Source organism: Myotis myotis, unplaced genomic scaffold (assembly GCF_014108235.1).
Source record: "Myotis myotis isolate mMyoMyo1 unplaced genomic scaffold, mMyoMyo1.p scaffold_m19_p_2, whole genome shotgun sequence".
In the NCBI taxonomy this organism is placed as follows: domain Eukaryota; kingdom Metazoa; phylum Chordata; class Mammalia; order Chiroptera; family Vespertilionidae; genus Myotis; species Myotis myotis.
The window spans coordinates 25,373,739-25,445,827 of NW_023416324.1; the positions used below are offsets into that span (position 1 = coordinate 25,373,739).

Consider the following 72,089-nt stretch of genomic DNA (forward strand, 5'->3'; position numbering starts at 1 on the left):
ATATCTCTCCCTTCCTCTCTGTGAAAAATCAATAAAATATATTTTAAAAAAAAAATTCATTTCAGACTTCTGACTCCACAGCTGTTAGATAACAATCTTGTGTTGTGTTAAGCCAGAAGTTTGTAGCTATTTATTATATCAGCAACAGGAAACACATTTAGGGTGGAGCAAATCTAGGTTTACAGTTGTGAGTATACAAACGTTTATTCTTGCATTATTATTTATTAATTATTGTATTATTTTCCATGCAAACAACTGTAAACCACTTTTGCCCCACCCTGTATAGATGGTAAGACCTGCTGACCAGGCAGTTATGAAAAAAGGAAAGGAAGGGGCCACAGGAAGGATCGAGGATGACAGCCAGGATTTTGACTTGTTTGATGGGACTGGGAGTGAAATCATGATAATCAGGATTGGGAATAGTGAGGAGGGGACAGTTTGGGGAGTAGTGGGAGGGCAATGTGTTCAGTCTTGCATATAGCGAGTTTGAAATGCCCCTGGGACACCCAGATGTCCAGGGAGGTCTTGAGTCTGGGATGGAGCTTGGGCGCCATCTGCATGCACAGGTTTGGTCTGAAAGTTGGCAGACCCTCTGGCCAGAGACAGAGGTTTCCTTTCCTAGCTCACACTCTGGGATGTGGGCTCCAAAGTCTCCCCCAGACGGCAGCCATTGAGCATTTCGTCCCCAGTCCTAGAGTTTCCCTCAGACCCCTTTTTGGACTGGGTGGCTGCCGTGTTCCAGACGGCAGCCTCCAAACTGACTCTCCCAAGGAGGTGCCCAGGATGTCACCTCCAGTGGCACAGGGAGCCTCGCACCTGCCAGAGCCTTGCAGGGCAGCCCACAAGGCAAAGGTCCAAGTAGACCCGCTATTCCGGGTGAGCTCCGTTAGCTTCTGAAGGGCCACCCGTCCCACTGGTCCATTTGAAGATGCAGCTTAGTGTATAAGCCACTCTAACTCCAGCTACACCTGTGGGCAGCACCAAGCCGTGACCGTGACCGAAATATCTCAGGGAGTTTCCCTTGGTTAAACTAAACAGAATACAAAGTGTATGGGGTAAAGTCACATATTGAAAAAGCAAAGTCTGCTCATCCTGCAGAACAGGTGGGAGCAAAGGCCTGGGAGCAGGCGAGGTCATTCGAGGAGACTGTGGCCGAGGAGAGGAGGCCCAGGGAAACCAACTGCTGAAGGTGGGCCAAAGAACAGAAGGGGGAACCCAGGGCTGACTTATAGGGGGAACTCAAAAGGTTCTTGATGAATAGGTCCTTTTGCATTTTATCTTCTGTAGAATATAAAGAGGAAAGAGACTGGAAAAATATGTGTATCAATTTAAAAAAAGATATGTTTATTATCCAACTAACTGAATTACGTGTGAAACTGGATTCTACTTAGAAAGGGCTTAAAAAGTAAATAGTATGAATATAATGTTACCCTAGGAAAATGATGGTCTTATCAGTGAATAAAACAAATGCAAATTCAAATACCTTAAAGTAACACTATAGGCCCTGGCTGGGTAGCTCAACTGGGTAGTGTCGCCAAGGTTGAGGGTTCGATCTGCAGTGAGGGCACATACAAGAACCAACCGATGAATGCATAAACAAGGGGAACAACGGATCCATGTTTCTCTCTGTCTCTCCCTCTCTCTTAAAATCAATAAATAAAGAGCGAGGAGCAAGCGAGCAGGGCAGGTCGGCGGCAACGGCGCAGCAATGCCTACATCAAAGGAACTTCTTTCTTCAGGCTCTTCTGGCAGCAATTCTGACAGTGAGGTTGAAAAAAAGTTAAAGAGGAAAAAGCAAGTTGCTTCAGAAAAGCCTGTAAAGAAGCAAAAGACCGGTGAGACTTCAAGAGCCCCGTCGTCTCCTAAACAGAGCAGCAGCAGCAGGGATGACGACATGTTCCAGACTGGGAAAATGAGGTGCGTCAGCGTACGGCACTTTAAAGGAAAAGTCCTCATTGATATTAGAGAATATGGATGGATCAGGAAGGTGGAATGAAACCAGGAAGGAAAGGCACTTCCTTAAACCCGGAGCAGTGGAGCCAGCTGAAGGAACAGATTTCTGACACTGACGGTGCAGTGAGAACACTGTAAAATCTGAGCCATATAAACCTGTACTGGCCTAGTTGTTTTAACCTGTCTTTTTACATTGGCTTTGTTTTTTAAATGTTGTTTTGCAGGCTATTGTATATTTGGATTGCAGAACAATTTGTAAGAATACTTTTTTTTTTTAATGTACATTATTAAAAATGTTCTGAGTGAAGCTAATTGTCAACTTTATTAAGGGGGTTGCTTTGTGCCCACCACCTAGTGTAAATTAAAAAAAAAATCAATAAATAAAAAGAAAAAGGATGATATTTTAAAAAAATAAATAATATAGGCAGGAGCATTTGAGATCTTGCTTCCTGCATATGTCATCAGTTTGGCTCAAATAAACTCTTATAAAAATCCTTAAAAAAAAAAAGAGATAACATTATAGGCCCATAAAACTAGAAGAAACAAAACCAGGCAGCAAAGCCCTCAGTTGGTGAGGCCACGGGAAACAAGGCACCGCCAACCTCAGAAGACAGCAACAGCGGCCACGAGGGGCAGGAGCTATAATAAAGTGCTTACCCCGGGACAGGGGCCTGGGGCTGCACATAAAAGAGATCCACGTAAGCGAAAACAGGAATTTTGATCAGGAAACAGAGGTATCTCAGGAGCCCACAGAAGCACCTTCGGCCTCAGGAGGGTCAGAAACCAGAAAGTCCACAGGAACCTCTTTCTCTCTCTCCTCCTCGTCTGGACAGACCTCACCCATGGCCTCTTCTCTCCTTCTCTGCAGTCTTTCTGCCGTGCACCCAGGTTCACACAACAGAGATTTATTTTGTGTCTGTGCCCAAACAGCAAGCTGCACCCGGCAAAGACTGAGTTGCAATTTGAAATACTCATCCAGGGTCCTCCACTGGCCTCATCTGCAAGGACCCAGCCAGGCAGGGGAGCTCCGGCCTCCACGGGGTGGGCATCTGATCCCTTTCCCGCCACAAGAGGACCCTTCATCTTTATGTAAATTTGGGAGTGTGATTAGATAAGCAGGAGGAAATGCCCCCGGGTGGAGATCAGAGATCATTAACCTGCCTAAAACTTCTGAGCTCCAGGCCCTGCGTCCAGCCAGGACACCCGGTTAAACTTTTTCCTGCTTCCACATTCCACATCCTCCTTATGCCTCACAGTCCATTCTGCACCTAGCAGCCAGACCTATCTCTTCATGTAAATCAAGATTACATTCTACCCCTGCTAACACACACACACACACACACACACACACACACACACACACACACAATAAAACCCTCTTCCGTTGCAATTAGAATAAAATCCAAAATCCTTACCTCAGCCTATCAGCCCCGCCTGACCCAGCCGAAGGCTGCTTCTGGGACTTTATCTTTTACATCTCAGCGATGTTTCTTTTTTAATGTATTTTTTTATTGATTTCAGAGAGGAAGGGAAGGGAGAAATGGAAACATCAATGAGGAGCATTATCGATTTACTGCCTCTTGCAGGCCCCCTATTGGGGATCGAGCCCATCACCTGGGCTTACACCCTGACCAGGAATCAAACCAGCAACCTCTTGGTACACAGACGATGCTCAACCAGCTGAACCACACCAGCTGGCACGCCCTGGTCCTGGTCCCTTCCTCCCTATAAAATCAATAAAAACATATTTTTTAAAAAGTATTTGTTGCAGTCTCCCCATATGCAAAATGGGGAGAAGAGCACCCACGATATTGTTTGAGGATTAAATGAGTTCACGCAGGTAAAGGGCTTACAAAATGCTTGCCGCAGAGCAAGCACTCAACATGTTTTCACGCATCATTCATTATTGTTAGTCCATTCATTTGAATTTTTAAGATATATTTTTTATTGATTTTAGAGAGGAAGGGAGAGGAAAAGAGAGATAGAAACATCAATGATGAGGGAATCATTGATTGGCTGCCTCCTGCACGCCCCCCACTGGGGATCAAGCCCACAACCCAGGCATGTGCCCTTGGCCGGAGTCGAACCTGGGACCCTTCAGGCCATAGGCCGACACTCCATCCACTGAGCCAAACCAGCTAGGGCTTCCCTGCAGTTTTTATTTTAATTTTTAAAAATATGTTCTTACTGATTTTAAAGAGGAAGGAAGAACGATAGAGAGGTAGAAACATCATTGATCAGCTGCCTCTTGCACGCCCCCTACTGGGGATCAAGACCAACACCCGGGCATGTGCCCTGACTGGAATCAACCAGCCAACCTCTTGGTTCAGAGGTGACACTCAACCACTGAGCCACACCAGCTGAGCTCCATACAGTTTTTAATTTAACAGCCGCATTTTAGCCTCCTCCACATCTCCTTATCTCAGATTATTGCATTGGCAGGATTGCTGGTTGTAAATTAAATAGGTACCATCTTTTTGAAGCCTATTGCTACACCAATCAGGTAGTGCCTACACTTCCTTCTGTTCCTTGCAACAGGTCTTTTTCTGAGGCAGGCAGCTCCTCTCGGTCTTCAGGGAAATGGTAAATTGCCTTCTGCCACGGTAGACTATTTCTTACTCCTCCTTAGGGAGGAAGTCTACAGGACGTGAACAAACCATCCTGGTTTGCCTGGCCTGAGCGGCTGCCCAGGACAGGGAACTCCGAGTGCTAGAATCAGGAACGTCCCAGACAAAACCAGACGCGTGGTCACCCTCCCTCCGGCTCTAGACAACATCAAGGAGGAGGGCAGCCATATTGGCACAGACGTTCCTCCAAATCTGTCGCAAAAGGAGGAGACCATTTTCTAGTATTTAGCACTACCAGCCCTTCCAAGTGGCATTTACACATGTGCAAGTCTCTCAGAAATAAAACAACTTCCTTCAACCCCATGCTTCCCATTGGCAACCACCCTCTCTCCTTTTCATAACTTAAAGAGCAGGCCACGCTCACTGTGACTACCCTCCTTCCTCCCACTCACTCTCCAAACCACTGAGATGTGACTTCCATTTGCTACCCACCAACTGAGCCTTCCCTTCCCAAGGCTACCACGATGCTCTCGTCACTAAAATCCACGGAATGTGTTTTATGGACATGGCCTCTCTGCACAGCCTCCCCCGCTGCTTACTAAAGCTCATCCCCCTCAGCTTCGTGATCCCAGCAGCCTCCTGGTCGCTCCCCTCTCTCTCCTCAGTTTCTGATGCAAGCTCCTCTTCCACAATTGTTGGATGTTCCTCAGTTCTGCGCTAGACCTTTGCTCTTCTCACTACACCCCCTGCTCAAGTGACCTCATTCTCCACAGCTTCGAATGCCATCAACGCTGATGACTTAGAGATCCCTATCTCTAGCCCAGAATTCTCTCTGGGCTCAACCTGAATACCCAGTTCCTCGCTGTACTCCCCATTAGGATTCTTCACAGACACTTCAAGCTCAACCACTCCCAAACTGAACTCATCCTCTGCCCTCAGCCCACGTCTGCTCTTTCTCCAGTGCTCCCCATCTTGGCCAAAGAAACCACCATCAATCAGTTGCCCAAGTGAGAAACCTGAGCCTGTTCTTGACCCATTATTCTCCCTCACCGTCAATATTTAGCCAATCATTAAGTCCTGTAAATTCTACCTACCAAACACTTCAGCCACCATCCCCCTGCCTCTAGTTTGTTTCAGCTGATTCATTCTCCACATTGTAGCAGGGATCTCCCCAGCAAACATATCTGAGGTTGTTACCTTGGGGTTAATGGTTTACAAGGACCTCTATGACCTGGTTCCTGCAGACCTCTCCAGCCTTTCTCCTAACACTCCCCTACCTGACTCACTCCTGTGTTTTCTTAGATGCCGTTTCTTCAGAAATTCTTCCCAGACTTCCCTGAACTGGGTCAGGAACAACTGTGCACGTTCCCCTCTCTGTTATAGTATCATCACATCCACTGACGTAGCATGGAAGACTTGGAACGCTCTGAGGACAGGCATTGTCTTGTTCACTGATACATATCTCTAGTGCATAGCATGGTAAATACTAGCAGTAAGCACTCATTAAGTCTGCTGAATAAATTAACAAACGCTCCTAATTATAAAGCTCTTATCTGTTTATTAGATCAGGTTCCCAAAGTCCTCTATTTGCCGTCATCTTTAGTCCAGTTCAAGCTATCATGGACCTGAAGAAAAATGATGAAGTGATCATTCAAAATAGCTAGAAGCTATTGATACAATAGAAAGAACGCAGCTCTGAGGCCAGGAGACCAGGATTCAGGTCACAGCTCTAATATTCTTCAGGCTGTGAACCACTCAACCTCTGTGGGCCTCAGTTTCTCCATCTGTGAAATCAAATGGCTCATCTAGATCAGTGCCTTTCAAAGGGGAGGAGACAATCAGAAGGTCCAGAGGCCCCTGTGACCTGCCCAACCCCCACGCGACTCTGTTTCAATCTATATTATATATTGGAGTTCAGGTAGGACTTTATTTGGAGGAAGGAACAAAAAAGATCCACAGCTAAAACAAGTTGGAGAATTGCCTGGCCGGCATTGTTCAGTGGTTGAGCGTCGACCTATGAACTAGGAGGTCATGGTTCGATTTCCAGTCAGGGCACATGCCCAGGTTTCGGGCTCGATTCCCAGTGTGGGGCATGCAGGAGGCGGCCGGTCAATGATTCTCTTATCATTGATGTTTCTATCTCTCTCTCCCTCTCTTTTCCTCTCTGAAATCAGTAAAAAATATATTTAAAACATAAATAAATACAAATAAAACAAGTTGGAAAACAACTGAACCAGGTGATCACTGAATTCTCTGCACGCGCTGACATTTAAAACAGCCGAAAGCCAGGAGTGCCACTATCAAGGGAATTCCTAAAAAGCATGTGAAGATTCTGACTGTGAACGTTTGGCGAGGTGGGCTGGCGCCTCCATCTGCCATCAGGAACCCACTGGTTTTCATGGGATTCTACCTCATTGTGCAGGTCTAGTAGGAAGGACACAGAGATATTTTTGAGTCCACAATAACATTTCTATAAAAGTCTTCAGCCCTCAATCCCCTTGATATTAACAAGGAAGCTCAGGAAGAAGACATAGCCTAAATGATTTTAAGTCTCACGTTCAGGTGGCTCATCACCCCCATCTGGAGATTCACAGCTGAGAATGCACTGTCCCGGGGGCTTTGCACAGCAAGGCCTTCCTTTTGTGTGGGAAGTACTCGTAGTTACCAGACGCCACTCAGGGTGCAGTCGGAAGATCTGGGCTTCTCTTAACCTGCCAGTAAGGGCTCTGTGTCACTGCTTAGGATGTTTGGTCTATTTAGCATCAACCCCACACTCACCCTTTCTGAAAATGGTTTTTGACCTCAGCCACGTTCTAGTCACATGGCTCTATAGGGAACTGCCATGTTCTTGGGCAACCAGCTTTCCTGCTTAATCCAGGGGGAGCGACAACAGAACTCAGCTCTGCACGGAGTCCTTCCTTAAGATCTTTAAATTTGGGACACAGGCCCACTTTGCGGTGGGGAAGAGCTATGAGGAGCGAGGTGTAGAAAATGCCAATGAGCATTTGAAGAAAACCGGTGTGCGTGGAGAAACGCATGGAGTCAGCACGCAGAGGAGAGCAAGGAGGGAGGGAGAGGCAGTGCTGGTGGTGGCAGGCCTGGGGCCCAGCTGCACCTGCCCTGCCCTTTTGTAAACTGTGGTACAATGCACCTAACAAAATTTATGACCTTAACCATTTTTAAGTGTCAAGTTCAGTAGTATTAAACATTGCACAGTGTTGTGCAACCAATCTCCAGAACCTTTTCTGTCTTGCAAAACTGAAACTCTATACCCATTGAACAACTCCCCATTTCCTTCTCTTTCCTGCCAACCTCAATTCTACTTACTGCCTCTATGAAATTGGTAACTTGACAAAAGTGGAATCATCCAGTAATTGTTGTTGTTTTTTTTACTGGCTTATGTTATTTAGCATATCTGCAGGGTTCGTCCATGTTGCAGGATGTGTCAGAATTTCCTTCCTGAAGATTGGATAATATTGCATTGTACATATAGATCACATTACGTTTATCCATTCATCTGTCGAAGGACGCTTGGGGATTATTTCCACCTTTTGGCTATTGTGAATAATGCTATGAACATGGGTGTACAAGAAGGCCTCCAACATCCTCCTAGCCCTTCTGGATATGTACCCAGAGGTGGAATTACTGGATCATATGGCAATCCTACTTTTAATTTTTTGAGGAATCTCCATATTGGCTTTTTGTTTTGTTTTGTTTTGTTTGCTTGTTAATCCTCACCTGAGGATATTTTTTTCTATTGATTTTTAGAGGGAATGGAAGGGAGGGGGAGAGACTAACATCAATGTGAGAGAGACACATCGATTGGTTGCCTCCTGCTCACACCCAGATTGGGGCCGGGGATCAAACCTGCAACCGAGGTACGTGCCCTTGACTGGAATCAAACCCAGGACCCTTCAGTCTGAGGGCTGACACTCCAACCCCTGAGCCAAACCGGCTAGGGCTCCATACTGTTTAACACAGTGGCTTCAGCATTTTACATTTCCACCAAAAGTGCACATGCCTTCCAGTTTCTCCACATCCTCATCAACATTTGTTACTTCCTGGTTTCTTAATAGGTAGGAGCCATCCTAATGGGTGTGAGATGTCCTTGCATTTTTGAACTTAGAACCAGAGAAAGCACCGCACAATCCCCAAGTGTCCTTTTACACCCCGAGGGGGATGTAAAAGCTCTAAGAGGTAAGGGTTCGGTGCTACTGGCAGCCCTGTCTCCCACCCTCTACAGAAAGTCTGTTTGAAGGGAGGGAGAGAGGAAGTCTCCACAGCATCAGATTAGGCAGTACCAGTTGTAGGTGGGACCTTGATGCCCTCTCACCCTTGAATTTGATGAAACAGCCTATTATCAATTCACCTTTCTGCTGGAGTTTGGTTTGCCTGGTTTCTGCTTGAGTATGTTTCACTTGTGAGCATGGGTCTTAACATAAACATCTTAGTAGAAGAGCTAATTCTTCAGAAATCTTCCTCTTTTCCCTTTTTTTTGGGGGGGGGGGTGTCTTGATTCCTTCTTATAAGGAGATGGACTATAAATACCTCCTATCTTCCCTCCCCACCACCTTTAGAGTGTTAGCACTGGCCCTCAGCCTCCATCAGTCTCACATTCCCTATAATGTTTTTTAAATTCTCCTCTTTAAGATCTCATCAGACAAGATTTTGTCAGTTGAAATATATCAGAGGTCAGCTCCGACAACTCGCTGATTTCACGGCTGGGGAAGTGGAGAGGTTTGCCCCTAGCAAGCTATTGGAGCCAATTGGTTAAAGCAGCCTAGAATTCGGGCTCTTTCCATGTTACTAACTTAGTGGAGACTGCAAGTTGCCCACCAAGATCTGTTCTCCCATTCTTGCTTGGTACATGGCTAGCCTACATTTCTCAGCCTCCTCTGAAGGTAGGTGCCGTCTGACTGAATTCTTGCCAACAGAAAGTGAGCAGTCCCCACACCACGGCAGGGTCTGGGCAGTAAGGCATCAGGGTGTGCCTCCTCCATGCTGTTCCCTTCCCACTGGCTGGAACCACTGATGACCCAGCTTCAACCGTGCAGGTTATGACAATGCCCCCAAGAGATTGCAGGCAACATGATATAAGGAGCCTGTGTCCCTGAATGACCGCTTGGAGCAAAGCTGCCCCACTGACCTGGACTGCTCACTTCAGAAATGTTAACTCCCCTCAGAGTTGTTATGTGAGAAACAAACCTCTTTGTTTTTTAAGCCACTGTTTTGTTGAGTCTGTTACAGCAGCTTAGCTTTTTACCCTAATACAACCATGCAACTTCCTTTGTGTGTATTCAGAATAGCTTTACAAATGACCAGTTAACCATCTTTTTAGAAAAAAAGCCCTAACCTCCCAAGTATGTGATAATCAAATAATGACATTCCTTCCTGTGGCTACTATCCCAGAATGTCTTCATCTGGTTAAATGCTATTTAACAATTGAAACGGATCATTTATGGAGAGACTCACTTGGTTTTTATGCTTTCATGTAATTAATTCAACAAATATTTGACTTTCTAGACGCTGGGGATATATAGAAAGGTTCCTACATTTATAAAAGCTTGCTTTCGAGTGAGTAGTGTTGTTTTTGTTTTGTTTTTTTGTTGTTGTTGTTGTTTTTATTTTATTTTATTTTTTTTTTACAGAGAGGAAGGGAGAGAGATAGAGAGCCAGAAACATCGATGAGAGAGAAACATCGATCAGCTGCCTCCTGCACATCTCCTACTGGGGATGTGCCCGCAACCAAGGTACATGCCCTTGACCGGAATCGAACCTGGGACCTTTCAGTCCGAAGGCCGAAGCTCTCTATCCACTGAGCCAAACCGGCTTCGGCTTTGTTTTGTTTTTAATGTTGTGTTTTGTTTTAAGCAGAAAAATCTGTGTGGAATGTGGAACTGAGTCTAAGAATACAAATAAGGATCAAACCATGTGCCTACATTTCAACTGTTTTCTTGTTTAGCCCTAAAAATCAATCAAAATTAGGACTAAGAATCCAGTTTTCTTTTCAAAGTATTTCCTAACCACTTAGAACTGCATTGTCTGAACTGTAAGAAGTGTCCAAAGCCTAGTCAAGATTTTTACTTTGTCAATTACATCTCAATAAAACTGGGAAGAAGACTTTACTGACAGGTAGACGGACCTAACAGCTTGCTGAGTGTTGGAATTAATTGCCCAAGCCATTCAGACTGGAGATGCTGAGTACCTGGACTTGCCTGGGGATTAGCTAAGGCCAGATGGTGTGAGATGGCGCTCCTCATCCTCACTATAGGCTGAAACAGCCCAAAGCTAGTCTCTATGGCAGGGGTGGGCAAACTTTTTGACTCGAGGGCCACAATGGGTTCTTAAACTGGACCGGAGGGCCGGAACAAAAGCATGGAGTGTTTGTGTGAGCTAATATAAATTCAAAGTAAACATCATTACATAAAAGGGTACGGTCTTTTTTTTCAATAGTTTTATTCATTTCAAGAGGGCCGGCTGCGGGCCGTAGTTTGCCCACGGCTGCTCTATGGTCTTTCCCTTGCCCACTCTCAAGTGAGATTTGCTGAGATTTAGTAGTTGAATGAGAGGTCCTGGCTTTGCCACAACTTGCTTCCTGACTACGGAACATTCATGTTTTGGGCCTCAGTCACCCCATCTGTACAGGTGATATGGCTCCTTCCGTCTCTACATTTATGACAACCACTAGAACTACTTCCCTTCCCTACACTCAACAGCCATGCCATTCAGAGGGAGCAGGCAGAGAAGGGAACGTCTACCTGAGGGCAGTGCCGCAGACCCCGGCACCCAGCAGATCTCTAGTGTTTGACTTCCCCAGGTTCTCTGCTGCTGGTGGCGAAATTCTAAGAACAGGGGCACTGGACACAACCACAGTGCCTTAAACTTTGTAGGTGCTTTCTTAATAGAAATTCATTTCCAATTGCCAAGAGCAGCAATTTTCAACTGATGCGCCACAAGAATTTTCGAAACATGCAATACCTAGTCAGGGACACTGACCCATTTTCCCCTCAATTGTCAAATTAAAAAATTACAACAGCCAACACAATAGCCATCCGGTGTGAATGAATCAACATCATACCCTTCTTTTGGTCACACCGGCAAAAAACTGTATCTGGTATGTTGCAGAATTTTAGTAATTAGTTTATGTGCCATGAGACGAAAAAGGCTGAAAATTGCAGCCAGAGATAGCGATGAGTTGAATGGGAAGTTGCTGCACCAGGTATTTCAGATGGAAGGATTAAAGGCTTTTTGAGGGTGGGTTGTTAAAACTAGTTTTTCCTGCTTGTCCACTGAAGCTTTTTAAAAGCTTTAAAACACATTTGGCAACTCGAGTGAAGAGCATTTCAGAAAGACTAAGGTCCCCCCTAAAAACAGCCGGCTTCACACAGCTCCACAGCCTGAGCACTGGAGTCTGCCGGCTCGCTCAATGCCAGCTCTGCCGCTCACTAGCTGCACTCTCTGCCGGGCCTGCTTCCCATTGGCCAACAGGGACAGGCGGGCATCTCCCTCCCAGAGATGTGTGAGAAGATAACGTATACAAACTGTTGGTCCTGCTTGACTCACAGTAAGTACATCCCACTTCCAGTGGGAAGATGTGGCTTCCACCATGTTAGCTCCTGAAGTAGTTAACAAACTGCAAATTATGCCATGTTTAATGTAAAGGCCAACATGGGGTGAATACGATGCTAATTTCATCTTTGACCTGGGAAAATTTTATTCTTGAGATTCAAATCAGATAAAGTGGGGTGGGGGGTGGGGGGGGGGCTAAAGTGCAATAAAACTCAAGGGAGCCAGGACACCCCACAGACTGGGAGAAGAGGGAGAAAAGCAGCCACTGAGGTCAAGTAGCAAAACCCAGCTTCCCAGGTCACATGGTAGCATACCTGCTGCCCTGGCCCCGACTCCTGCCCTGGCATCACGCCGTGCCACATCAGGTGCCTCGACACAAACCTCCCCCAACACACACACTCACTCCCACACAAAGGTGAGGCAGCTGCTCACACTGCCTGCCCTTGCAGCAAGTGTCCTTCCTTTGCAGACCTTATCACAGATATCCTATCTAATAAGGTGGGAATATGAAAACTGACCATCATGCCATAACAAGGCTGTGCCCATAGAGAGGCCGAGTTCCCGTAACAAGCCTTAATGAGCAATCAGCAGGGACCTCAGGCCGCGTCCCCCGCCTGGCAGAATTTGATGGGGGACCTCAGGCCATGCCCCCCACCCAGCAGGGCTTGACGGGGGACCTCAGGCCGCACCCCTCCACCCCAGCACCAGGCCGGGGGACCTGAGGCCATGCCCCACACCCAGCAGGGCTTGACAGGGGACCTCAGGGCACACCCCCCACCCCAGCACCATGCTGGAGGACCTGAGGCCGCGCCCCCCGCCCCCGTACCAGGCCAGGCGAGCTGAGGCCGCGCCCCCCCAACTGGCAGAGGTTGACGGGGGTGGGACCTGCCGGGTCTGGATCTAGCCCAATAGGGGTGGGGCCAGCCGGGTCTGGGTCTCATGCGACTTCGAGGCACACGTGGGTAGGCAGGGACTCGACTTGGGTTCCTGTGGCGTGTCCCAGACTGACAGGAGGAAGATTTTCATGCACATTTTACTAATTTTCTTTCATCTCTGACACTTCTATTACAGAGAAAGGGCAAATAGCAAATTAAAATATTTCCTCTAATTAATTCCCTTTTAATGTGCACGAGTTTTGTGCACCAGGTCACTAGTAATTCTATAATTATATGATCAATGTGGATTTTTTTCATCACCATGTATTCCTAGAGCCTAGCATGGCACATGGCACATCATTTCTAAAATGTGCGCTGGCTGAATGAATGGGCTGGCCATAGCTTGAGAATTTATCAGAGGCTGCTTTCAGCCTAAACTCTGGCATCTGAATAAAGATCACTATACAATGGTGAGTACACTGGGGGACCCTAGGGTGGTGGTCAAGGCCAAAAACAGGAGACCTGACAGAGCTGGCAGGAGAAATCCATGTGTACCCAGGTATTGCCAATAGGTAAGGTGACAGATAAACACAGTATGTGCTATATGCCATTTTTTGGGGTAAGGGAAAAAATAAAAAATATATACATTTGTATTTGTTTGGTTTTGCTTAAAAATTCTTGAGATATGTAAGAAATTAGTAAGTGATTATCTATGGGGGCAGAAGGGCATGGAGGTGGGAGTGAAATTTCTCAATGAATTCCTTTATATCATTTTGATTTCTGAACTATGTAAAAAAAGTCTGGTAAAAAATAAAACTTTAAAAAAATATTTGAAGAAAAAGAAAGGAGTGAAGCTATGGAATTCAGCGCTGTTTAAAAGCTCAATCAAGTTTGATAGTTCTTTTACTTTACCCTCTCCTTATATGCACAGCTAACAATACATTTACTAAGAATTGCTTTTTAAGGTCTAGCAAAAGTGATCTTTCTTCCACAATCCCTTACTCTCCCTCCAAAGTGAAGTTCTACACAGTTCTTAGAGCCTTTGATATTCTCTTACCTAGGTCAGTTGTCTGTGTATATATATGATATTTATAAGCTTCCTGAAAGCAAGAATCACCTCATTTTTAAAAAATACTTAAAAAAAATATTTTTATTGATTTCAGAGAAAGGAGAGAGAGAGAGAGAGAGAGAGAGAGAGAGAGAGAGAGAGAGAGAGAATGAGAATATCAATGATGAGAGAAAAATCATTGACCAGCTGCCTCCTGCACTCCCCACACTGGGGATCGAGTCTGCAACCTGGGCATCTGCCCTTCACCGGAATCAAACCTGAGACCCTTCAGTCTGCAAGCTGGTGCTCTATCCATTGAGACAAATCAGCTAGGGCAATAATCACCTCATTTTATCTCTGTATTCCCTCTTGCCTAGTTCAGGGACTCTCATATAGTAGGCTCTGAACAAATAAAATATTACTTGAGAAGAGAGTTATTGCTTAATGGGTACAGAGTTTCTGCTTGGGGTGATGAAAATGTTTTGGAATAAATAGTGGTGATGGTTACACAACACTAAGAATGTAATTAATATAAACTTAAAAATGCTTAACTTTATGTTATATGCATACATACATATACGTAACATTGTTGGCAGCTCAGGTCATTCCAAAAAGAGAGCTTCAACTGGCGATAACTTAAATCTCTAATAAAATGAACAGAAAGTGTGATCATATGAAGAATGTCAAATCTGAGAAAAAGCCATCTGTTGGTAACAAATCAGACTGTATATAAACTAGATATATACATATATATCTTTTTAAGGACTAAAGAGGCTCTTTCAAACTTTTTCTTTATTTAAAATGTAGATTCCTAGAAACAAAAAAACAAAAAATAGATAAAATGTAGATTCCTAACTCAATAGAGACAGTAGTCACAGTAATTACCACACAAGAGGACCTCAATAAATGTCGATGCCCTTCGTTTTTCAAATCCCATGTCACAGCCACCTTGGGCTGAGTCTCTCCTCTATGGAATTCCAAGAACTGGTTTGGTTCACCTAATCATCTAACTGGGGCCAGTCCTTTCCTGCCATTCACTCAAATCCAAAACTCCTGATTTGTGGGGCGCACAATCCTTTGGTCATCTATAAAAGTGTCTGGAAGTTATCGATATTTTTAGTCAAAGTCAGGGACATAAAACTCATTTTTTAAGGGATATAGTGAATCTTGGTATTCATCAGCAAAAAGAGCCCCTCCAGTGTGAAAAAGTGCAATCTGTGTCTCTTTTAAAAATAGAACCTTTAAGGTTAAAAGAAAAAAAATCCCTTCCTGAACTCACATTGCCAGACACATCAGCCACACAAGAGCTGACAAGACCTGCTGTTTCCATGACAGAGAACATGACACTTTGAAACCACACCACTGAATGAAAGAAAATGGCGGGAGCTTTCTGCATAGCGGTCCTCCGCCCAGACTGGGGCACAGACTAACCCTCCCCCTGAACCAGATCCCTGCCACTTTTGCAAAGGCCACTGGCCATGTCCCTTAAACACTAGATTTCAGGTCTTCATCATTCTGCCCTACGGATCCCTTCTCTTCAAGCTCTTTGTCACGGTCTGGGGAAATACTCTGACTTCCTATGGTGGTGAAGGCATCTGAGTCCAATCGTCTTCTTTTCTTCATTTGGTGTAAATGGGATTTGGATTTCATATGTGCTAAATAAAACAACAACAACAAACAACTCATTAGGCTTTTCTAGAATTAATCCTAGCAGCATATAAAATTAGCTATGCAAACCTTCTGTTTAATAATAACAAGAACAACACATGTATTGGTATAGCTGCTTAGCAATTTTAAAGGAAGAATAAGTTATATGGCCAGCGAGCTAGCAAACTATAGCAAGCTACCACGTATCACACACACCCTGCTACGTGCTTTATATCACTAATCCTCCCCAAAATCTTGCAGACAGTACTATGCAGCTCATTTTATATGGGAGGAAACTGAAGCTCAGAGATGTCTTACATTTTGTCCAAGACCACACAGCAGGAGAGCTCCTCAGCTTACCTATAGTTCTGAAAAGGGGCCAAATTTTCCAGAATCAGAACTCTTAACTCAATTTTTTGGTATAGGGCTCCCGTTACAGATGCATTTCAACTCACATGACTAAAAAGTTACAAATTCAAATCCTTATCTGTATTGCAGGACAGCCTGCCACAGGCCTGGGGCACCCAGAGACGCCCTTCCTACTCCTTCCCTGCTCTACAGGTTGCCCCTCCTGCACTGACATCCCTCTGCCTGGGTCAGATAAGCCATCTGAATGACTAACCCACAAGGCTCACATTATGCAGACACACAATGCTCTGGGCAGATAACAAGAAACCTTCTCTGACATCCCTTCTGAGGGTCCACAGAAGCAGTAAAGCTACTATTGCCTGATATCAATTCTGACCTCTCACTCCAGACAGTTCCCACCCTCTGACTAACTCACACAAGCTCCTTTTCACTAGCCTGTTCTTTTTCAAGGAAATCTTATTTGGGAACACCTAAAAAAATAAACAGCTAGATTAAATTCTATTTCTACATATTTAAATAATCATTTTTAAGGGTTTAGAAGCAAAAATAAATAAGGAAGAGGTTAGAAGTCAAAGAAAAGCTTACTTGAGGGGAAAAAGTCAGCTTTGTTCTCCAGCTAGAGGCTAAGGCAAAAAATAAATAAATAAATAAAAGGGGGGTGGGGACACTCTGGACTGGCTCTCCATGGCAGCAGGAGATAGGAGGACTTGACAGATGGCACTATAGAAGGGCTTATACAAGCTAAGCTCACAAAGGCTCACAAATGTTGCTTCTCTAAGGCTACCCCTGAAGGACACTGGACAAATCGAACCACTAAGTTTCCTTTAGAAAAAACAATCAGACTCTCTCTCTCTCTTCCCCTTTCATCATTATAAACCAATGACAATCGAGGCTTCTTCTGCTGCTTGGGCAATCACAGCCGTCCCCAGTCTCTGACAATGGAGTTCATTTTGCCAGAGTTACCAGTTAATAGAACTAATCATTCTACTGGTTGGTATGGGGAGAAAAAAATCAACTTCTAAAAGAATCCCATGCAAAGCAGTACTCTGAACAGAAGGATTCCAGCCATTAGGTAATCCAGCTGTGCATAAAAGGAGTGAGCCTTAAACAAGTTTCTAAATGTGATATAAATTCAAGGCTTGGAGGCTAAGGCCCTTTGGGATTTGACTGGGTGACTACAGAAATCCGACAGGGAGTGCAGTGTGACTCTGGCAGAGGCAGATCCAGGCTCTAGAACAGAGCGGAGCCTCCACGCAGGGCTGATCCCTGATTGGCCGGAAGTACCTTATAAAGGAGACGTTATCCATAACCACCTTCTTTATACATGACTGATAGCCTTGCTGTCACACTTTGCTAGGTTGAATGTTAAGTCTCCCTTACCACTTTTCATCAGTTTTAACAACCACCACCATTTCAACATTACCTTAAAAATTACTGAAGAGCCCTAGCTGTTTTGGCTCAGTGAACAGAGCATCGGCCTGCGGACTGAAGGGTCCCAGGTTCGATTCTGGTCAAGAGCACATGCCCGGGTTGTGGGCTCGATCCCCAGTGGAGGGCGTGCAGGAGGCAGCCGATCAATGATTCTCTCTCATTATTGATGTTTCTATCTCTCTCTCCTTCTCCCTTCCTCTCTGAAATCAATAAAAATATATTTTAAAAAAAAATCACTGAAGAGACACCACTTCTGAAGAATGTACTCAGGAAGAGTAACTGTACTTCCTGCTCCTTCCACCTTTGTTTGGGTGAGTTACCTGGCTTCCCTTAAAATCCTACCCCATCCCACTGAGATCTAAACATGAAAGGCCAAGGAACTCCTATAAGGCAAGACCACAAAGGACTCTGGAAAGTTAACTGTAGACCCTTTAGTATAAAATATCTACTCTAGCTGTGGGCATATGATCTTCCTTTGAAATTCAGAATACAGAGATAACTGTCCAATTTGGGAAGATAGCCATGAAATTTGAGTACAGGCTCTCAGAGGAATCTGGCCCTCCCTGTACAAATACGCAGACTCTAGCATTCAACCTAGCAAAGACCTTGAATTTCATGAAGTTCGTGTAACACACCCTTACAGATTTCTCTGTGCCATTCCCCATACTCTACCTGCCCATTCACGGTCCCCAATGATGATTCGACCACAGAGGTCACACATGTGAGAACTTCTCTTGTTCTCCGTGTTACTGTATGGCATCTTTACTGGAGCAGCGTCAGGCTTACGGCCCTGAAATAACAAAGGGGGTGGGGTGGCAGAGAAGCATTCAATTCAAAGAGACTTGGATATCACTCTCTGATATTAAGGATAGAGGGATAGTCCCAAGATTCTTTTTTCTCATCCCAGAGAGCAGGTGGACTGTGAACAGATTTTAGCAACAACCTTTCTGAATATGAAAGTAGAAACACAGCCTCCAGGGATCTAAAAGCAGCCAGCCCTTCTGCTCTATTCCACGGAAAAGAAGGCTTGGTTCCCAACACAGCAACAAAGGTATAAGCTAAGGAAAGTTGTTTGAAAACCAGACAATAGACAGTACCATGATAATAATCACCTGGATGAAACTTTGCACAATTTCAAGAGCAGGTTCAAGAACAGACTCCTCCCACTTCAAGGTATCAGATACTTCTAAGCCATATATTGGGGGGACACCGGGACCAGGTCCTAAAGATGACAAAGAAAAGCTGTGAGAGGTCAGCCCCCAAGACATAATCTATTCTGCTTCCAGGACTTCAATTCAAGAAAGACCTAGAAGGCTGACTGGTCTGCAGCCAACAAGTCTAGCTATATAATCCAGAGTCTCGAGTGTAGGATCTTCCAAATCAGAAAGCAAAACAATATAGAGCAATAGCTCTCATAACCAGTGTGGGCTATAATGTAAAGACAGTACAGCAAAGGAGGAAATAAACTAATAGCTTGAAGTACTTCTGAATGGAGATGAGACCAGAGGTAGCCAAGAATACAGCTGTAGGCATTTCATCCATCTGAGCCAACCAGGTTTGGTCTCTGCTGGTAGCTTCCCCAGTCTGTGGACACACTGAATTGCCTTCCACAGCTAGGTTAAGTCAGTTGCCTAAAGGCAAAGAGCATTGCCCCATGGACCAAACATCAAAGTCCTCAGGATGCCAATGGCAGGCAGGTGCTAGCCTTTTGATTGTGCCAACCACAAATAAGATTCTTCTTAAAATGGACTGGGCTGCACCTGCCACCACACGGAAAGGTGAGACTGGGAGGGTGCAGGCAGCATCCACAGCACACCTGGCCTTGGCTAAGCTCTGCACCTGTTTCCAGGCCACTCTATATTTTCCTTTCCCTCTAAGTCCTTTGTTGGGCTTCTGTGCCCTGTCTAAGCACCTTTCAACAAGTTCTCGGCTCCCAGCTGCTATTCCTGGCTTGAGTCCAAGGCCAAGCTGGGGTGGGGAAGTCCCTCTGGCTTCTTGCCAGAACCATATCCCAGCAGACCAGCCCTGGCCAATCACACACAGCTCCTGATTTCAGGGCAGCTGTGCCTTTCACACTAGCACCAGGACTGTGCGGGCATATGCATGAATGAGGAATGGGCATATGATGCACTGTGCCATCAACGCCTCCTGACTCGGAGATGGGGGAGTTATTGTGGCTTTACCACAGAAGGAAGCTCCAAATCATTACAAAAAAACATCTTTTGTTACAGACTAATTGTAGCCCTGGGGAGAAGAGAAGCTGCATTAGAAATTCATAGTAGTGAACTTCAATTTCAGCTGACTCAGGCTTCCTCTATCTAACAGGACATGCAAAGAAAGCAGGATAAGTAGAAGAAAGTGTCAAGAGCCTCTTGGCACCATAACAACAATGGAGAGCTCTGTCAGAGAGTGAGAGCTGGGAGAGAACTTCAGCAATCTGGTGGTCAACAACATGAATCAAGGTGTTTATGTTCAGAGGCACTGAGGAGCAGGGTGGAAGGCCTTGCTGCCCTTATCTGAACTGAAGGCAGAAGTAAAAGGTAAACAGGGGATGATTCAGAAGCATATTTTAAAAGTGTCCACAAGATGAAACTGGGGTTTCACTTATGCTTAATCTATATGTATAAAAGGCTAATATGCAAAGTGTCCCCTTGGGAGTTTGACCGGGAGACCAGGAGTTTGATTGCTCGCTATGATGTGCACTGACCACCAGGGGGCGGTGTGAAATGAAGGCCCTGGCTGGCAGCCGGAAGGCCGGCCCTGATTGCCGGCCAAGCCTAGGGACCCTACCCATGCACCAATTTCGTGCACTGGGCCTCTAGTATCTTTTTTTTTATTTTTTTTATTTTTTTATTGATTAAGATATTACATATGTGTCCTTGTCCCCACGTTACCCTCTACCCCCCACCCCCCCCCACCCCCGCTCATGCCCTCACCCCCCCGTTGTCCATGTCCATTGATTAGGCCTATATGCTTGCATATAAGTCCTTTGGTTGATCTTTCCCCCTTACCCCCACCCTCCCCTACCTTCCCTCCAAGTCCCTACAGTCCAATCAATGCCTCTCCGTCTCTGGATCAGTCCTTGTTCATCAGCTTATGTTGTTCATTATATTCCACAAATGAGTGAGATCCTGTGGTATTTATCCGCTCTCAAGTTCCATCCCTGCTGTGGCAAATGGTAAGAGTTCCTTTTTCTTCTTCCTCTTCTTAAAGAATACCTTTCAGCATTTCATATAATGCTGGTTTGGTGGTGATGAACTCCTTTAGCTTTTTCTTATCCGTGAAGCTCTTTATCTGACCTTCTATTCTGAATGATAGCTTTGCTGGATAAAGTAATCTTGGTTGCAGGTTCTTGCTATTCATCACTTTGAATATTTCTTGCCAGTCTCTTCTGGCCTGCATGGTTTCTGTTGAGAAATCAGCTGACAGTCGTATGGGTACTCCCTTGTAGGTAACTGACTGTCTTTCTCTTGCTGCTTTTAAGATTCTCTCTTTATCTTTTGCTCTTGGCATTTTAATTATGATGTGTCTTGGTGTGGTCCTCCTTGGATTCCTTTTGTTTGGGGTTCTCTGCGCTTCCTGGACTTGTAAGACCATTTCTTTCACCAGGTAGGGGAAGTTTTCTGTCATTATTTCTTCAAAAAGGTTTTCAATATCTTGCCCTCTCTCTCCTTCTGGTACCCCTATAATTCTGATGTTGGTACGCTTGAAGTTGTCCCAGAGGTTCCTTACACTATCTTTTTGGAATCTCTTTTCTTTTTTCTTTTCGGTTGGGTATTTTTTGTTTCTTTGTATTTCAAATCTTTGACTTGATTCTTGGGATCCTCTTTTCTGCTGCTGGATCTCTGTAAATTATTCTTTATTTCAGTCAGTGTATGCTTAATTTCTAGTTGGTCCTTTTTCATGTCCTCCATGGTCTCCCTATACTTATTGAGGGATTCATTAAATTTATCGGCGGTTTCCATAAAATTCTTGAAAAACCTTATAACCGTGGCCTTAAACTCTATATCCAATCGTTTGCTTTCCTCCATTTCTGCCATTTGTGACCTGTTTCTTTGTCTCCGCATTATGGCAGCTTCCCTGTGTTGATAGAGTGGCCCTGTGCGCCAGGTGTCCTGTAGGGCCCAGTAGCTCAGCCTCCCCAGTTACCTGGGGTGGACACTCTTGGTGCACTCTTGGTGCCTTGGTTGTTGTAGAATCACTGGGAGGAATTGACCTCCAGGCCAATTGGCTGTGAGAATCAGCTGTGTCTAAAGTGGGAGAACTTCTGTGCTGAAGACACCCTTCTGGGGCAAGACTTGCTTCAGTGGGGCTTTGGTGCTCACTGAGTCTGCTCCCTGAGTGCGTCCCTTATGGATCTGAGGAGTTGCAGTCTGGATGGACCCCCTCTGACCACTGGGTACAGTGGCTCCTGGTTCTAAGGAGGTGCTAATTCAGCCTCTGCCTGAGGCCACACAGCAGGAGCCACGAAGAGGCTCAGCTGTGAAGCAATGCAAGCCGCTGCGGGGCCTTGGGCCTTCTCTTGGAAGTTCCAGGTCTGCCTGGTTCGGCTGCAGTTAGGTACATTCACATGCAAAAGCCTCTGCCGCAGCCTGGGTGGGGCGGGGTCTCAGGGAGTCAGAGGGCGGAGAAAGCAGCCATGGCCGATTCTCCGCCCGGAGTCGCGCGTCTCAGTGTTCCGGTAACGGCTGCAAGCACCTCTGAGGGAAAGCCGCCCTCAAGTTCGCTCACTGCCGGATAGACCAGCCTCTCCCCATATGAGTCCTGGGTCCCCAGAGACTTCCCGGAACCGGAGTTCAGAGCAGTCAGGAGCTTGTGACTCAAAAAGCCGCGTCCTCAGGTGCTACCCCCTTTCCTCGCGCGCCTCTGGCTCTCAGCGTGCTTTTCTTTCCTTCTAGTTGTGGAATTTACACTCAGCCAGCCTTCCTGTTGTTCTGGATGATGTTTGCTCAGTCCTTTGCGGTAATTTTCAATTGTTGTGTGAGGCGATAATTTCCCGGTGTTTACCTATGCCGCCATCTTAGTTGCTCTCCTCTAGTATCTTAATAAGCACACAATTTCTTACCCAAGGCCAATACAAATGCTGTCTAGCTAAAGTTATAGCTAAAGGAAATAAGAAGAATGGTGGAAAGCAGAGCATGGGCTTCAGAATCAGGTCTGCATTCAATCCTCTATTGCTTAATAGCTAGGGGATTCCTAGCAAGTTATTTAACCTGTCTGAACCTCCATTTCCTTACCTGCAAAAATAAAAGAATAACAACTACCTGGAAGACAGAATAACTTATGTATAGCACCAAATTTAGTACCAAGGATCAAATGAATGAGATTTTCCTTTCCTTTTCCTTAAAAGTGCTATTCAGCCCATGTGTTTAGTGGTTGAGCATCACAGGTTCAATTCCCAGTCAAGGGCACATACCTGGGTTGCAGGCTCAATTCTGGGCCCCAGTCAAGGGGCAGGTGGGAGGCAACCAGTCATGTGTCTCTCTTGCATGGATCTGTCTGTCTCTCCCCCGCCCCCGCTACCCCACCTCCCTCCCTTCCACACTCTCCAAAAAAATTGATGAAAAAAATATCCTCGGGTGAGTATTAACAACAACAAGAAAGTGCCATCTAGGGTGCAGGTGCAGGGTAGAGGGTGTCAATGGGGAAAAGGAAGGGGGACATCTATAATACTTTCAACAACAAAGATAAAGTTTTAAATAAAATAGTGCTATCCATCTAAAATTAAAGGTGAAGCAGTTTGAAGCACCACATATCTGAACACAGAACACTATGGTGAAGGTTTTATCTTTATACTGCTCATCTGGCCCCATAACCATTTTAATTCGGAAAGCCTTCCTATAGAAATTTGATTGCTCTTCAAAATTAGAACCTAAAACAACCCTGAGCACCAGCTCTGCTAAGATGTTGCTATTTTGCTCTTCCCAGTTTGCAGCCAGCATGCATATGTTCAAGGCATAAGGCAGACTTCTCATTGGAAAGATTTGTTTTCTGAGACATCACAAGAAAATATCCCTGGACGATCAATTATGCAATAGACACCCACCCAGGTCATGTCTCCAATCTTAATACAGGTCCAGAAACTGAAGTTCATTTTCTGAGTGAGCTGAGGGCATCTATGTTCTATTGAAAACAGACCCAGGGGATAAGGAAAAACATGAGACTTACTGCTCAAAAAACGATTTTTAACCCATCGGTTTTGCTTCCGGGCATATCTCTTAGTCACTTGTTTCAGGGCCTCAATACCTGAAAGATAAAGTAGATATAAGAACCTCTAAGTACTTTTCACCCTGCCAAAAGGAAGGCCCATCCAGCCCAGCATAAGAGAACATTAGCCACAGCAGCACATTAGGGGACACTTGGTCGACAAAAATCTTAATTCTGAGCTGCAGGCCATTTGGGACTCTTCTAGCCTTAGCTCTTTCTCAGACATACCAGCAGGGAACTCTGTCACCCAAGGCTGTCCATGGCTAGGTTAAATGGAGAAATTCACACCTTTCTTCAGGAGCTGGTTACTAGTCTCTGGCGTGCATTTTCCCTCAGTGATCAGGTACTCGTGAAATTCCTTGAAGCCAATTGACTGGAAGATACCATGTTGATAGTCCTGGCTGGGAACAGGAGAGCATCATCAGATGAGCCATTGCATCTGAGCACTAGCAGGGCCCTTGGAGATGATCTAGCTGAGCCATTTCATCCCTCAGATGAGGAAATTGAGATCCTTAGCAGATATTGCCTCTCTGAACTCCTTCCTCCACCACCCCCACCAACTGCCAGGTTACTTCCCTTGAAAATTAACTCCTGAGAATGCTTGACAGATTAGAAAACTGCAACTGTAACAAGTACACCAAACCTCCTCCAACAAGGACAAAGGCTAACAAGCAAAAAGATCCAAAGCCAGTATTATGTTTATATGAAGTCTTTTGACCACAAGCAAAGGATGGAGAGTAGGTTAAAGTAGTAAGTCAAATCCTTACCTATTTTCTTCAATTTTCTTCTGATTATAGCGTCTGTGAAAATCCCTCAGTTCATCCAAGAGCCCAGCAGCAAGCATGTCATCCACCCTTTTATCCAAGCGCTCATCTAGAACTTGAATCAAATTAACCCATCACCAGTAAGCCTGTTGTAAGTGTGTACTATATACTTACATGCTGAATGGACATGCTGCACAAAGAACAGAATTTGTGCAAATGGAAGAAAGGGTTCAAAGTCCAAAGATCTATAATAATAAAGGGTAATATGCTAATTAGACCTTCTGGATGAAGCCGGGTCTGTGAGGGAAGCCTGGGTCCCGGGTGCCGGCAGCCGGAGGGAAACCCAGGTCCTGGGTGCCAGCAGCCCGGAAAAGGAAGGCCTACTCTTGCATGAATTTTGTGCATTGGGCCTCTAGTTATATGATAAATCATTTCATATGACATTTAGTCACGCTAAGACTCTGCAACTCCAATAAAAACAGCCAGAATGAAACACACATCTTATTATATAAAGAGAAAGCATACAATTGCACCTTTTAGGGAGAACAAATATTTTTTATTTTATTTCATTTATTTATTTTTTAAATCCTTACCCAAGGATATTTTTCCATTGATTTTCAGAGAATGGAAGAGAGAGGGAAAGACAGACAGAAATATCAATGTGAGAGAAACACATGAATTGGTTGCCTCCTGCACACGCCCCGGCAGGCCTGGGGAGGAGCCTGCAACCAAGGTACATGCCCTTGACCAAATCGAACCCAGACCCTTCGGTTCGTAGGCCAATGCTCTATCCACTGAACCAAACCAGCTAGGGAAGGGAGAACAAATATTTTATTCTCACATGGAATGTATTTCCATTGTTTATTTCAGAGGCAGCAGAGAGCCCCCTGGTTTACCCTTACTTTTTTTCATCATAGTTGTTACTCTAACGTTGTGTTATTTCACATTTAAGAATTCTCAGATGACTCCTTCGATAGGAACAAGGAACTTTAGTCCAAAGCCATCCTCAGTGCATCCTGAACTACTGCGCCAGACAATTGAGTAAGAGGTCATAATCATTCAGATGCGGTGGTCAAACACAACTTTATTATAAATCAGATACCATTATATTATGCTAAATTACAGGACATATTTTAATTTACAAAAATTTAATTATGGCCCTGGTCAGTGTGGCTCAGTTGATTGGGCGTTGTCCCATGCACCAAAAGATTCAATTCCCAATCAGGGCACATGGTGGGGGTGCAGGAGGCAGCTGATGGATGTTTCACTATTTCATCAATGTTTCACTCTCTCTCCTTTCCACTCTCTCCAAAAATCAATTTTAAAAAATCTCTTTAAAAACTTTTTCATTATGAAAACATTATCTTTTTCTATAAACTTATAACTAAAATTCATAATAAATTTTCACCATTTCAGTCATGCTCTTCTACATCTCTGCCATTGCTATTTCATTGCCTGCAATGGAACTAACCCATGTTCCTGTCTTCCTAAAAAGTTTGCATGTATTGAGGACTCTAGATGTGTCAGGCACATTCTCAGTACTTTATTTTATTAACTCAACTAATCCTCAACGAAGCAGTGAGATATGTACTGAAACATTATCTCCATTTTGCAGGAGAGAAAATGGGGGGCACAGAAAGGAAAACTAACTTGCTTTAAAACTCACATAGCTAGAAGATGATGGGTCAGGAATCTGAATCCCAAACAGTCCGGCTCAGAGACCGTGCTCTTAATAACCACACTATACTGCCTATTCTCAAATAGTCTCACCTTTCCAGACCTAGCTCATAGGTTACCTATACAGACTGGTCCCTGACTCCCCCGCAGAGAATGCTCATCACTTTCTAGCCAACATTTATCACAATGTAGTATCTATCTCATTATTTGTTGCCCCACCAGACTAAGAGCAGGCACTGAGTCTCATATTCATCTCTGAAATCCAAGTACCATGCAGAATACTTGACACTTCAACCTCTTCCACAGGAGCCTCCCTTCTCTTTAGCTTTTTCCTTTGGCTCTTCCCTGGATAGCAATCTCTCTTCCATCCCACTCATCCCATCTTATCCCACCCTTGATATCTTATCCTGGTGCCAGGGCTGCCCTTACTCCCTTTCCAGACAGATACTTAGGGGAATGGCCTTACTGTGCCTTACTAAGTCAACAAATAACGGTAAATGAAAATAAAATTAATAAGTAATACTTATTTAGTGTTTATTATGAGCCACTCATGGTTGTAAGCATGTTATATATAGTAATATATTACTGTAAGATCTAACTCGAATGAACTCTAGGGCATCAAAGGGCTTTTACCTGACTGGTCAGCATGAAGCCAGAGGATGCAAGAGTTAGGGTACTTCAGAGGGCCTCCAAGGGGACCACCACCTTCCTCTGCATGTTGACGATGAAGAAATTCACTGTGAGAGATTCCCGTTTCTTCAAACACTTGCAAACTCCTAAGTCATTTGGGGGTGGGGGGAACAAGGGGATAAAAGCCATAAAAACTATTAGGAAATATTAATTCTCAAGGAGAGAGGGTGTTTATTATAAAACATCTCATTCTCACTTTCACTGCATAAGCCCATGAAGATATGAAAGTCCAGGTTACTGATTCTATAGCTATTCAGAAAGGGGTCCTAAGAAAACTTTAGGTAAAGTAAGAAATAATACTGTTCCTTTAAAAACATATCAATTTTTCTAAAATCAGTTAAACAGGTTTAGAAACAACAGGTTTCTTCTATACATACAAAATGGGACTTACTTTCAGGTAAGCAGTAAAAGAACTTGTTTGGGACACTTTGTTACAAGCTAACAAGTCTAGTCTCGCTAGAATGCCTTTCCCACAGTAGAAAAGTATGTTGTATAGCCAGCTCATCAACTTTCTTTTAAAATATGTCTAAAATTCTGACTAATTCAGTATTCTACTAGCACAAAGACCAATGAAAAAAGAACTCACATACTTACTCTTAAGCCACCATACACTCTGTCAGTATCTGTTATGTTACACAGCACTAGGTAACTTAACTCCCAATTCTATACTCTACCACTCTGGGTGATTGTAAGTTATCAGTGTGAAAGTGATCTTTCCCTTCCTGACCCAATTCTACTTCCTGAAACCCTAGCACAAGAGTAAAGACCCCTTGTTATTTCACATCACTGGTCATTCAAAGAGGACCTATGAGGAAAAAATGTATAGTGATAAATATCTCACTTTTCTGGAGGTTAGACTACAGGCTCAAACTAAAAGGAAGATGAAAAAGTCCTCCAATCCTCTGTAAAGACAGACTCTAGAGCTCTTACTTAGATTTGATTGATTCCGACGAAGACACAGTTCTCAACTCATTACTAGTTTAGAAGTAGAAAATGAGGAGAGGTGATAAGAGAGAACTACTTGATAAAAGGAGAGGAAAATATAAACCAAGCTCCAGAATCATATCATAAAACAATATAAAAATGAATGTTCATCATAATGTTCCTGAGTTTTTAAAAAAAATTTTTTTAAGATTTTTATTAAAATGTTTAAGTAAAATGTTTGGATGCTAGAAAATATAACCTTCATTTATCTACTAGACTATGTATTATCAACAGGGTGATATTGCCCTCAAAGAGGCAAAAACAACCCTTACCTAATACGAGGTGTGTGTCCCTCCAAAGGGCAACCATACCCAAAAAAACACATAATTCTCCAGTATTAAAATTTCATTGGTGTGAAGAAGGAAGAGGGCATAATTAGGAAAAACAATTCTAAAAAGGCTTCTAGGTGGGGTGGGAGGCAATAATGAAAAAAGAATTCAGTAACATGATCTAGAACATTCATTTGAGTGGAACACTTCATAATCCCTATCAATACCACATGTTGCCATATTTAATCTTTATAACCATCCACATAGTTGGTACTTCGTTAGATCTTCTACTCTGCCAGATACTCCCAACACAGAAAAATACAGCCAACACACGAGGCTGCAATTTCAAAACAACCTAAGAAAACATGACCTTATGAGTTCATGCACCACCTCTCTCTTCCCTTAAGAAAATCTCCATGTGTAAAGGTGAGCTGATCTATGAGACAGTTTATAACTCTGCCTCCCACTGGGAAAGCTGTTGGGGCAGAACTCAGCATTGCACAATCAATTATGAAACCCAAGTCACAATGTAAACCTACTGCATGCCAGAAAAATTTATATGAAAACTGTTATACAAGCAAAGATCAAACAGAAAATGAAGCAAGATTACATAGGCCCTAGGGAAAAACTATATTGTATATGTATTTTAAATGTAACAACAAAGTAGGGTACAGCTATTTATTGAGGGAGTTGGTCTGCGGCAGTAACTCGGGGCCTCCTAACCTTTTAAGCTGTAACTCATCAATCTCCACTAAATACTATTATCAAACCTCTCTCTCATCACCCAGGCACACTGAAGAACTGACTATCCTCTAACTCTAAAGGAACTCAGGGGTCAGTGGGCCCGGACTTTCTTACCTGGCCACTTTGCGCTTGTCATGTGGGTGCAGCTTGGCAGCCATTTCTGGGTCCACCTGGCTTAGGCGTTTGTGAAGTACATGGCCATCTTCCTTTTCAAGCTCTACTTTCCGGTCAAACTCTTTCTCAGTGCCCATCTCCTGGGGCTATTAAATGAAGGTTTATAAGTAAATTTAACTCAACAATTCAATAAGCACCAAGACAGTGTGTGTACCAGGCACTCGGCTAAATGTTAGGAATACAGAATAGAGATGATTCGGAAGGTCTTGCCATACAGTGAGAGGCAGATCATAAACAGAAAATTCCAATACGTCAGGGTAGTGCTGTGAGGCCACAACAAGTAAGAGGAAGGGGACATACTCTGGTACCCTGCTTCCTTGTCAGGAATACAAATAGGTACCAGGGCTAACATGTCTATATTAAGACATACAGGAGTCTAGTGTTCCCAGCAAGTTTGACCAGAGTAGATCAGAATGGCCAGCACACTGTAGTTTGCGAAGTCCCACCCTATGCAATAGCATCTCTGTTAGAAAGGTTGGTATTGGATATCTCCCTGACACATAGATTGTTACAGCCAGGAAATGCTGAATCAGACTAGTGCGCTGCTAACTATATGGAGATGCTAATTAATCCACAGAGGAGCATCTTTCCCACGCACAGCCCCTGCCCTTAGGCCTGCCTGGAGGAGCACACTTCACATATGGAGGTGGCATTTGCTTCAGAATATTAAGTTGAAAATTACAGTTGCTGAGTATAAGAAATAGGCAAGAGTCCTTCCACTAAAATTAGCTGGTAAGAAAAAAGAGCCCATTTTCTGTGACTTACAAGTGAACTAAACATACCTTAGCACTGATAAGAACTTTCCAGAGTAGAGACTCAATGTAATAATTGGTTCCTCCCACGACAATAGGAATTTTGTGTCGGGCAAATATATCTTCAATGTGAATATTAAGAAAGACATCACAATATTTAATTTCAGAAGAGAATCCTGACTCACTCAGAAAGGAGGGTATTAGCAAAAAAACCACATTCACTTGGAATTGATACTAGTCTTCACTGTTTCCCATGAGTTCTCAGAATTATTTCCTATCAGTTCTGGAGGGACTTTCATAAACCAGAAACATAAATGACTGTAATTATTTCCAATTCTAGAACTTTCTAGGCCTTGCTGCTAAAATTCAAAGGTTGCTTGGTATTCCAATCAGCTTAATGAGCATAAGTCCAAGGACTCTCACAGAACCAAGTGTCAGCTGCTCAGGAGCCACCAAGGTGACATCTGACTTTGCTTTCTAAGGCAAAACACAAATTGGTTCTCTGAGACGTGGCTTAGACTCGGTCTTCCCATTATGTGGTGGTAGTGCACATTTCAGCCACTTGAGACTCCACTAGAAAAACTGAGAAGCACTGGTTCTAACGACAAACAGATTTCAATTACCAGTTCCAGTTCTTGGGCATGTTATTCAACCTGAGCTTCAGTTTTCTCACCTGTAAAAATCCTCATGAGTTCTTATGAGGATTAAATGTGACAATGAAAGTAAGTCCCCAGTCACAATTCCTGAAATATCTTTTCAATTGTGTCAGCATTCAATTTATAATTTACTTCAGTCACTATTGTTTTTATGTCTCTGCTACTTTGAATTCTTTTCTTTAGAACTCCGTTGAACAGGTAATTATCTGCTTTAAGAAGGCTTTGCTTCTGAGAATAATTGATAAAAAGAGACTTTCAACCCAAACAAAGACTCATTTACACACTTCTTTCCCTTGCCAGCCAGTCAGAGTGCACAGACAAAGATGATCTCTTTTCTATCAGAAGCCCACTAACCTTTAAGAAGTTGGGGTGGGGTGGAAAGATGTTAGCAATCAAGGATCATATAGAAAAAACATGTGTTTTTTTAAAGATAAATTCTATATTGCCCTCCTTAAATTAAGTACAGGAAGTATACAATTACACAGTAGTTGTAATAAAACTTCAAATATATAATTAACAAAAGGAAAAAGGACAAGGAAAACAAAAAGGAAAGGCTAAAAACAGTGAGATAGCAGCAGTGGGGGAGAGTGGAAAAGAGGGAGGGAAATAGGTAGTAGGAGACATGGAGTGAAAAAGTTTAACGTGTTTGCACAAGCCATGAAACTACTGTGATCCTGGACAAAACCCTCTGTCTGGGCCTCAGTATCTAGTACCTTCATCTGTCTAATCAAGAAGGCTGACTGGCCCTGACCGGTTTGGCTCAGTGGCTAGAGCGTTGGCCTGTGGACTGAAGGGTCCCAGGTTTGATTCCAGTCAAGGGCGTGTACCTTGGTTGCAGCCAAATCCCCAGTAGGGGGTGTGCAGGAGGCAGCTCATGGATGTTTCTCTCTCATGGATGTTTCTAACCCTCTATCCCTCTCCCTTTCTCTCTGTAAAAAATCAATAAAATATATTTTAAAAAAAGAGAAGGCTGACTGGCTATTTCTGAAGATACTTTCAATTTTGAACTCTGCTTGTAGGTTCTTACCTAAATTCACTACATCGCCAATCCTATAAATGACCTGATTAAATTAAATCATCCCCATTGTTGCTGCCCTTTGGAAATTTTAATTCTCTCTCCATTTTCTTTAAGTTCTTCCTGAACAACCAAATTGTCCTATAGCAACAATATACTTTGGTGATTTATTTTAATTTCCAAAGGGCTTTCATATAATTTATCTCATCTGATACAACTACCTTGTAGAGCAGGTAGGGCAAGAATTACTATCCACATTTAAATCTCTGCCCTTTGAGAGGCAAAAAAAAACCCCAAACCTCATTATTTTTATTTGCATGGTCCTGATTAACAATAAGGACAAACCCTTTTTCATGTTTATCACCATTTCTATTTTTTCTTTGTGAATTAGTACTCATGACCTTTAATTTTTGTACTGATTCATAAGAGTTCTTCATATTTAAGTATATTAACATCTTACCTCTCCTGTGTTACAATATTTTCCCCCTGGTTTGTAGTCTGTTTTGGGGTTTTTTGTTGTTTTTTTAAATATTCTTATTGAAAAAATATTTTTATTGATTTCAGAGAGGAAGGGAGAGGGAGAGAGAAACATCAATGATGAGAGCAAATCATTGATCGGCTGCCTCCTGCACACTCCCTACTGAGGATCGAGCCTGGAACCCAGACACGTGCCCTTGTCTGGAATCAAACCTGGGACCCTTCAGTCCGCAGGCTGACGCTCTATCCACTGAGCCAAACCGCCAGGCTGTAGTGTGTTTTTAAATTTTATTTATGGTGGGCTGTTTTCCCCATTTAATACACACACACACACACACACACACACACACACACACACACACTTCAGAGAGGAAGAGAGAGGGAGGGAGATAAAAACATCAACGAGAGAGAATCATTGATCGGCTGCCTCCAGCATCCCTCCACTGGGGATCGAGCCTGCAACCCAGGCATGTGCCCTTGACTGAATTGAACCGGGGACCCTTCAAGTCCACAGGCTGACGCCCTATCTACTAAGCCAAACCAGCTAGGGCTCCCCCCTTTTTTTAAAATATATTTTTTATTGACTTTTTACAGAGAAGAAGGGAGAGGGACAGAGAGTTAGAAACATCGATGAGAGAAATCAATCAGCTGCCTCCTGCACACCCCCCACCGGGGATGCACCCGCAACCAAGGTACATGCCCTTGACTGGAATCGAACCTGGGACCCTTCAGTCCGCAGGCTGACGCTCTATCCACTGAGCCAAACCGGTTCGGCTCCCCCCCTTTTTTTTTAATTATAAAATATCCAATATATACACAAGAACATTTTGACATATGTAAATTATGAAGCCCAGTAATAAACAAATACTAATGAACCCAATGTAAGAAAAGGAATGTTAGTCATTCCTTTGAAGTTTCTGTGTACTCATTCCCATCTCAACCCCCAACTTCTCTCTCTGAGGGAACCACTATCTTGAGTTATTTCAGGGAAAAGAAGGGTATTTGTTTTTCATCATTCCCTTGTTTTTCTCTACATTACTACTGATGTGTATATATTAACACATTAATATATAAAATACATAGTCAATATGTAACAATATATAATTATGATCAGTTTTGTTTGCCTTTTAACCTTTATAATGGTATGAACATGTATGTATCCTTCTATAATTTTTCATATTTTATGTTGTTTTTGAGATTCTTCCACATTGATTGATGCATGTACCGATAATTAATTCATTTTCACTGCTGAAAAAGTAAACTTATATAAACAAAGCAAATGTTATACATTCTTCTGTAAGTAGGAATTACAGTGTTTATGTTTTTGCTGCTTAGAGGAATGCTATTATAGAATGAGATCTACCACATATCTCTGGGTATACTTGTGACAAGGTTTCTCTAAGTAGATACCTAGGAGTTCTAGCTGATACACATTCTTGCCAATACAAATTCTTAATCCTTACATATTCAACTCTAACAATTTTCCTTTTCTGCCCAGCCGGTGTGGCTCAATGACTGAGCCTCAACCCATGAACCAGGTCATGGTTCAATTCCCAATCAGGGCACATGCCTGAGTTACAGGCTCAATCCCCCAGGAGGGGGCATGCAAGAGGCAGCCAATCAATGATTCTCATCATTGATGTTTCTATCTCTCTCTCCCTCTCCCTTCCTCTCTCTGAAATAAAAATGTATATATCTTAAATATATATATATATACACATACATACATACATACTAGAGGCCTGGTGCATGAAATTTTGTGCATGGGGGGTGGGGGGGGTCTCCCTTAATCCAGCCTGCACCCTTCCAATCCTGGGATCAGGCCTAAACCAGCAGTCGGACATCCCTCTCACAATCCAGGACCACTGGCTCCTAACTGCTCACCTACCTGTCTGCCTGATTGCCCCTAACTGGCCCCCCTACCACCCTGATCACCCCTAACCACCTCTGCTGTCGACCTGATCGCCCCTAACTGCGCCCCCCCGCTGGCCTGATCGCCCCTCACTGCCCCCTCTGCCGGCCTGGTCACCCCTCACTGTCCCCCCTGCTGGCCTGGTCACCCCTCACTGGCCCCTCTGCCGGCCTGGTTGCCCCTCACTGGCCCCTCTGCCGGCCTGGTTGCGCCTCTCTGTCCCCCCTGCTGGCCTGGTCGCCCCATGCAGCCTACTGCTCAGTCATTTGGTCGTCCCTCACTGACCCCCCTGCCAACCTGGTCACCCCATGAAGCCTGCTGCTCAATCGTTTGGCCATCCCTCACTGACCACCCTGCCGGCCTGGTCGCCCTATGCAGCCTGCTGCTCAGTCGTTTGGTCATCCCTCACTGACCCCCGCCAGCCTGGTCGCCCCACGCAGCCTGGTGTTCAGTCGTTTGGTCGTCCCTCACTGACCCCCGTGCCGGCCTGGTTGCCCCAAACAGCCTGTTCGGTCATCCGTTCAGTTGTTTTTGATGTGACGGCCCCTAGCTCTTTATATATATAGATATAGATATTTAACTCTGAAATCATGTCATATATAAAGAGGACTTGGTTTTATTTTTTTCCAAAACAATGATCTGTCTCAGGAATAATTATTAACTACTGCATTATTTCTTCATTTATTTTATTTTATTAGATATAGACTGTTTCACAAATTTGCATGTCATCCTTGTGTAGGGGCCATGCTAATCTCTGTATCATTCTAATTTCAGTACCTATATATACTGCCGAAGTGAGCACTCTTCACTATTTTTAAATGCTATCTTAATAAGCTAATATATATGTCCATTTGAATTTGTATCTGAATTTTCTATTCTGTGCCATAATTTCCATGCTATTTTAATTATTATGAATTTTTAATGTCTTAGTATCTGGCACTCCAGATGTTAAATGCAGTCTGGACATTAAAATATATGGACAGCCCCCCGCCCCACCCCACCCCCATACTATTCCTTTTTCAAAAATTGCTGGTATTACCCAGAACAATTTTTTTCCTGTCCCATCATTCCTACTCCAAATATCCCTTTGAAATTCTAACTGGAAGTCCATTATATTTATAAATTAATTAAGGGTGGAAAACTGAAGCTCAGTGAGGTAAATACTTTAACCAATAAAATTCACATGATCAAAAGAGGTGGCTCTAAGGCTGGAACACAGATTTTTCTGGTCCTAAATCAATGTTCTCTCCACTAAAACAGTGCTTCTCAAATTTTAATGTGCATATAAATCACCTGGTACTCTTGTTAAATGCAGATTCTGATTCATATGAAGTGAGGCCCAAATTCAGCATTTCTAACAAGCTCTCGAGGGATGCTGATGCTGCAGTCTGAGGACAAGACTTGAGTAACAAGGACACCATATCTTTCAATCCACATAGTGCTGATGGGATGCTCCCTATTGGTAGTGAGGTCTTGCGTGCCCTTGCTTAGCAGAAACTGTCACTAGAAAGAAAACTTCTTTCTTGGCTTGGGCTGCCTTGCCATCCATCAAGCCTAGTTGCTGTCTTTCCTAAGGATATCACAGCAGTTGCCTTGTTCCTGAAGTCCACCACTGTGTAATTTGTCACAAGAGGATCCACAAAGCTGATCATGTGGTGCTGGCATAGTCTCTGCTCTTGGGTAGAAACCTTGTTGGTGATGATGTCTAGGCCTTCATAAACCTAGGAGAGAGAAAATTAGCATGAGAATGTCATAGGCCTCCTTTACTGTACACTTGATGGGTGGAAATGGTGATCTGCTCCTCCCTCCAGCCAAACACTTGACTGACCTAAAGCACCAGAGTAAATGTGATCTAACCAGAGCATACCCAGATCCACAAAACCCAAGGCAAAGGAAGCAGAATATAGAACACCAGCTTTCTTATCAAATATAGGTTTTCCCCACTTTCCCAAAGTACAGTGTTCCTACGAAACTTTCCATAAGATAAAATGGGGTAAAGCAAAGAAACAATTATCATTAATTTATATGAGAACAATTTTGATCTTTCCCAGACCCCAAATTCAATCTATATACAATGTCTTTATTTTGTTCACCACAATTGAAATGCTTACTTGCATCCAGTTTTACACTAAGCATAACACCCTTACAAGCTCTTTTAGGCTTTGCTGACACCTTAGGACACATCTTACTAATGGATACACAAAATAAACTGAGATAAAGCACAGATGCTCACAGACACTGTTCGAAGCTATGAGGGCTCGACACTGTACTGGTAGGCGTATTTCCCAGGGAAAGGGTTGGTGCTATCTTTATAACAACTTGCTGCAAAACAAATGATGAACGCTATTTTCACTTTTTGCCTTTTTTCATAAAAACAAAAATTCTCTTTGGATTTCTTATAGTAAGCAAAAATAGTACAGGTTTCCCACACTATCCAAAAGAAGAGCATTTCTATGAAGCCTTTCATAAAATTAAATGGTGTAAGGCAAAGAAGCAATTACCATTAATTTAAAAACCTCTTAATTAATTAAAAATCCTCTTCAGATTTCGTTTGGTTACCAAAAACAGGTATTAATGTAGATCTTACTTGTAAAAGTGAAGTGGCTTTACTGAAAACTTTTGAAAAGTAGGAATACCTGTCGTGGCTATTAGCTCAGACTTAAAAATGAAAAGGTTATGTAAATCAGTGCCCAAATGAGAATTAATTCTGCAAGATTAACCAGAGGTTCTTTGGCCTGAACTTTAAGCTTCTAAACATGGATAGGCTGTTTTATTTATTCTATTTATCACAAGTCTCCAGAAAGGTAACATTTTGCATTGCTCATAGTTCTACTTCAAATGCTTACACATCTTGGGATTTAAGTGGCTCTGAAAGGTTTTTAGAATCTGTATTAGATTGGCTATCTACAAGAATATATATATAAAACACACAAAGTCAACTATTCTTTAATAATAAATAAATAAAACACATAAACACTTTGAAGTCAGACCCCTAATACTGCTGTACTCTGTTGAAAACATAGTGATAACCAAATTACTGCTTGGCACACCATAAAGGCTACATAAGAGTTCTTATATAACAGTCTAAACACTCAAAGGCAAGCCCAGCAAGTGTGGCTCAGTGGTTGAGCACTGACCCATGCATGACCCAGGAGGTCACATTTCCATTCCCAGTCAGGGTACATGCCCAGGTTGCCGGCTCAATCCCCAGTAGGAAGCAGTCGATCAATGATTCTCTCTCATCACTGACATTTCTATCTTTCTCTCCCTCTCCCTTCCTCTGTAATCAATACATGTTTTTAAATAAGTAAATAAATACTGAAAGGCAATATATCCTATCTGCAAGCTCTTGACCTGCCAATTGAACTAAAAAGTTCAAGTGTACTTTTTCTAAATGCAAGTTCTCAGATGGAGAACAAATCTGAAAATACTAGTCTGAAAGGAGGGATGAATGCTTTGAAATTAAATGTTCTCTCTGTAATCACTGATTCTACAGGGAGCACTGAATGAACAAATAATAAGTTCCATAGAGCCCACAATGATGTTAAAAGCATTTTTTATCTCACATTTCCCTTTACTTATATGGGTGTCATATAAGTACAGTACAGTAAAATAGTTAGAAGGAAAGACCCTGGCGCCAGACTGCCTCAGATCAATTCCTAGCCCTGCTACTTACTAGTTATTTGTACTTGGAGTGGTCACTTACTAAGCTCCCTGTGATTCAATCTCTCATCAGTAAAATGAGGATGATAGAGTCTATCTCATAGGGTTGTTATATGGATTAAATGAGTTAATATATGTAAAGCACTTATTTTGCTTGGCACACCGTAAATGCTACATAAGAGTTCTTATATAACTACTTATATTAAGACCACTACCACTACTATTATCACAACAGCATAGGGAAAATGGGAAATAATTTTAGTGTCACTATTTACTGAACTGTACAGTTATGAATTAACTATTCTTGTTATGGTATACATTATCTATCAATTAAAATCAATGCTCAGCCAAAAAGCAAAAACACAGCAATATTTTACACATTTGCACTAAGAGTAAATATGTAAACAAACAAACAAAAAAAAACCCAATCAATTTTGTAAATGTTACTTTTGCTCTATAAAGATACTTATATTGTAGATGCCACAATTGGGCTTATAATTTCATTAGCTGCCTAGAAAACATTCATCCAATAAAATAGGTTAGATTTGTAGCTGATTGTTTTACATTTACCCTATTTTCCAGCTTCAATTATATATGTATTTTAAAATATATTTTTATTGATTTCAGAGAGAAAGAGAGAGAAACATCAATGATGAAAGAGAATCATGGATCAGCTGCCTCCTGCATGCCCCCCACCGGAGATTGAGTTCGCAACCCGGGCATGTGCCCTTGACCAGAATCGAACCTGGGACCCTTCAGTCCATAGGCTGACACTCTATCCACTAAGCCAAACCAGCTAGGGCTTCAATTATATTTTTCAGTGTGACTCTACCTATAGAACAGTCAGCCCTGGGAGAGCTAAAAGGACCTGTGGTATCTTTCAAAAGGCAGCAAGTCATTCTGTTCCATTTCCCATTCTTCCAGAAGACACCTGAGATCTGTGTACATAGAAATTACTGGATAAAATAATTCTCTCTGCACAAATCAGAATTTGACAATATTAAGGGAACTCTGGCCTCTCTGTGAGGCTTGATAACTGAGACACTGAAAAATTATAGGTTTAAGCTACTTAGCTAATTATCAACATAACTGACATTCCAGCAAACATTCACTGAGCATCAACTATGTGCCAGGCACCCTGCAAGATGTTTGGTATGCAAAGATTAAGGAAGGATCCCTGTCCTCAAGGAGTCCAGGCTAGTAAGAAACACAGATACAAATAACGTAGTACAAGGAGATAAGAGATATAAAAGTTTGAGAGTTATTAAAGTTTGACTATACACTCTTTTCTAAATACCACAACCCCAAAACATTTAATTTAATGGTTTAGGTATCTAACCGGCTATTTACTTATAGGGAAATATACCTCTTTGTCTCCCCTGTAGTGAGGGTTTATTTCCAGACTGAAAATTTTTTGGGAAAAGGTCACAAGGCTGAAATAACTCAACTCTCCAAGCCAACCGAGGTGAAGTGCCTAGAGGGGCTAATGAAGGTGAGAGGAATCTATAAAAGACCTAGAGGAAAACCAGAAGAATCTAGAGTTGTGATTGTAAACCAGAAGTGAATCTATCCACCAGGGGATATCTGCAATGTCTGGAAACATTTCTGGCTGTCACAACTACGGAGGTGGGGACACTGCTGGCCTCCAATGGGTAGAGGCCAGGGATGCTACTCAACAACCTACAATGCATAGGACAACTTCCCATGCCCACATCAAAGAATTATCCAGCCCAAAACTGTCAACAGCCCCAAAGTTGAAAAACCCTGATCCAAAGAAATTTCACCCTGGAAAAACTCACCAAAATTTTTATGTATACAGCCAAGACCCAACTCATGCTGTAGGGTGGCCCTAATGAGTGTGCTAATTAACAGCATCCTGGGCACTGGGCAGATCAGAGAGCTCTGTCTGAGTGCTGGCTGGCTCTGATACCCCAATACAGCCTTTTACAAGCAAGAGTACAGTCAAACCTCGTTTCTTGAACATCTCCCATCTTGAAAATTGGGTTCTCGACCAAGTGGTTCACAGAAAAAATGTCTCTTGGTTGTTGACTAAAACTTCAGTTTTCCACCTGACAACTCAAATGTTTCATGTTGATACCTCAGCATTACAAAAAGCATCTCTCAGGCAACAAAGGAGAGAATGCTTTTGTTGCTGGCTAAATCAATGATTAGCACAATTTTAAGACATTATGTTGCTAAGGGTGTGAAAGTGCTCACAAAATAAGAATCATATGCAAATGAATAGGTAGAAAAACTGTTGTTTGGATAAACAAAAAGTAGCTAGCCAGTGATAGCATCTCAGAGGCAGTGATATATTAAAATTCATTTAAGGCTAACAGGGGATGGTTCTATAAAGGTAAGAAGTTTTTATTTATAGACTAAACAGTACATTAGATATGTACTGTATATAAGAAAGGTTAAAAAAGAATCGTTTGGGGGTCTGGAATGGATTAATTCAATTTATATTATTTCTAATGGGGAAAATTATCCGGTTTTAGAACAATTCACTTCTCAAACAGTCTTTCTGAACGAATTAAGTTTGAGAACCACGGTTCCACTATAAAAGCAGCTTCCCCCCAATCTCCCCCCAGTTTGGTTCCTTCCCTCCAAGTTATCTTCCTCTTTTGACTTCATTTCCTTCCCAACCAAATTAGATCCTGAAGTCCTTCAATCACTTTCTTACCCCTATGGATTACAACTGCATTGAAACCACAATCTTGGATTATGGATCAATACAATCATAGCTGCCTACCCCCACCCCCAGCTCCATTGATATCACACTCTCTGAGATCACTAATGAATCTGACTGCCAAATATAACACTTTGCCACTAAGCTCCCAAAACATGTCATGAAAAGGAAAACACAATCTGGTACTATTGAGCTCCCTCTCCTTCATAAATCCTTCTTTGGGGCTTCAACTGCACTAATCTCTCTAGCTTTTTCTCCTATCTCTCTAGCCCTTCCTCAGTTTCCTTTACTGAGGTCAGCCACTGCTCAATTAGCAATGTCTGTCATGGGAACAATATGCATTAACTGGTGGCCTATGGGCAGTAACACAATCTCATATGAAGTAACCTTAGCCATCATTCTCTTATCAATTTTACTTATAAACAGCCCCTTTACATTATCAACATTGATCACTACTCAAGAATATATTTGACTAATTTTTAGGGCATCTACCTGCCGTTTCTATACTATAAACTTTCTCTGGGTGACATTCATGGCTTCTACTTGTGCTCATAACTCCCCAAATCCATATTTGCAACCTAGTTCTTTCTCATGTTGCCATGCCAGGCCTGGATATTTAACCGCCTAATGAACATTCCCATCATCAATGAGAGGCATATAATATAGTGAAGTGGTTAACAGTAAGGACTCAAGAATCAGGTTTCCTGGATTTAAGTTCTGGCTAAACCACTTACTAGCTATGGAAACTTGGTCAATGTAACTTATTTAATCTCTGTGCCTCAGATTTCTTATTTATAAAGTGAGGATAATCTTAAATATAACCTCAAAAGGTAACCGTGAAAATTAAATAATTAATACATGCAAAGCATATGGTATAGGGCATGCCCTATAAGAAAGTCAATAAATGTTAGCTAGCACCACCATCATCATCATCATCACTCCAAACAGGCACCTGAAACCTGATATGCCCAAAATTGAATTCCTTACCTTCCCAGCCATACTTGAGTGAACCACCCAGATCCCTGGTTGGCATACTGCAGCTCGTGAGCCACATGCGGCTCTTTGGCCCCTTGAGTGTGGCTCTTCCACAACATACCACGTGCAGGCACGCGTACTGTGTGACTGAAACTTCGTGGCCCATGCACAGAAGTCGGTTTTCGGCCTGGGCGAGTCTATTTTGAAGAAGTACTGTTGCTATCTGGCTCTGTTGACTAATGAGTTTGCCGACCACTGACCTAGATAATCAAACTAAATACTCTGAAGTGATCCTAGTATCTGTCTCCCTCATCCCAGTTCCAATCTGTCTCAACTTCTACCTATACTAGTTCCTAAAATTATCTCAAAGTTTATCACATCACCATTACCACATTTCCCACTGCCACTAAATCAAGTGAAGGCTTCATGATTTCTCAACTAGACTATCCTATCAGCTTCCTCATTGATCTTCTTACCTTTAGAGTAAAACCGCTCAAATTTATGTCCACGACAGCCTGATCTCAACCAGTCCCACACTCTTTAGCATTACTTCCCAACGAAAGCCTGCCTTGAGATGACTCCCCAGCTGTACTTGCCCTCTGTCTGCCATAGTAGCCTGCACTTACCTCTATCACACAACTTATTGTACAAAACTTTAAAATATTTCTATCTCCCCCACTCGACTACAAGCTCTGAATGAAGAAATGGTGTATTTTATCTCTAGTCTCAGCACAGAGCCTCATACATAGAATATACTCAACGAATACTGGGTACAGATTGCTAGATCCTATGCTGAGTTTCACATCCTATGAAGTTACATTGCCCTTGTTTTATCAATGAGGAAATAGAAATTAGACACATTAGGTAACCTGCCCAAATTCACACAGCTAGTTAGTGGCAAAGGCAAATTATGAATCAATTTTACAGTCAGTGTTCTTTTCCCACTATATTACTTATCTCTGTTCTGTACAAATCAGCTTGTGACTTTGGGAAGTCAACTTTCTCTCCTGAAACCTCAATGTCCTCACATCTAACATCCCTTCTAATAGTCCAAGCTTCAGAAAAAAACTTTTGGCAAAGGAGGGTAAAAGAAACAATTATTTGTTTAGAGGATGTTGGCACGTTCCAGAAAGTTGATTTTCCTTTTTGATTAAAGAAATTTGAATTTGATTATTCAACTGAAGAGAAATTGAAGAGTAGGGAAAAGGTCAGCGTCTTGGCTTTTATTTCTTAATAAAAGGATGAGTTTTGTAAAAATTTACGCTTTATTATGTTAGAATGAATTAGCTGCAGGAACATCATGGCAAGCAACTACTCCTTTTTAGCTTTGTTTGGCAAAAATGCAACTGCAGACCTGCTGAATAATCAGACAGATTAAGATGCTCAATAAGTGGGAGAACCTGTACCTGACTTGTTCAGTCAGTCTGGTGAGAGGAGTGGTTTGGAATTTATAGTGCAGATCATGGTCTGTATTCTTCCTATGCCTGTCTCTAAGGGGAAAGGGACTACAATAATAATATAAGGCCATGCTTCTCAAATTGAGAAGTGCATACATAAGATGTATGTGATGCATTCTTCCAGAGCATCAATCTTACCAAGTGGTAAAAGGAATTTGCAACATTTTTACATCTAAATAAGATGTAGGGTAGAGAATGCAAAATTGGCACATTTTTCAGAAATTCAGAAATCATCCATCTAGTCCAGTGATGGCGAACCTATGACATGGGTGTCAGAGGTGACACGCGAACTCATTTTTTTGGTTGATTTTTCTTTGTTAAATGGCATTTAAATATATAAAATAAATATCAAAAATATACATCTTTGTTTTACTATGGTTGCAAATATCAAAAAATTTCTATATGTGACACGGCACCAGAGTTAAGTTAGGGTTTTTCAAAATGCTGATACGCCGAGCCCAAAAGGTTCGCCATTACTGATCTAGTCCAATCCCCTGAAATTTTATACTTGATAATACTAAGGCTGAGAGGGCTCCCCTGTCCATATAATTGACTGGTGGTAGAGACAGGACTAAAGCCTGGATGCTCTCCCTATAATACAAACTGCTGCAGCAGCCTCATACCAACAGAATTTATACCTCTTTTACTCTGGTCTATTTGCTCGCTTGAAGTACTGAATTCCTACTAAGATGAAATTAAATTCCAGTGACTGAGAATACAGTTACCATACACCGGACCCCTTTCAAGGTTCTCAAGAGTTAGTATGACAAAAGGCAAAACAAAGACAAACTCATAGTCACAGACAAGAGTAAGGTGGTTACTGGAGGGAAGGAGGGTGAGGGTGGTGTAGTAAAGGGTAAAGGGGGTCAAATATACAGTGACGGAAGAAGGTCTAGTGTCTGAGGTACAGATTGCTAGATCCTATGCTAAGGATAACAATATACAGATAATGTATCATACAACTGTATACTTGAAACCTTTATAATTTTATTAACCAATGTTACCCCAATAAGTTTAATAAAAAAGAGTAAATGTAATAGAAAGATGGCAATATACACATAGACAATGCTATGTGTTCAATGAATGCATAAATAAGTAAAACAAATCAATGTTTCTGTTTCTCTTTCTCCCCGCTTCCTCTATCTAAAAATAAAAATTTTAAACAATAATAATGTTTCTATTCTATGGCCATCTTTACAGCCTCATGATTGCCCATTTTTGATGGTTTCAGTGATATTTTATCTTATGATACCTGTAATAGAGTATAACAGCTGAGGTGCTCCATTATTTGGAGGTCTACGTCTAAGTTAGGGAGAGGCAGTAGAGTATAATGAAGGCAGAATGGCTGGGTTCAAATTCTGGCTCTACTATCCAACTATAGCCATTATCTGGCAAGTTATTTAAGTATCTAATTTTTCTTTGCCTCAAGTTTTCTTACCTATAATCTTCACTGGGTTACTCTGAGACTTAAGGCTTTTAGAATAGTGTCAAGCAGATGGTAGGCACTATATGAGTGCTTGATATTATCTATATTTAATTGGTGGAGGCTAACCAAGATTTTCCTTGGCTCTTTGTATTGAGACCCCTGCCTAGGGTTTAAAAGAGAACCACAAAATACCAGAGCTGAAAGGAGCTTTAGACACAGTGACAGACAAACAGCATATGGCCCACAAAGCCTAAATTATTTACTACCTGGACCTTAACAGAAAGTCTGCCCACCCCTGGACTAATCCAATCAGTTTCCCCTATCTAAAATATCCGAAGAGGGAACTAAAGCCCAGAGAGGATAACCTGTCCACAGTTATATATTCAGTGAGTTAGTGGGAAAGCTGGGACTAAAACCTAGTAAATAAGAATAAAGATTAACTATAAATTAGGAAAAATACTGGCAGCTGAAGAGTTAAATAAATCATCTATTTCTAATGGATATTTACTGAATATTATAAGCCTTGGCATCAATGTGTGCGTGTGTGTGTGTGTATAATTTTATTTTTGCATCAGTGTTTTTTAATGCTCTCCAGGTGAATCCAATGTACAGCTGGAGGCAAGAACCATTGTGACAAGTATTGTGCTGTGCAACAAGATATAAACTAATCACCTTCCCCCCTCAAAAAAAATCAAGGAAACTGACTGGGTAGTTAACCAAAGGTACCCATACCTATAGAATCCCATATTTCACTTGCAATTACCTACACGTTTGTGTAAGGAACTCCACAAAGAAGAGCAACAGGAATGCACAGTGAAGACAAAGACGCCCTGGGTATATCTTCATTTACACTAGAGAAGAGAATCAACATCATTTTTTATTTACATTTGTACGTTCCAACAATTAAATGAATTATAAATTTCAGACAAGAACTCTTTCTGAAAGAATGTTAAAATAACTTGTACTCCTAAAAACTGGACAAGAATATACTAATTTAAAACTTTTATATGGCAAAAAGGATCATAAAAGTCAAAAGACAAGTGACCAACTAAAAAAATACTTCTGATACATGAGATTATACAAAGGGTTATTACTTGCAATACACAAAAAGCTCTTCCAAATCAATAAATACAAGAATAAAAACGATTAGATACAAGTGGACACAACAGGAATGAACAGGAAATTCAAAACATAAAATACACAAATGGTCAATGTACCCTTAAAAAAAACAATTAACCTAAGAAATGAAACCCATTTCTTGTTTACCAGACTGACAATGAAAGAGACAGGTAATACACAAATTGCAAGGGTGAGGGGAAACAGACATACAGCTGGTTCAAACCTTTTTTAAAGCAGTCTGGCAATATATATCAAAATATAATATGTGCATCTCAACAACAACAACAAAAAAAACCCAGTTTAAAAACGAGCAAAGGACCTAGTCTCCAAAGAAAATATACATATGGCCAACAAACACATGAAAAGATGCCCAACATCATTAGTCATTAAGGAAATGTAAATGAAAACCACAATGAGACACCACTTTCCAACCCAATAGGATGGTTATAATTTTTTTTAAAGGAAAGTAAGTGTTGGAAAAGATGTGGAGAAACTGGTATCTTCATAGATTGCTGGTGGGGATGTAAAATGGTGTAGCCACTGTGTAAGAAGAGTTTGGCAGTTTCTCAAAAAGTTAAACATATGACCCAGCAATTCCATTCGTAGGCATAGGCCAAAAATAACTGAAAAGAAATACATGTACACATGTATACATGTACACATGTTCACAGCAGCACTATGCACAACAGCCTAAAGGTGTTAATCTCCATCATTAGATGGACAAATTGTGTTCTATATACAATGACATATTCAACCATAAAAAGGAATGAAATACAAATAACTACAAGTGAAGAAGCCAGATGAAAGGTTGTATATTGTATGATCCCATTTATATTAAATATCCAAAATAGGTAAAAACAAAAAACAAAAACAAACAAACAAACAAAACAAACCAGAAAGCAGATTGGTGGTTGTTAGGGGCTGAAGAGAAAGGGGACTAGGGAGTAACTGCTTAATAGCTACAGGGTTTTCTTTTGGGGTGATGGACACATTTTGGAACTAGATAGAGGTAGTGGTTGTACAACATTGTGGATGCACTAAATACCACTGAATTGTTCATTTTAAAATGGTTAGTTACGTAGAGCACTTCTAGCACCAGGTAGATGGTAACCATAAAGTTCAACCCTTTGGTCACCTCGGACCGCACCAAAAACTGCAAACACGCTTCAATGTCCCCTCACACATGCACTAGAACAGCCGTGGGCAAACTTCAGCCCGCGGGCCAGTTCCGGCCCGTTTGAAATGAATAAAACTATTGAAAAAAAAGACCGTACCCTTTTATGTAATGATGTTTACTTTGAATTTATATTAGTTCACACAAACACTCCATCCATGCTTTTGTTCCGGCCCTCCGGTCCAGTTTAAGAACCCATTGTGGCCCTCGAGTCAAAGTTTGCCCACCCCTGCACTAGAAGATGATCATGTTGCCCCGCTCTCCAAGGAGCTGTGGCAGAAGTACAACGTCTGCTCCTTGCCCATCCACAAGGATGAGGAGGTCCAGGTGGTTTGAGGACACTACAAAGGCCAGCCTGTAGGAAGGGTGTACAGAAAGAAATAGGTCATCTACATCGAGCGGGTGCAGCGGGAGAAGGCTAACAACACATTGTCCACGTGGGTATTCATCTGAGCAAGGTGGTTATCACCAGGCTAAAACTGGACAAAAATCAGGAAAAAATTCTTGAATGCAAAGCCAAATCTCGACAAGTTGGAAAAGAGAAAGGCAAATATAAAGAAGAACTCATTTAGAAAATGCAGGAATAAATGTAACCTGTTGTACAACCACAGTTTAGATGTAGATTTTTAGCCTGGTGTATATTCCTTTGAGACGTTTCAAGATGTCTCGAGAATATTTCATTTCCTTCCTGTTCTGTTACTGATATGTACCTCTGTAAACCTACTGTTGCTGTTTTAATTTTATGAATAAAAATTGGAAAAGTTGAATTTCTAAAAAATAAAAAAGTTAACCCTGGCCTGTGTGCCCAGTGATTAGAGCATTAACCTGCGTACCAGAGTCGAGGTTCAATTCCCAGGCAAAGGCACATATCTGGGTTGCAGATTGGATCCCAAGTACAGGAGGCAACCAATCAATGTGTCTCTCTCACATCAATGTTTTTCTCTCTCACATCCATGTTTCTCTCTTCCCCCCTTCCACTCTATCTAAAATCAATGGAAAAATATCCTCAGGTGAGGATTAACCAAAAAGGAAAAAAAAGTATAATGCCTCTAATAAATGCCTTAGAAAAGTGGAAGAAGAAAAAATAATGTATACATCCTCTCATCCTATGAATTTACCCTGAAGAGAATCATACAAAAAGATGTATGTGCAAAGATGTTCATCTTAGCATCATTTATTACAGCAAAAAACAGAAGAACCCTCTAAATGTCCTTCAGTAGAAATCTGGTTACATGAATTATGATACACCTGAATTCTACACAAAAATTAAAAACAATAATGTAGATAGAGAGCTTTGCTATCCAATTTCAAGACTTATTATAAAGCTATAGTAATCAAGAAAATGTGATATTGGCAAAAGAATAGACATAGGTCAATGGAACAGAATAGAAATAGCCCCACACAAATACAGTCAATTGGTTTTTAACAAAGGCGCAAAGGTAAATTCAATGGAAAAAGGATAGTCTTTCAAAAACAGTGCTGGTATGCCCTGGCCAAGTAGCTCGGTTGGTTAGAGAATCCTCCTAATTGACCAAAGTTGTGGGTTTGATCTAAGTGTTCCCTGAATGGCAAAATTAGCCCAGATTGAGACCACTGATGTAGACTTGTATACATTAATACATAAAGATATCTATAACATACTGCTAAGAGGGGGAAAAATAAACAAGACACAGAATAGCATGAAATATATGCATCAATTTACATAAAAACACATACACATGGACAAAACTTAGGGACATTATGCTAAGTGAAATAAGCCAGTCATAAAAGACACAAATACTGTATCATTCCACTTATATGAAGTACTTAAGAGTAGTCAAAATCATAGACACAGAAAGTTGTATGGTGGTTGCCAAGGGCTGGAAGAAAGGAAAATGGAGAGTTACTCTATATAATAAAAGGCTAACATGCAAACAGACCGAATGGCGGAACAACCGAACAACCGCTCTCTATGACTTGCGCTGACCATCAGGGGGCCCGCGCGGAACATGGCGGGCATCGGCCACGGCAGGATAGTGGAGCAGGTGAGCGAGGGCGCCAGACCAAGGCGGAGCGCCGATCACTGTCATCAGGGTCAGCCTCTGGTGGTTACAGAAAATTCTTTGCTCCCGCAGGTCGCAGTCCCACCCGGCGCTCGCACCTGCTGCCGGCATCAACCCCGCTCACACCCGCACCCACTGCCGGCACCAGCCCCGCTTGCACCTGCAGCCGGCACTGGAGCCACTGCTTGCACCCACCGTGGGCGCCAGCCCCACTTGCACCCACAGCCAGCGCTGAAGCTGCTGCTCACACCCGCTGCCGGCACCCAGCGCCAGGTCCCGATCACTCAGCTCCATCAGCAGGTGCGAGAGGCAGCTGCTGGCCCCGATTGCCCCTGAGGGCTTCTCCACCTCCACCGCTTCTGAGGGGCGATAAGGGTAGCAGCCACCGCTCACACCCGCTGCTGGCACAGTCCGCGAAAGTGAGCAGGGCTGGCCCCATCAGAGCATGGGAGCTGTGGCAGCGGGAGTGGGGCTTCTGGCAGAGAGGGGATCAGGGGCAACGGCAGGAGGGGCCGGGCGGGGGCGTGGAGGATGGGCCGAGACCCACCCCTGTTCCCACTGCAGCCTCGCAGCCCACAGTTCCTTTCAAGGTGCACGAATTCATGCACTAGGCCCCTAGTTGTTTAATAAGTATAGAGTTTCAGTTTTACAACATGAAAAAAATTATGAAGATGGATGGTGGAGATGGTCACACAACATTATGAATGCATTTAACCATTGACCTGTATACTTAAAAATAGTAAGAGAGTAAATTTTATGTGTATATTTCAATTAAAAATTAGGGGGAAAAACACACATACACATGTGCATATAAATACATAGATAAATGTCTGGAAGGATGTGCACCAAAATATTAAAATGATTATCTCTGAATGCAAAGACTATGGTGATATTTCCTTTGTACTTTTTAGCATGTATCCTTTTTTCCAAACATAAAAAAGGCTTTTGTGCCCAGTTGGTGTGGCTCAGTGGTTGAGCATCGACCTATAAACCAGGAAGTCACTGTTAGATTCCCAGTCAGGGCACATGCCCGGGTTGCAGACTCGATCCCCAGTGTGGGGCATTCAGGAGGCAGCAGATTGAGGGTTCTCTCTCATCATTGATGTTTTTATCCCTCTCTCCATCGCCCTTCCTCTCTGAACTCAATAAAAATATTTTTAAAAGGCTTTTGTTCTCTATCATTTTGTTTCAAAATGCTCCCATTTCAATAACCAAAATCCTATTAGTCTGTCTCCAAAATGACAAAATGGTTACCTGCTATCCTTAGCCACAACCCAACTCCAGCCTCTTTCACACCCAGGCTAACATAACAGAATCCTAAACTGTTCATCTCTCCACCCAGCCAGTGGAGTTACCTTATAACACAGATTTACTATCACTTCCCTATTTAAAACCCAAATTTCCATAGCATGCTTTCAATGGCCTCTAAAATTTGTTCTAAGAGTCTATATTTTTAGTTTGGCCTCCTACAGCTGTCTCTCAAGTATCCTAGATGCCAGATAGTTGCTGGTCACTCCTTGAAAACATACCATGCATTTTTTTTACTCTTTTTACTTTGCTCATGCTGTTCTTTTGTCAAGAGTATTCTTCTCCCACCCTGGCTGGTTTGGCTCAGTGGATGGGGCACTGGCCTGGGAGCTGACAGGTCCCGGGCTCGATCTCCGGCCCCAGTCGAGCATGTGCGTAAGGCAACCAATTGATGTGTCTCTCTCACATTAATGTTTCTCTCTGCTCTCCCCCTCCCTTCCACTCTCTCTAAAATGGAAAGATATCCTTGGGTGAGGATGAACCAAAAAAAGAGAGAGAGAGAGAATATTCTTCTTCCTTCTCTGCCTGATGAAATGTATACAGTAGAATAAAGGAAAAGAATGGAATGAAGGACAAATGGATAAACAAATAGGAGGAGGTGGAGAAAAAAACATAGAATAGCATGGAGATGACAGTTCAAGAAAGCAATTTTTGGTAGGGATGAGATTATTATAGTGCCTACCTCATAAGGTTATGGTGAGAATATTAAATGAGATAATATATGTCAAACTTTTAGAACAGTGTCTGCTATCTATAATAATCTATAATAATAAAAGCATAATATGCTAATTAGACCAGATGTCCTTCCAGACGAAGCCGCGGTGGGGGCTGAGGCAGCTGCTGCAGCAGCAGGGGACCTTGCACAACTTACGTGCATTGGGCCTGTAGTGTGTGTGTGTGTGTGTGTGTGTGTGTGTGTGTGTGTGTATTACTGCTATTTTCAGTATTGTTATTATTATTCATGATACGGTGCTAAGAGCTTGAACTCCTGCTGCCACAATGAGGAAGGAGCAGTGGTGAGGCTCCAGCAGGGCTCCAAAGGTAACCAAAGAGACAAACGGGGCACTGGTCTGGTTCAAATTTATTCAACAAACTACACGCAAAACCAAAACCAACTAGGTTAAGCCATACTACAGTACATACAGAGCACGTAGGTGAATTCCTATATACCTCAAATAACTTTTACTCCTCAAACATATATCCTTTTTAGAAGTGGAGCTGTTTCAAGCGAAACATGAGGACAGTATTCATGCTCACAAATGTGAATGTGCAAGTCTTATCTACGCTCCCCAATAGTTTTCCATTTGGCCAGGAGTCATTTCTCCTTCCTTACATAACACAGGTGGTTTGACTACAAAGTTCTTCTCATAGCTGCAAAAAAAGTGAATATATATGTAAAAACCACCCACACTTAATAATGTAGCAAAGGAAAATTAAATTCACTCACAATAGAGGTGAGTCAAGAAACCTTAGAAACTCATCCTATATAATAAAGAGGTAATAGGCAAATTGACCATCACTCCAACACACAAGATGGCCACCACCATGTGATCAAAGATGGCCTGCAGGGGAGGGCAGTTAGGGGCAACTAGGCCGGCAGGGGAGGACAGTTAGGGGCAACCAGGCCGGCAGGGTAGGGCAGTTGGGGGCAACCAGGCCTGCAGGGAAGGGCAGTTGGGGGGGAAACAGGCCAGCAGGGGAGGGCAGTTAGGGGTGACCGGGCTGGCAGGGGAGTGGTTAGGGGGTGATCAGGCTGGCAGGCAGGCGAACGGTTGGGAGCCAGCAGTCCTGGATTGTGAGAGGGATTCCCAGATTGGAGAGGGTGCAGACTGGGCTGAGGGACACACACACACACACACCCATGCATGAATTTCATGCACTGGGCCTCTAGTACATACATAATTTTAGATGAGTCAAAAATTTGAGATTTCCTTCTTTGCCTCTTATCAGGCTCAGTCCTATTAAAAGATTGCCTCCAGAGAGGTCAGAGTGGGGCCATCCAGTTTGCAGCTCCGTGGAACCATAAAAGACACACTCAGGGGGCAGACTCAGTGAGCACCAAAGCCCCATCGAAGCAAGTCTAGCCCCAGAGGGGTGTCTCCAGCACAGAAGTTCTCCCACTGAAGACACAGCTGATTCTCACAGCCAATTGGCCTGGAGGTCAATTCCTCACAGTGATAACTACAACAATCAAGGCTTAATTACAATAAGACTGTGCACAAAGCCCACAAGGGGGTGCACCAAGAGTGTCTACCTCAGATAATTGGGACACTTAGCACAGAAAGGCACTCTATCGACACAGCGAAGCATAAAAAATGCCGAGACATGCCGAAACCGGTTTGGCTCAGTGGATAGAGCGTTGGCCTGCGGACTGAAAGGTCCCGGGTTCGATTCCGGTCAAGGGCATGTACCTGGGTTGCGGGCACATCCCCAGTGGGAGATGTGCAGGAGGCAGCTGATCAATGTTTCTCATCGATGTTTCTGACTCTCTGTCTCTCTCCCTTCCTCTCTGTGGAAAATCAATAAAATATATTTAAAAAAAAAAAAAAAAAATGCCGAGACAAAGAAACAGGACACAAACGACAGAATGGAAGAAAGCAAACTGCTGGATATAGAGTTCAAAACCACACTTTTAAGGTCTTTAAAGAACTGTCTAGAAGCCGCCAATAAATTTAATAAGGCCCTCGAAAAGACTGGTGAGACCGCCGATAAATGTAGTGAGATCTTCAAGAAGACTGGTGAGACTGCTGATAAATGTAGTGAGATCCTCAAGAAATCTAATGAGACCCTCGATGTTGTGATAAAGGACCAATTAGAAATTAAGCATACACTGACTGAAATAAAGAATATTATACAGACTCCCAACAGCAGACCAGAGGATCGCAAGAATCAAGTCAAAGATTTGAAATACGAAGAAGAAAAAAACACCCAACCGGAAAAGCAAAATGAAAAAAGAATCCAAAAATATGAAGATAGTGTAAGGAGCCTCTGGGACAGCTTCAAGCGTACCAACATCCGAATTATAGGGGTGCCAGAAGAAGAGAGAAAGCAAGATATTGAAAAACTCTTTGAAGAAATAATGACAGAAAACTTCCCCTACCTGGTGAAAGAAATAGACTTACAGGTCCAGGAAGTGCAGAGAACCCCAAACAAAAGGAATCCAAAGAGGACCACACCAAGTCACATCATAATTAAAATGCCAAGAGCAAAAGACAAAGAATCCTAAAAGCAGCAAGAGAAAGAAAATCAGTTACCTACAAGGGAGTACCCATAAGACTGTCAGCTGATTTCTCAACAGAAACTTTGCAGGCCAGAAGGGAGTGGCAAGAAATATTCAAAGTGATGAATGCCAAGAACCTACAACCAAGACTACTTTATCCAGCAAAGCTATCATTCAGAAGTGAAGGCCAGATAAAGAGCTTCACAGATAAGAAAAAGCTAAAGGAGTTCATCACCACCAAACCAGTATTATATGAAATGCTGAAAGGTAACCTTTAAGAAGAGGAAGAAGAAGAAAAAGGTAAAGATAGAAATTATGAACAACAAATACACATCTATCAACAAGTGAATCTAAAAATCAAGTGAATAAATAATCTGATAAACAGTAAAAAAAAAAAAAAAAAAAAAAAAGATTGCCTCCAGATAGCCCCCATCTCTTTTGGTTACCACGTTTTCATGACTTTTATTTCATATCCTAGTAATAATCCACTGTGATCCACTATCCCATCTCTCCTTCATATCCCTCCCCGATGCATCCCAGACCTCCCTTGAGCACTATCAGACAGTAGGCCTTTAGTTTAAAAAAAAAAAAAGCAAAACACTGCTCCTAAATTATGTCCCAAAGCAGACAAAAAGAACGTAGAACTCCACATCTATTAAATGGCACATAGCCTGCTTACTAGTCAGACTGCCAAAAATCATTTGCTTCTCCTCTTGTAGGTTTAGACAAACACAAAGGGAACTATGCTCCTATGTATGACTACTACTTCTCCACAGGACCTGAAGGACTAAGGCATTAGAGATACTTCCTCTCTATAAACCCAAATAGAACACTGTTTATTTTCTCTTGGCATACAGTTAGTGGTCTGTATTTCCAGACAGTCATTGTACATCTTTTGGCAAGTGCCTTCAAGTTTCTCAGTACAATGTTTCATCCAGTCACTGAAGGCAATGCATTGTACCTTGAATTTACATGCCAAGAAAAGACAGACTGAAAAGAAGACCTTCAGTATCACCTTCCTGCAATATATGAGACACTACAGGAGTTAGGAAGCCCAGATCCAATTCCCAGGTGTGCGAGTGTCTTGCAGTATGATCTCTAGTCTGCTCTTTAATCTTTCTGTACTTCAGTTTTTCCATCCTGGAAAACAGGGATTGTATTATCTTCCCCTCCCTGAATTTAGACTCTTACTGCTGACTGAGAATATTTATGTTTCTATAATTTGTGAAACTGGGGTTTGGAAAACTCAGAAAATTAAGCACAAATGTCATTTCTCACTTTTGTCAGATCTATCATGCAGAATCCACAGAAAGTGGATTTAGCAGGAGAGTAGTTCTGACTTCCCACTCAACAAGTAACACACATGAGAATGGGAGGCAAGAGGCCAAGGAGGACCTCCAGATGCTACATGGCTAGCTACAGAAGCAAGTCATTACACATCAGGCTCCATTACAGTATTATCACCCTAGACATGCTATCCTTAACACCCCATTGTAGTTCTACCTCAAAGAAACTACCTCAATATTTAAAGCACTTACTTAATTCAATGTTTACCAAAAACAAGCACTTTCCCTGGATGGTAACTGCCCTGGTAAGGGTTGCCTTGGGGTGACCCTACAATTAAGGCAGGACAAAGGGATGACACCCCAAGTATGAGGTACAAGACAATTTAAGATTTAAGGCAGTATTTTACAGTCCTTTTTGAGTTACTAGTACACTTTTTTTTAAACTGTTAAATGACTTTTTTAAATTAAGTTTTATTGTTGAAAGTATTCTATATGTCCCCCTTTCTTCCCCATTGATCCTTTCTAGCCTGTCCCCAGGCCTTCACTACGTACGGTCTGACTAGTACACTTCTGAAATACAAAATTCTGGACAGGATTCCAAAAAATTATTAAAATGCAAATGTTGGTTTTTAAAAAGATAAACTTGGACCCTAGCCAGTATGGCCTGGCTGACTGGGCGTCATCCTGTGTACCAAACAGTTGCCAGTTCGATTCCGGGGTGTGCAGGAAGCATCCAACTGATGTTTAGCTCTCACATCAATGTTTCTCTCTCTCTCTCTCTCTCTCTCTCCTTCTCCCTTCCTCTCCCTCTAAAAAAAAAAAAAAAAATCAATAAAAAATAATTTTAAAACAATTTTTTTAGCCCTCGCCGGTTTGGCTCAGTGGATAGAGTGTCAGCTTCGGACTGAAGGGTCCCAGGTTCAATTCCAGTCAAGGGCATATACCTTGGTTGTGGGCACATCCCCAGTAGGGGGTGCATAGGAGGCAGCTGATCGATTTTTCTAACTCTCTATTCCTCTCCCTTCCTCTCTGTAAAAAATCAATGAAATATATTAAAAGAAAAAAGAATATCACTTTGTGCCCTAGCTGGTTTGACTCAGTAGATAGAGTGCTGGCCCAAGGACTAAAGGGTCTCCGGTTCGATTCCGGTCAAGGGCACAGCTAAAGTTGCACTTCATGAGTGTGTCCAGCACCATGTGGATATGGCTGGACACTAGTTAGAGTGTCGCTGGGCACTCTAAATAGCAAAAGCTCTAGAATAACTGGGAGGCAACCAATGGATATGTCTTTCTCACGCTGATGTTTCTCTCTCACTGTCTCTCCCCGTATCTTCCACTCTTTCTAAGAATCACTGGAAAAGTATCCTCAGGATAGGATTAATAAATAAAAAGAAATTTAAAAAAAGAATGTCACTTTGTTCATATGCTTACAAAAAATTTTCTGACTCAACCTCAAGTCACTGAAAAGCATCACTTCCTTCCATTAGCTAAAAAAACAAGCAAAGCAGCACTACCCTAACAGGGGGGCATGGTAAGCAGATATAGAAATGAAGAACTGAATATTCACAGTGAATGGGGCAGAGATACTTTATTTTATTATTTAGACTGAAAAGTAAAATCAAAGGTCAAAGTTTTTCAATGGGACCAAGAGGAAATGTTATGAATATCCAAGATATAATCAAAATTAAATACAACCTATACCCAATTCAGAAAGCTCAATAATCATTAAAGTATTTTTCATATATTAATTAATCCTCATGGCATCTCGAAGAAGTTTGATTCTCATATTCTAATTACTTATAACCACAGGAAAAATCTGCATGGACCAAGATGCACCATTTTTTTTTTAATATATTTTATTGATTTTTTACAGAGAGGAAGGGAGAGAGATAGAGAGTTAGAAACATCGATGAGAGAGAAACATCGACCAGCTGCCTCCTGCACATCTCCCACTGGGGATGTGCCCGCAACCCAGGTACATGCCCTTGACTGGAATCGAACCTGGGACCCTTCAGTCCACAGGCCGACGCTCTATCCACTGAGCCAAACCGGTTCCGGCCAAGATGCACCATTTTAACAAAACAAGTCAACAAATATTTTCTTCTTTCTTATCTCTCTATCCCAACTTCACTACCTTTCAAGTCCCTTTTCAGAGAGATGTCCATGACTATGCCATCCTTCACTGATTTCTCCCATCTCAGGAATTATTTAATTTAATTTATAATAAAATCTAACACTTGTAGCCTCTCTTCTCCCTACCTGTCCACCTTACAAAGCATCATTAATATCTCAGTTCAAACACTTATTAACTCTATTTTGTTTCATGTTTAGCTGAAATAAAACTTCTTGAGGACAGGGATTATGGTTTTGTCTCTCCAAAAGGACATTTCAGAATAGTACCTACCAGTCCTAGCTGGTTTGGCTCAGTGGATAGAGTGTCCGCCTGTGGACTGAAGGGTCCCGGGTTCAATTCTGATCAAGGGCACATGCCCAGGTGCGGGCTTGATCCCCAGTGTGGGGTGTGCAGGAGGCAGCCGATCAATCATGCTCTCATTATTGATGTTTCTACTTCTCTCCCTCTCCCTTCCTTTCTGAAATCAATTAAAATATATATTTTTTAAAAAAAAGAATAGTACCTACTATATTTTTACCACTTACTATGTGCCATATGTTGTATTAAGTGCTTTACATACTTTATCTCCTTTAATCAGTACAATAATGTTGTGTTGTTGTTATTATTCTGCCTATTTTACAGAAGAAAAAACAACAGTACGAAGAGGTTGGGCTGAAGTTGCATACTTAGAAAAGATAGGGCTGAAATTTAAGTCTCAGCCCTAAAGTCTATCTCTAGAAATTGGCACAAAAGTAGAGATCACAAACAATATTTGCTGAATTATCCTAATCATCTCGTGTGTGTTGATGGTTGTATCACCCCAAATGAACTAATGAGGGCAGAAACCTTGCCCAGAGGTTTATAAGGTAGAGTGGGGAGCGCTGCCCCTCCAGGCCCCGAACCTAGGTGGAATTTCACATCAAGCATCTCATTTACTCCATAAAAACGTCTATTTGTAAGTTCTCTTCAACAAATAGCACCTGTAATTCTTCCAGCAGAGATTTACCCCAAAAGTCACCCTCTCTCAATCCGAACACAAATGCTCTCAGGTGCCATGTGTGCTGCATTCCTTCTGGGCCTCCCTCTGGCTCAAGGAAGAGGACAAAGCCTCCTGCTCCCCCGCTGCCAGTAGCTTGGAAAGTTCAGCTCCTGCCCGGCCAGCCGGCTCAGTGGCTGCGCAGCGACCTGTGAGCCAGGAGGTCACCCATCGATTCCCCTGTGTGGGTCATTTGGGAGGCAGCTGATCAATGATTCTCTCATCATCGCTGTTTCTATCAGTCTCTCCCTCTCTCTTCCTCCCTGAAATCAATAAAAATATGTATACTTTTAATTTTTTTAAATATATTTTATTGATTTTTTACAGAGAGGAAGGGAGAGAGATAGTTAGAAACATCGATCAGCTGCCTCCTGCACACCTCCTACTGGGGATGTGCCCGCAACCCAGGTACACGCCCCTGACCGGAATCGAACCCGGGACCTTTCAGTCCGCAGGCCGACGCTCTATCCACTGAGCCAAACCGGTCTCGGCTAAAATATGTATACTTTTTAAATTTCAGCTTTTTTAAACAAGCATTTACCAAGTGCCTGGTCTTCTTCAGAAAAGGCCACCCTGCTCTTCATTCTAACTCTATTTTAACCCCAGTTATTAATCACGACAGCCCTGTGAGGTAGGTAGTGTTTTCTCCACTTTACAGATACATAACGTCCCCCAAAAAACTACATTATGAAGGTCACGAGGCCGGTGGCCGATCAGGGGCTGGACTCCAGGTCTCCTCCCGATCCAATGTGTTCCGTTCCCTCGGCAGAAACTCACGGATGGCAACCGACGCATCCTGGTGTCGCTGGGCACTCTAAAGAGCAAAAGCTCTAGAATAACTTTCATTCAAAAGCTAATTATCGGACACGTATATGTCAGCCTTGTAGGTTCAAGTACTATCTCCTCTACCTACCGGCTACGGGGCACGGAGAAAGTGTATGGCACCTCCTTCGGTGAGTTCCCTCGTCTATAAATGGAGATAATAGTGCCGACCGAACAGTAACGTCGTGAGAAGCAAATGAGATGAAAGTGAAACGCCTGCAACTGTGTCTGACAGGCGGTGGGCGGCGAGTAATGATGGGCTCCCTTCCCCTACCCCCTCCGCCCCGCAGGCCTCGGGGTTCACTCACTCTCCCGCGCTCCGGGGCATCCCCCTGGCCCGAGGCCTGCACGCGCGCGGCCTCCGGGTTCCACGGGCCGGGGCCGGCCGCACCGTCATACCTGCATGGAGTCGGCGCTGACGACCTCGCCGCCCAGCCGCTGGCCGAGCTGCAACGCCAGGGTGGACTTGCCGGTGCCCGTGGCCCCGAGAATCACTACAAGCGGCAGTGTCCGCTGCACGCCCCGGAGCCCGGGGCCCACAGACACGGCGCGTGCAGCCACCGCCGCCGCCATCTTGAAGACATCTGCGCTTGCGCGGGAGCAGCTGTCCCCATGGCAACCGTCAGTGCGCTTGTGCCAGCCTGGGGCTCAGCAGGGAGGGGGAGCCGGGAGGAGGGAGCTGCGGTGTCAAGGTCCCCAGGCTCCCGACGTGAACGCCGCCAACTAAGTGGTGTCACAGCTCCAACTACCAACTCTCCTACATAGGGGCTGGCAGTCCTATCTAAAATAGAGTTATCCCCATCATTCTTTTCCAGCACCCAGTTCTTCATAGCACTGATTACAATATAAAATTATAAATTGACCTCTTGTCTGTTGTCTGACTTTCCACTCCAGGCTGCTGGTTCCATCAAAGCAAAGAACAGCTCCTGCCCAGGTCATTGCTGTATTTCCAGTACCTAGCACAGTACCTGATACCGAGTAGGCTCCCAATATTGTTGCTGTTTTAAATATATTTTTATTGATTTCAGAGAGGAAGGGAGAGAGAGAAAGAAACATCAATGATGAGAGAGAATTATTAATAGGCTGCCTCCCTCACGCCCCACACTGGGGAGAGAGCCCACGGTGACCTCCTGGTTCACAGGTCAACGCTCAACCGCTGAGCCAAGCCATCAGAGTTTGTTGGGGTTTTTTTTATTGAAGCACTTTACAAGTGTCAGACTTTTTAAAAATAATGAATCACCCTTTTTTTATTATTTTTTTTTTTTATTGGTGAGAGAGAGAGAAAGGAAGACAGAGGGAGAGAAAAAGAGAAACATTGATTTCTGTTGTTTCACTTGTTTATGCATTCATTAGTTGTTTTCTTATATGTGACCTGCCTGGGGATCAAACTCGGCAACCCTCTAACCAACTGAGCTGGGAGGCCAGGGCCCAATATTGTTAAATAGAGAGGAGAATGGCTTGCCTATCTAGTGCTGGAGCCAGTCAGCTCAGAGGTGTGGCATTCTCCAGGATCAAATCTGCCCTGCTATCAGGCCAGGGTGGCTGCACTAATGTTTTCATCCCACAGTGCAAACTCAGACACAATCAGAAGACAGGGAAAAACCCTCCATCCCTTTGGGAAGAAGATGCAAGAGATGGAGTGAGAAAAAAGAACAACAAGCAAACTACCCACAAAATATGAAGAAGAAAAGTAAAGCAGGCAGAAAGGATGAAGTAGTAGCAATCCTCCCATGTGGCTCAGTGGTCGGAGTGCAGTCCTGTACACTGAAAGGTCAGGGGTTTGATTCCCAGTCAGGGCCCATGTCTAGGTTGTGGGTTCGATCCCCGACCTGGTCAGGGCACATGCAGGAGGCAACCGATGGATGTTTCTCTTTCACATCGATCAATCTCCCCCCTCCCCCCCCCCGCCCCTCGCAAAATCAATGAAAATGTCCTTGGATGAGAATTAAAAAAAAAAAAAAAAAGTAGGTGAGAATTAGAACAAGAGAAGACCAAAATCCAGGGGACTCCACCATCTTTAAGAAAGGGCTTTGGAATCAGATGGACTAGGTTCAAATCCTTTGCTCTGTCACTTATCATCTGTGTGGCCTCATACAATTAGCCTCAATTTTTGTATCATTAAATACCTCTCAAGATTATCATAGGGAGAAAATGAAGTAATGCCTGAAAAGTGTCTGCTACAATGCCCTGGCACAGAACAACCATTTTTTGAACACTTTGTATTATTATCAAAGTAACACTCCATCTGCCTCACTAAAGAGGTAAGAGCAGCAGCCTAAAGGTCCAAAATTTTCAGTAATGTGTAAAAGTGTCTAAATACCTACTGTACTAACTCCTTCTTAGCCAATTTAAGAGTTAATTTTTTTCTCCCTGAGATTACTTGTCTCTGTCTAGCTCTCAGATCACGTCACCAGGATCCCCTGGGCCACAGGAATTACTCCTGGAAGTTTAGAGCATATGTGAGAATATCCGCCAATATGTGCCCTGCCTGGAATAACTACGAATACATTTCTTAATCACTTGGATCACCCTGGCATAATGGCCACTCTTATAGCCACATGTATTGTTTGGAGAACACCAGATCCCAGGGTCCCCACACCTCCTTTCCCAATCCAATCTGCTTTGATCAAAAGCCTTGTTCTCTCCAATTTGTGGTACCTGCCTGGGGCTGGAATTAAAATCAAGATGGGAGGCCACATATTGGCAGACACTCTCAACATGATGGTTGTTAACTGTAGAGCCTTTGCCTGGAGACTTTCAGAGGGTACAGTTACCATGACAACCAACAGAAAGATGACAGGCTGGAGAAATGATGCAAATAAAGCAAAAGGGAGGCTAATTTCATGATGACAATCTGACCATGACAGAGTATGCTCACTCACAGATGGGAAAGCATAGTCCAAGTCCTGACCAGGTGACTGTTACTAGAGAGAGGAAAAGAGCGGGGTGGAATTTACCACCGAGAGACCAGAAGAGGGAGAGGCTGGTTGCCAAGGCAACTGGGAAGAAAGGAATGAAAAAATGGAGCTTTACCACAGCAGCAGAAAATTGCTTCTAGCCAAGCAACACAGGACTGTTGCTATAGAAACAAAGAGAACAGGGATCCTGTAGACCATGGGGAGAATTATCACTAAAATGCTGAGCAGGGAAGACTCCTAAATCAGAATGGAGTCCAGGGTCCAAAACAAATGAGAAGTGAGAAAAACATGGTACCGTTTCCATTCATTGTAATTCTACCAGCCCTACCAAAAGGGAATGGGAACATATTTTGTAATACCTTTATAGCATTTTATTTGTACATCTGTCTCCCTAATGATCCTCTAAACTCTACTAAGAATAGTTCCTGCAGGTGATCTGTAATTTGAAATCCTAATTGGAGAGATTAAGTTCAAGGGGAAATCAGGAAATTGAAGTCTATGACCAAGAGTTAATAAGTATTTCTGAAAACAACATAAAACCCTCTAGGGCAGCGGTTCTCAACCTGTGGGTCGCGACTCCTTTGGGGGTCGACCGACACTTTCACAGGGGTCACCTAAGACCATCGGAAAACACATATATAATTACATATTGTTTTTGTGATTAATCACAATGCTTTAATTATGTTCAATTTGTAACAATGCAAATACCTGCATATCAGATATTTACATTATGATTCGTAACAGTAGCAAAATTACAGTTATGAAGTAGCAACGAAAATAATTTTATGGTTGGGGGTCACCACAACATGAGGAACTGTATTAAAGGGTCGCAGCATTAGGAAGGTTGAGAACCACTGCTCTAGGGAGAAGCTTTGCAGGATAATAAGGAGACAAATGGTTACAAAAGGAAGTCAGAAAAGCTACATGTAGTCATGCCCAGGTATTAGCTTTGACCCTCTCTCCACCTTTTATGAGGCCAGATGGGATGTAGCTCAATCTTTTCTGTAAGATAGCTCAAGAGGAAAGGGAGCCTTTCACTTAAAGTATCTATATATATAAAAGCCTAAGTGACCATTACGATGGAATGACTGGAACGGCGGGAATGACCAGAACGACCGGCCACTATAACATGCATTGACCACCTCGGGGCATACACTCAATGCAGGAGATGTCTCCAGCCCGCAGTCCCCGGTCACCAATGGGGCCAGGCCAACCTCCCGGTCCCTTTCCCGAGCCGGCAGGCCCCAATCGCCTGATCAGGGCTGGGCCCCTGGACTGGGATGGGGATCTGGGGATGGATGGTGGCGGAGGCATCCCCTTTCCCAGGGTGTCCAAGGGCTGGCTTCCTCCTCGAGGACGGTGGCCAACCTCCTGGGTCTTTCACCTTGTTTTTCTCCTGGCCGGCAGGCCCAAATCAGCCTGCTGCCCACCCTCCGCGGTGGCAGTTGGCCCCTCCCCACCTGGCCGGCAGGCCCTGATTGCCTGATGGGGGCTGAGCCCAAGCTGGAACGGGGAACTGCGGGTGGGTGGTGGTGGACACCGGCTGCAACAGAAGGAGGGGGAGGAGGCAGAGGGGGCGGGGAGGTGGGGAGGCGGGGAACCTGATGGGCCCTGATCACCGGCCAGGCCTAGGGACCCAAGCCGTGTACAAATTTTGTGCACCAGGCCTCTAGTATGTATATATGTAGAGGTGAAGGATGCATGCAGAGTTTATCTCCAACATACTCCACTGCTTACAGATTGTTTGGGGTAAAGAAATTCTAGTTTAAAAGGCAAAAATGGCCCAGCTGGTGTGGCTCAGCAATTGAGCATCGACCTATGAACCAGGAAGGAGGTTACGGTTCTATTCCAAGTCAGAGGGGCCCAGCCTGACTATACAGAGCACATGCCCGGCTTGCGGGCTCCATCCCCAATTGGAAGGCAGCCAATCAATGATTCTCTCTCATCATTAATGTTTCTAGCTCTTTCTCCCTCTCCCTCCCTCTCTGAAATATATATATATATATATATATATATATATATATATATATATATATACACACACACACACACACACACACACACACACACACACTGAGTGGCCAGATTATTATGACCGGCCAGATTATTATGACCACCCCATCAGTACTTCATTGACACTTCCAAAAATACTGAATATTGAAAACTTCCTAAACAAATACTCTCAAGGTTTTATTATTAGTATTATTTGCATAACTAATTCACTTCATTGTACTGATGGGGTGGTCATAATAATCTGGCCACTCCGTGTATATTATATATTTTAAAGGCAAAAATGTTGGGATAGGTTCAGTCTGGAAGGGCATATCTAAAATGCAGGAATGAGGTACTAGGGATGCTCAAATTACTTGGAGGGTAATAATCCCTTGCCTGCCCTTCTGAAAGTCCACAGCATCCACTAATTGTCACCCACAGTGTGTGAGTGTTGTACCCTAGGAGCAGATGTATAGTCAGGCTGGGCCCCTCTACCTACCTCCTGTTCTTTAGGAAACTGGGAGCAGAACATTGGGTTGGATGCACATGGGAACATGATAGAAAAGGAGAAAGAGAGAAGTGCAGAAAGATAGAAGGGAAAGAAAAAAAGAAAGAGAAGGGAAATTTGGGTGATGACTCGTTAGTGTTTATTATGTTACTTTCTATCCTCTGTATATTTTAAATAATTTATTTTAAAAATTTTTGGAAAAAGAAAGAAACTTGAGAAGGCTAAAAGTGAAACCATTAGAGTGGAAGGTCCATTCAAAGTGAGCATCTAGCCGTAACCGGTTTGGCTCAGTGGATAGAGCGTCGGCCTGCGGACTGAAAGGTCCCGGGTTCGATTCCGGTCAAGGGCATGTACCTTGGTTGTGGGCACATCCCCAGTGGGGGGTGTGCAGGAGGCAGCTGATCGATGTTTCTCTCTCATCGATGTTTCTAATTCTCTATCCCTCTCCTTTCCTCTCTGTAAAAAATCAATAAAAAATAAAAAATTCAAAGTGAAGCATCTGGAATGGGATTCTGGAGGATGCTGTGACAGTCTGGACAGAAGGAAGTAGGTGGGAGGACTGAAGCATCCGTTTCCAAGGTAAAAGAAGAAAGTTGGGTCAAAGACAAACACCAGTTTTTTTGGTAAAACTCAAGGTGCCTTTGCAACCTACGATACCATACTAATTAGGTATCGTAAGTAAAAAATATTTCCTGCCGGAGTATTTCATGGTGAACTTGGTACTTGTATTAGTTTCCCAGAGCTGCCATGCTACCATAACAGATTACCATGGAGGGGGTGGCTTAAAACAATGGAACTGCACTTTCTCACAGTTCTGGGCCAGAAGTTCAAAATCAAGGAGTAGACAGGCCATACTCCCAGGCTTCTGTCTATGGAAGAATCCTTCCTTGCCTCTTCTAGCTTCTGGTGGTTGCTGGCAATCCTTGGCATTACTTGGTCTGTGGCAGCATGACTCCAGTTCTGCCTCTCTCTTCACATGGCCCTCTTCTCTGTCCGAATTTCTCTCTTTTTTTCCCTTGTTTTTTTTAAAATTGATTTGAGAGAGAGAAACATGGGTTTGTTGTTCCGCTTACGTATGCATTCATTGGTTACTTCTTGTATGTGCCGTGATCGGGGATTGAACACACAACCTTGGTGTATCAGGATGATGCTCTAACCAACTGAACTACCCCACCAGGTCCTGAACTTCTCTCTCTTTAGGATACTAGTCATTGGATTAGGGCCCAGCCTAATCCAGTATGACTGCATTTTAGCTTGATTACATCTGCAAAGATTCTATTTCCAAATAAGTTCACATTCACAGGTTCTGGATAAACCTGAATTTGGTGGGGGATATTATACAACCCAGTACAGTGTCTGTCAGTAATCACAACACATCCCATTGGTTTGGTGAATTGCTGTTTCCAGTGGTGATTGGTTAATTCAAATTTGGGAGCATCAGAATTGCGCAAAACAGGCAAGAAGAGGAGAGTAGAGCTCACTATGTTATACCTAAAGAGTTACAGGGTTTGCTTTAGAGCACAACAGACTATTTTCAAAAGACTCTTCACTTTGGACCTTCTGGGCTCCCTAAGAGAGCCCGCATATCCGCAGGGCATCCCTGAAGGCTGCAACATCAGAGTGGGGAAGGTGCAGAAGGAAAAAGAAGCAGAGGTCCTTGCCAGTTCTAATCTCAGGGCTCTTTTTTCTTTTCTTTTCTTTTTTTTTTTTTTTTAATATGAAATGCTTCATGAATATGTGTGTCATCCTTGCGCAAGGGTGATGCTAATCTTCTCTGTATCGGTCCAATTTTCATTTTTTTATTTATTATCCTTTCAATTTTAGTATATGTGCTGCCAAAACGAGCACCTCACGACTCTTTTAAACTTTATCCTGTACTCCTCGGCCCTCCTCTTTCTCATGGCGTGGCATTCTGGACCTTCATCATCTTTATATCTTGAGTTCCAAGCCTGTGTCTTCAGTTCAAACCCGTTCTAAAGCTTCAGTGTCACATTTCCCACTTCCCCTATTTTGGATGACCCATCACTTCAATCTCTGTGTACCCGACCACAATCAGTTTCTTTCTTCCCTGACTTCCCTATTTCAAAGAATCACAGAGGATGTTTGCTATTGAAAGGATCCTCTTAGAAATCTAGTGCAAACCCTCTTGTTTTGTAAAAATGAGTCCAGTCAACAAAACACACCAGATTTTTGCCCTTCCCCTAGGTTCCACATAACCTTCCCAACCCCCTTCCCCCAAAGCTATTCCCTTAGTCTAGAACGCATTCTCCTCTTCATGTAGCCAAATACTACTGGTACTTCTAGTTCCAATATCCTCCACAGGAACTTTCTTAATGACTCCAAACAAAGTGCTCTTCCCCTTCTGAGGCTTGTAACCCTTGTCTGAGACACAGACTGCCTTAGCTTGTAATCATGTTTGCACGCTCATAAACTTTCATAAGGAACTATAGTAGCTTTATCTTCACTGCTCTTAACTACGTGGGAGCTACTATTCCAGGAACTTTTCATATAATAATTTATTTACTCTTCACAACAGTTATTGAGGCAGGTGTTAATATTATATCCATTTTAGAGGAGAAGGAAACTCACTTGGGGCGGTGATTTGCCCAACATCACATAGGCAGTAACCTCAAGTCCCTGTCTTTAACCTTTATACAGGGTGGAGCAAAAGTAGGCTTACAGTTGTTCTTATGGAAAGTAGTACAATAATTAATACGAATAATACAAGAATAAACTGTTTCGCATACTCACAACTGAAAAACTACTTTTGCCAAACCCTATACTCTGCCATCTATACCACCTTCTGTGAATATTTTTGTATCTTTGCATCTCTGCAGGTCTTGGCTCTAAACCCTATTCCAATGTTTTTCTAAGTGTGACCTCAGGGATTCCACCTCCCTGCTTGCTCATCAGCAACGTAGATTTCTGGCCCTGACCTCCTCCATCAGGGTTTTGGAGGTAAATTCTAAAAACACCCTCTGGTTTGAAAATCTCTGCCTGAACAAAATAGGCGTTAGAGGATTTAATGACTGTATGGAGTCAGTTGACTCCAGCTCAGACCGAAGGTATTGCAGTACCAAGTAAGGACAAATGGAGGACACATACGTGCACTGGCATCATAGACTTGCAGCTCCTGCCTGCCATGGGTCATGGGATGCTGTGGACCCATCAGAGATTCAGATCTTTGTTCTCTTTTCCTCCTCTGCCTATCTCCGTCTCTCCAAACCCCGGCTACTCCTTCCTGGATAATTTACTGCCTCTTGAGGCATCAATATGTGTACTCAGATTACTTCAAAGTAGTCCACTTGGGAAGCTTTCTTCTTTTATCAATCCCTCCTGTCTGTCACCTTTCAATAGGATGAATCTGTACCCTAGGTGTGGCTTGTTAAATGGCTTAAATAACACTAGTCATTTGGGGAGAAAATACTTGCAAATTACATATCTGATAAGGTTAATATACAGAATATATAGAGAACTCCTAAAAAAAATCCAATTAAAAACTGGGCAAAGAACTTGAACAGCCATTTCTCCAAAGAAAAAATACAAATGGCCAATAAGCACATGAAAAGATGCTCAATATCACTAATCATTAGATTTGGTGCCAAAACCACAACAGCTACTACCTCACATCTGTTAGGATAATTACTATTAAAAAAAAAAAAAAGTGGCCCTGGCCAGGAAGCTCAGTTGGTTAGAGAGTCATCCTGATATGCCAAGGTTGCAGGTTCAGTCCCCAGTCAGGGCATATACAAAAGCAACCGACGAAGGCACGAATGCATGAATGGGTGGAAAAACAAATCGTCTCTCGAAAAATCAATACATTTTAAAAAATGGTAAAGATAATAAATTAAGATAACTTATGTATATTTTACTACAATAAAAATAATTGGGGGGGAAACGACAACAGCTAACATGCTCGTAGAATGCTTACCATGCGGCAAGCACTGGTCTAAACACTCCACATGTGATAACTCACTCCAAAAATCACTAATCATTTACTGAGCACTTACTATTGCTCGCAACAATCCAATGAAGCAGGTGCTACTATTTACACCTATCTTACAGATACGGAGGCGAGGAGAGGTTAAAATCTGCCCATGGTCACAGAGCTGGAAAATGCAGAGCCAGAGTTAGAACTGAAATCTGTTGGGTGTGAGAGCCCACTTAACCATATTGCTTCCCACAGTTTAAAGGTGATCCATCACTTCCTGGGCACCGAGTCTCATTGGACGCCTGGCACTGAATCTCATTGTTTTTAATAACTCACCTGATTAGAGACTTTAAGAACATATTTACATTTCTTCTGCAAAAGAATGGTAACGTTAATACAGTGGATTCCTTTGGCAGCAATTCTAAATAAAGACATTAACAAGAGCTACCCACCGGACTTAAAGTAGAAATGCCCACACCCCAAGGCAACTTCAGCAGACACATTTAGATACCTCCCCTTCATCCCTCATCAATTATCCCCCAACTGGTTATCTTATCCTTAGAAAGGAACCTCTCTCCTCTCTCTCCCTCCCATCACCTTCCAGACCTACAAGGCATCCCCATGCCCCTTTTCTTCCTAAAGTGAATCTTCTGCAACATCCTGACCCAAGGAGCACTTTAGACAAATTCAGTCTCTAAGATAACTCAAGCTGTCTCAGTCCCCCTGCCCCCCAGATAGCTGCCAATAGAGGCAGGAGTTAAGCACATGCATTAACCTTTTCATGTCTAAGAGGACAACTTTCTTTTCTACACCAAGGGTTGCTTCTTGGCTGCCCCTTATTGTCCGTGCCCACATCCCCAAGTTGGGTGTATATTCTCCTAAATTCAGGAATAAAATCCTAGCTATTTCCAGACACAGATAGAGGTAGGAGTCTATAGAAACGAGCTAGGAAGGAGCTTAAAATACTTCACATTCCAGAAACACCCTCCCTTCCCCCCAGGAGATGGCTTTATTCCCACTCCTTTCTCAGCAGAGTTGGACTCAAAGGAGCTGAAGCTTGGAGTCAGGCAGCTGGTGCTAGCTGTGTGGGCTTAGATAAATGACTGAAATGTCTCAGCTTCAGTTTGCTTATCTGTGAAATGGGGGTGACACCATCCTGTTCTCCAGGTTACCATGAGGATTAAGATACGTAAAACAACTGGCATCTTATTGAGGACCAGGAATTCATTCAAGATCTAGTAAAGGGAGAGAACTCCTACAAATGAGTCTCTTGACAAATGTCCTCAAAAAAGGATGGGAAGCCTGGCTGGTGTGGCTCAGTGGGTGAGCACCGATCTATGAACCAGGAGGTCATGGTTCAATTCCCAGTCAGGGCACCTTCCCTGGGTTGCAGGCTCGATCCCCAGTGTGGGGTGTGCAGGAGGCAGCCAATCAAAATGATTCTCTCTCATCATTGATATTTTCTCTCTCTCTCTCTCTCTCTCCCCCTTCCTCTCTGAAATCAACTATATATATGTTTTTTAAAGGATGGGAACAGCCCTAGCCAGTTTGGCTCAGTGGATAGAGCTTCAGCCCACGGACTGAAGGGTCTCGGGTTCTATTATGGTCAAGGACACATACCACATTTGCAGGCTTGGTCCGGCCCTGGTCTGGGTGCACGTAGAAGGCAACCAATTGATGTGTCTTTTTCACATCGATATTTCTCTGTCTCTCCCCTCCCCTTCCACTCTCTAAAAATCAATGGAAAAATATCCTTTGGCAAGGATTTACAACTAAAAGGATGGGAACAGAGTTGACATTAACTAAAAGGAAAATTAAATTTTAAGACAAGAGTCCCAGCAACCCAAGTCTGTTTTTATCAAACAGCTACTTATAAACTGGGTTTGGTGATGTAGGGGCAGTGGGGGTGGAGTGGAAAGTTTACCTGACAGGAGTCTGGGTTTGGGATTCTGATTTTGTTATGTGACCTTAACCCCTCCAGTACCATGTGGCAGATATTGCCTACTTACCAGGTTGTGATGAGGGTCACTGGCTAAATGCCAGGAATTTATAGTTTTTTTTTTTTTACTCTACTCAGGCTCCATAGGAGTGCCGGCAGGCAATACCAACTCAGGTTTTAGCCGTAAGGCAGGAGTAGCTCAAACAAGGTGGCCTTCTCCCACCATGCCGCTCATGGCCCTTCGAAACAGCAACCGCTTCCCTTTCCACCCCACTGATGGGCAAAGGGGCTGGCTATGGAACATATGCATCACTTCATCCCAGTAAGTGGCAGGCACAGTGACACCCCGCCCCCCGAGTTCCAAGCAGCAGTTAAGCGATGGAATTTCATGTTTACCTCCTCCACACACCCCATGCTAACAAAACAAGCTGATCATTACTATGCTGTGGGGAAGATATTCAGAGGTGGTTTCAAATCCCAGCTCATTGACTTACCAGCTGTAACTTTGGGCAGTTTTGTTTCGCTCTAAGAACCTGTTTCCTCTTCTGTAGTCCTGGTGGGTGTGGCATAATATGGAGAAGTAAGCTCAGGCATAGGCAGTACTCTATCAGGAAGAGCTATTATTAAGTTCTCTCCTCTTGCATTTACAGCAACTTTATAAGAACTACGGGAGGAAAAGGGAGTCTTCATTCTCCTTCATTAAATCCAGGAAAAAAAGGGGGGAGGGTCACATTACATCACAAATTCACTGAGAATTTCTAAAAAGACATCCTGCCATGGGTCATCAGACCACTAACGTAAGAACAGTACCACCCTAAATACAAGGCTTTACAGTTTAGAAAGTGGTTTATCATCTACTACTTCACTGAATACCTGCCAAATCCCTGTGAAGTAGCATTTATCCCCATTTTGCAGATAAGGAAACTAGGACTCAGAAAGATTAGGCTAAAGGCACAGAACAAGTGGTGGAACCTGGATTTCAGGCCTTCTGAAGTACAAATTCAGCATGCTTTGCAATTCACAAGGGAATTTCGTGTTCGCCAAGAGCCGAGCCCACGTTGTTTAGACATGTCTGAAATGGCATTTCGGGAACCCAAAGTGGAATGACCAGGTGAGCAATGTGGTTAGAGAAATGCAACCCTCTGGCTCCTTTGTAGCTACCCTGCAACAGTCTTCCTTGGTTCAGGGAGACTCAGTTGGCATAAGCTGCCCCCACTCTGACATGTTTGAGAAAGTTTTATTAGCTGTCCCAGAAGGCAACATTTTTAAATCAGGCGATCAATAATTACAACTAAATACATAATTTCAGATAAACTTGCCTTTCAAAATAAGTCAAGACTCTCACAACAGGATAATTGCCCAAGAGCTTTTTTCTTGTACAAAAACGCCACCACTTTGCAAAAGGCATACAAAAATACAGTATTAAAAAAAACACACACACAAAAACTGCTTCCGGTATAATATCCAACAGCAGCTCATAAAACACAAGCTATTCAGGTGAGACATCAGTAACCTATTTCCCACCCATTCTCCAAAGAGAGTTCCAGAAGTCACTTGGCTCCAGAAAACCATGCTCCAAAAGGTAGAGAGACTTTCTCCAAACTTCCACTGGGGTTTTCTCTAGGGCCAAGAAGCAACCTCAGAAACAGACTCTCGTGCATAACAGGTTTAGAAGTAGCAGGTGGCTTTCCAGAGCCACATACAGCTCTCAACCATCCTTCCCTCCCCCACTTTCAAACCCACAGCCAGCAGAGCCCTGGAAGGGGGGGTCGATCCTTTTTTCAGAATAGGCTTGGGGGCTCCTGAGGTTGCCCACAAGACACTACAGGGTTAGGTTTTTTTACAGACTGGAGGTTGCACCTGGAAGCCACTTGGAGGTGCGGAGTCCAGCTGGGGCAAAATGCACCATGGTCCACTGAGCAAAGCCCCCACCCCGGGAAGCCAGGCGGCCTTCTGGAGCACTGGATGAGTCCCAGCAGCTCTCCCAGGAAGACCTTCAGTAAGGCCCAAGTTCTGAGACAGAGATCTGACTCATGGCAGGCTGGCAGGTGGCCCAAGGGTGGCTACAGAGACACAAGCTCCTTGGAGCTGCACGAGGACAGGTTTGCATGGTTCTAGTAGAACTTCAAACTTATCAGTCAGGGCTTGAGATGAGAGGAAGCTGCGAAAGAGGAAATGGTACAGTTCTCACTCCTGATGTGCCTGACGACCGCCTTGAGAAAAGATTCCAAGATGGAAGACACCTGGGTGGGGAACAAGTTCACAGCCAGAACCCCAAGCCTTCCCTTGGTTAGGACCCATGTCCCTGCATCTTGGGGAAATATTTCTGACCTCTGGGAAAGGGGTGCTCTAACGCCCATTGCTAACAAAGGCAGAAGGAAACAAAAAGGTCCCTTGTGAGGACAGAATGGTCTTTCCCTCAGAGGAAAGGGCCCAGAGGGCTTTGAGACAAAGAATCTAGAGGCCAAGCTCTTTAAATGTTCTCAAGGCAGCAGCATTGAGTGGAAGGAGGGGTGTCATCTGACAATATATATGTATATATTAAAGGTTTCCAACTCCTCAGCTACTGTAAAGTGTCTGACAGTGAGGTAACGGTCCATGTTGATCAAGTCTGCGAGCTTGTCTTCACCCAAGACAGCTCGTATGTCTCCTGGAAAAAGGAGCCTCAGGGAGTGCATCCAGGCCCAGCTGT

At 43.0% G+C, this 72,089-nt stretch overlaps 2 protein-coding genes, 1 non-coding gene and 2 pseudogenes across 7 annotated transcripts in view; 1 reads left to right on the forward strand and 4 right to left on the reverse strand.

The window, feature by feature from the left end:
• The first annotated feature begins 1,673 nt into the window (after window positions 1–1,673).
• Window positions 1,674–2,313, forward strand: LOC118676910 (annotated as a pseudogene).
• A 12,473-nt stretch (window positions 2,314–14,786) lies between these two features.
• TRIT1 (tRNA isopentenyltransferase 1) lies at window positions 14,787–58,699 on the reverse strand. 4 transcript variants are annotated; one of them, XM_036350148.1, is made up of 12 exons: window positions 58,509–58,619; window positions 44,754–44,841; window positions 35,361–35,501; window positions 29,751–29,849; window positions 28,909–29,054; window positions 26,741–26,883; window positions 24,434–24,545; window positions 23,955–24,067; window positions 23,628–23,705; window positions 18,572–18,681; window positions 18,132–18,249; window positions 14,787–15,667 (listed from the first exon to the last, which is right to left on the reverse strand). In XM_036350148.1, the coding sequence occupies exons 3-12, from the start codon at window positions 35,430–35,432 to the stop codon at window positions 15,498–15,500; spliced, it is 1,161 nt and encodes a 386-aa protein (XP_036206041.1). In that variant the 5' UTR covers window positions 35,433–35,501; window positions 44,754–44,841; window positions 58,509–58,619; the 3' UTR covers window positions 14,787–15,497. The 4 variants fall into 4 exon arrangements, with proteins under 4 accessions (XP_036206041.1, XP_036206038.1, XP_036206040.1 ...); XM_036350146.1 differs by lacking the exon at window positions 44,754–44,841 and adding an exon at window positions 16,614–16,651 and having other exon boundaries at window positions 15,524–15,667; window positions 58,509–58,699; XM_036350145.1 differs by lacking the exon at window positions 44,754–44,841 and having other exon boundaries at window positions 58,509–58,698.
• Window positions 34,475–34,582, reverse strand: LOC118677897. Its single transcript, XR_004974613.1, has one exon. It is a non-coding gene; the product is annotated as a U6 spliceosomal RNA (small nuclear RNA).
• A 6,539-nt stretch (window positions 58,700–65,238) lies between the features above and the next one.
• On the reverse strand, window positions 65,239–65,337 carry LOC118677875 (annotated as a pseudogene).
• A 4,174-nt stretch (window positions 65,338–69,511) lies between these two features.
• Window positions 69,512–72,089, reverse strand: part of MYCL (MYCL proto-oncogene, bHLH transcription factor) — an 8,084-nt gene continuing 5,506 nt past the window's right edge. For both annotated transcript variants that reach the window (XM_036351044.1, XM_036351042.1), the window contains exon 3: window positions 69,512–72,089. This exon is cut by the window's right edge and continues 1,000 nt beyond it. The gene's annotated coding sequence lies outside the window, so the exon portion shown is untranslated.

Bases quoted from the DNA above. Each gene is read 5' to 3' on its own strand.
- TRIT1 (XM_036350145.1), bottom strand. From the start codon at position 58,682: ATGGCGGCGGCGGTGGCTGCACGCGCCGTGTCTGTGGGCCCCGGGCTC. The intron at 24,068-24,433 runs GTAAGGATTTGA...TCCTGTTCCCAG, and splicing joins AAGAAAATTGAAGAAAATAG to CCAGGACTATCAACATGGTA. The intron at 15,668-18,131 runs GTAGAGTATGGG...TGTTTTATTTAG, and splicing joins TGGGGACCGTGAATGGGCAG to CACATATGAAATCCAAATCC.